Source organism: Pseudomyrmex gracilis, unplaced genomic scaffold (assembly GCF_002006095.1).
Source record: "Pseudomyrmex gracilis isolate BER0280 unplaced genomic scaffold, ASM200609v1 scaffold_241, whole genome shotgun sequence".
Classification (NCBI taxonomy): Eukaryota; Metazoa; Arthropoda; class Insecta; order Hymenoptera; family Formicidae; genus Pseudomyrmex; species Pseudomyrmex gracilis.
In genome coordinates, this window is record NW_018020825.1 from 147,851 (window position 1) to 216,556 (window position 68,706).

At 38.3% G+C, this 68,706-nt stretch overlaps 10 protein-coding genes across 22 annotated transcripts; 5 read left to right on the forward strand and 5 right to left on the reverse strand.

The window, feature by feature from the left end:
• Positions 1-9,470: 9,470 nt before the first annotated feature.
• LOC109859119 (palmitoleoyl-protein carboxylesterase notum1) lies at positions 9,471-26,256 on the forward strand. Of its 2 annotated transcripts, none has more exons than XM_020437042.1 (8): positions 9,471-10,307; positions 23,075-23,444; positions 23,581-23,641; positions 23,729-23,952; positions 24,272-24,481; positions 24,603-24,882; positions 25,035-25,393; positions 25,646-26,256. In XM_020437042.1, the coding sequence occupies exons 1-8, from the start codon at positions 10,290-10,292 to the stop codon at positions 25,996-25,998; spliced, it is 1,875 nt and encodes a 624-aa protein (XP_020292631.1). In that variant the 5' UTR covers positions 9,471-10,289; the 3' UTR covers positions 25,999-26,256. The 2 variants fall into 2 exon arrangements, with proteins under 2 accessions (XP_020292631.1, XP_020292633.1); XM_020437044.1 differs by having other exon boundaries at positions 25,080-25,393.
• A 1,936-nt stretch (positions 26,257-28,192) lies between these two features.
• LOC109859121 lies at positions 28,193-31,639 on the forward strand. Its single transcript, XM_020437050.1, has 6 exons — positions 28,193-28,667; positions 28,735-28,926; positions 29,508-29,739; positions 29,848-30,201; positions 30,582-30,769; positions 31,035-31,639. Exons 1-6 carry the CDS (start codon positions 28,619-28,621, stop codon positions 31,394-31,396), a joined length of 1,377 nt encoding a protein of 458 aa, XP_020292639.1. The 5' UTR covers positions 28,193-28,618; the 3' UTR covers positions 31,397-31,639.
• A 467-nt stretch (positions 31,640-32,106) lies between these two features.
• LOC109859122 (prostaglandin E synthase-like) lies at positions 32,107-34,486 on the forward strand. Its single transcript, XM_020437051.1, has 2 exons — positions 32,107-32,375; positions 33,842-34,486. Exons 1-2 carry the CDS (start codon positions 32,238-32,240, stop codon positions 34,235-34,237), a joined length of 534 nt encoding a protein of 177 aa, XP_020292640.1. The 5' UTR covers positions 32,107-32,237; the 3' UTR covers positions 34,238-34,486.
• A 2,506-nt stretch (positions 34,487-36,992) lies between these two features.
• On the forward strand, positions 36,993-39,217 carry LOC109859120 (nucleolar protein 8-like). Of its 5 annotated transcripts, XM_020437046.1 has the most exons (7): positions 36,993-37,259; positions 37,338-37,520; positions 37,606-37,814; positions 37,902-38,161; positions 38,261-38,491; positions 38,570-38,739; positions 38,835-39,217. In XM_020437046.1, the coding sequence occupies exons 1-6, from the start codon at positions 37,140-37,142 to the stop codon at positions 38,716-38,718; spliced, it is 1,152 nt and encodes a 383-aa protein (XP_020292635.1). In that variant the 5' UTR covers positions 36,993-37,139; the 3' UTR covers positions 38,719-38,739; positions 38,835-39,217. The 5 variants fall into 5 exon arrangements, with proteins under 5 accessions (XP_020292635.1, XP_020292634.1, XP_020292636.1 ...); XM_020437045.1 differs by having other exon boundaries at positions 38,570-39,217; XM_020437047.1 differs by having other exon boundaries at positions 38,264-38,491; positions 38,570-39,217.
• A 107-nt stretch (positions 39,218-39,324) lies between these two features.
• On the reverse strand, positions 39,325-43,803 carry LOC109859126 (farnesyl pyrophosphate synthase). Of its 4 annotated transcripts, XM_020437058.1 has the most exons (8): positions 43,674-43,803; positions 43,209-43,371; positions 41,002-41,170; positions 40,781-40,921; positions 40,478-40,681; positions 40,108-40,272; positions 39,810-40,022; positions 39,325-39,695 (listed from the first exon to the last, which is right to left on the reverse strand). In XM_020437058.1, exons 1-8 carry the CDS (start codon positions 43,702-43,704, stop codon positions 39,495-39,497), a joined length of 1,287 nt encoding a protein of 428 aa, XP_020292647.1. In that variant the 5' UTR covers positions 43,705-43,803; the 3' UTR covers positions 39,325-39,494. The 4 variants fall into 4 exon arrangements, with proteins under 4 accessions (XP_020292647.1, XP_020292649.1, XP_020292648.1 ...); XM_020437060.1 differs by lacking the exon at positions 43,674-43,803 and having other exon boundaries at positions 43,135-43,215; XM_020437059.1 differs by lacking the exons at positions 43,209-43,371; positions 43,674-43,803 and adding an exon at positions 41,350-41,452.
• Positions 43,804-43,903: 100 nt separating this feature from the next.
• Positions 43,904-44,673, reverse strand: LOC109859130. Its single transcript, XM_020437067.1, has 3 exons — positions 44,513-44,673; positions 44,267-44,387; positions 43,904-44,189 (listed from the first exon to the last, which is right to left on the reverse strand). Exons 1-3 carry the CDS (start codon positions 44,546-44,548, stop codon positions 44,044-44,046), a joined length of 303 nt encoding a protein of 100 aa, XP_020292656.1. The 5' UTR covers positions 44,549-44,673; the 3' UTR covers positions 43,904-44,043.
• A 1,403-nt stretch (positions 44,674-46,076) lies between these two features.
• On the reverse strand, positions 46,077-50,329 carry LOC109859128 (autophagy-related protein 101). 3 transcript variants are annotated; one of them, XM_020437064.1, is made up of 2 exons: positions 50,185-50,329; positions 46,077-48,500 (listed from the first exon to the last, which is right to left on the reverse strand). In XM_020437064.1, the coding sequence occupies exon 2, from the start codon at positions 48,490-48,492 to the stop codon at positions 47,836-47,838; it is 657 nt and encodes a 218-aa protein (XP_020292653.1). In that variant the 5' UTR covers positions 48,493-48,500; positions 50,185-50,329; the 3' UTR covers positions 46,077-47,835. The 3 variants fall into 3 exon arrangements, with proteins under 3 accessions (XP_020292653.1, XP_020292652.1, XP_020292651.1); XM_020437063.1 differs by having other exon boundaries at positions 49,279-50,328; XM_020437062.1 differs by lacking the exon at positions 50,185-50,329 and adding an exon at positions 49,063-49,220.
• A 1,170-nt stretch (positions 50,330-51,499) lies between these two features.
• Positions 51,500-54,709, reverse strand: LOC109859129 (transcription factor 21). Its single transcript, XM_020437065.1, has 3 exons — positions 53,508-54,709; positions 52,703-53,021; positions 51,500-52,034 (listed from the first exon to the last, which is right to left on the reverse strand). Exons 1-3 carry the CDS (start codon positions 53,648-53,650, stop codon positions 51,831-51,833), a joined length of 666 nt encoding a protein of 221 aa, XP_020292654.1. The 5' UTR covers positions 53,651-54,709; the 3' UTR covers positions 51,500-51,830.
• Positions 54,710-54,914: 205 nt separating this feature from the next.
• LOC109859124 (craniofacial development protein 1) lies at positions 54,915-57,603 on the forward strand. 2 transcript variants are annotated; one of them, XM_020437056.1, is made up of 3 exons: positions 54,915-55,332; positions 55,734-56,096; positions 56,201-57,603. In XM_020437056.1, exons 2-3 carry the CDS (start codon positions 55,763-55,765, stop codon positions 56,704-56,706), a joined length of 840 nt encoding a protein of 279 aa, XP_020292645.1. In that variant the 5' UTR covers positions 54,915-55,332; positions 55,734-55,762; the 3' UTR covers positions 56,707-57,603. The 2 variants fall into 2 exon arrangements, with proteins under 2 accessions (XP_020292645.1, XP_020292644.1); XM_020437055.1 differs by having other exon boundaries at positions 54,916-55,259; positions 56,201-57,602.
• A 151-nt stretch (positions 57,604-57,754) lies between these two features.
• LOC109859123 (arginine/serine-rich protein PNISR-like) lies at positions 57,755-60,302 on the reverse strand. Of its 2 annotated transcripts, none has more exons than XM_020437054.1 (8): positions 60,103-60,302; positions 59,914-60,011; positions 59,373-59,564; positions 59,214-59,267; positions 58,735-58,823; positions 58,396-58,643; positions 58,042-58,172; positions 57,755-57,965 (listed from the first exon to the last, which is right to left on the reverse strand). In XM_020437054.1, the coding sequence occupies exons 2-8, from the start codon at positions 59,964-59,966 to the stop codon at positions 57,863-57,865; spliced, it is 870 nt and encodes a 289-aa protein (XP_020292643.1). In that variant the 5' UTR covers positions 59,967-60,011; positions 60,103-60,302; the 3' UTR covers positions 57,755-57,862. The 2 variants fall into 2 exon arrangements, with proteins under 2 accessions (XP_020292643.1, XP_020292642.1); XM_020437053.1 differs by having other exon boundaries at positions 58,735-58,826.
• Positions 60,303-68,706: the final 8,404 nt, after the last annotated feature.

The window sequence follows — 68,706 nt, forward strand, 5'->3', positions numbered from 1 at the left end:
ATCGTGCGCGGACGGAATAATCGGGGTCTTGATCAAAGCGCGTTTCGCGCGGCGGACGATGCCGACGGCTAATTAAGCGCCGGCGGACTTCTCGATGCACTCGCTGCGCGCCCGCGAGCATTACATGATCGGTCGTCGTATACGATTACGTCGTTTTTGCCTGTAAAAAGATCCACCGGCGTGCACCGTATTCGTGCAACGCAAGCGTTTACGGCCATGCCGGAGACATCATAGGAAGCTTCTGATCTTTCAAATGTCCCCTCGCGCAGTTATACTCGCAAAGATCTCTCCTTATAAGCAGCCCGCGCTTATGCTTTAACGAACGCTCGAACTGGTTAGCACCTCGTTGGTACTGACCTCGAAAGAATATACGTATATCATGAGCGCGGCATACAGAGCGAACAAGGAAACGAACTTATACCACGTCACATCTTGCGACGTAATAAAAACACGTGTACGCAATAAAGAAAAAAGACCAACCATTCAAAAGCGACCTTGTGACGAAGGTACCTCGTGTTTATACGCAGTCCACTCGTAAAAAAAAGACGAAATCATCGCGTAAGATCGATCGCGACACGTATCGCGCGAGAACCCGCATGACGGTAGGACAAATAACCTGCAGGTTTGTCCTTAAGGCTGAAACGGGCTATTGCAAACGGACCGAATATAACCGATTGGATCCGAAATCGAGCACGATGGTGCTCATTGGCCGTGGCAGGGCGACAAACGATCGAGAAGGGGCATGCAGGTAAGTGGAAGGGGGGATGCGTATCAGCAAACCTAGAAGAAAGAGCGTGGCGGCACGGTTCAAAGCGATGGTGACATGTGACCGGCATTGTGAGGACCGGAGGCCTCTATGCTGTGTGGTTATACGCTTTTCTATTGCGATGAACCGAGTTTGCTTTGACGGCCAGCCGGCTCGCCGACGCAACGACCCTTCGCTCCGTTTTGGAGCTACCCTGAAAACTGCCGACTCAATCCCTCGTACCGTGGACATAAATGTGCCACCATGCGTATCTCACATACAGAAACAATCATTCATACTCGCTCTCGATTGATTTTTTGCACCCTCCCTATATTATTTTTCTTTTGTACATTTTTATTTATCTCTCTCGTTTGTTTGGACAAAAAATCGTCATTGTTCTAAGCTGGAGCTTAATAAAATGGGGAGGAACGCGACCAACTATTTTCGGCACCGGGTGTGTGTTTATTACGCGCGACGGAAACAAAACGACTTTAAACGCAAGCTTAATCAGCTCGATCAAGTAATTCACCGCGCTACGGATTTTCCCTTCGGGACGCGTATCTCAACGATCTGAAAGCGACCGATCTTTACGCAGCCAAACCACGAAACAAACACGTGTTCCGAACACGTGTGTCCTCATCGCGCTTATCTCTGAGCCTATCAAGCCGCATTGTATCTTGGTCCGATGATTGTAAGTGCCGGATCGTATTCTACTACTCCACCAGATAGAGTTCATCCCGTAAATTTAGTCGAAGATTAAATTTAACTAATAAAGCACATCACTCTTCTCTGTTTTCCTCGTAATTTTCATTGTTTATTTGCTGTAATCCTGCAAACGGTGAACTTACATAATCAAAACGATGTTTTCTAGAACACAACATGTAAAAGTTTCGTTTATCTTAAAGTCAGATGCAGGTTTTTTTTCATAAATTTTTTTATAAAAATTAAACTACAATTGCAATTTGTTATACAGATTGGAAGCTCCCGCAATAATCATCCAAGCTTTGAAATTACAAACTCCCGTTTGTGTGCGTGATAGACATAGACTTGTATTAGCAAATGAAACCATGTACTGATTCGCAAATAGATCATATCCAATAGAACATATTGTATAATTATACACTTTTAAACGTCGATATTTTATTCTCTCGAATGCTGACTGTCGTGAATTAATTCCAGCCATATTGTAATAATGTAAGCCAATACTGTTCGATGATTTATTCATATAGAGGGAGAGTAATATTCGGTCGGCAGCTAATTATATTACGTTGCATTAATCCGCGGGATTGGAATTAATTAATTGAACTTATTGCGCAAAGTTCTCGTGCGGACTCAGGTGCGCGCCAATAAACGCACACTTTGACTATCGTCGGCCGCAGTATTACGGCATAGATTCGGTGCGCAGGGTCAAACGGGAAATGCCGTTGTTAAGTTTGATTGCATTGCATTGTATCACAACGTTGATTACATCTGGTCGCGCATCTGAGCTTTGCATCTTTGGAATCCTTGGCGCGGACTTTGGCTATTCCGCGGTGTAGACACACACCACATATCTCTCTGGAGCAAGATCAAATGATCACATGTAGATTCAGAACGCGCGCGCGTTTTTATCTAAATTGTTTTTTACTTGCTATATGTTCGTGGTTTTCACATTACTTCATCGTCTGAATTCAGCGAGCGCAGAAACAAATCTCGAAGATTTCTTTTACTTATTCGACAAGTTCTTTCTTTTGCGCGAACATCTTTTTTCTTCAAACTCACACGAGAGTTCAACGATTCCGATCTGTTATACGAGTGTCAACGAACGTAAACTTCACTCTCTCCAAAATCTTTCGGTGAGCCGCGTGCCATTCCATATTTGCATGCGGGGATGATCGCGGGAGGGAGCGTGTATGTATGCACGGCTGTGCAGTAACTTCTAGCCATCAGCAAGCATTACATTAATTTATCGGGTGCTCCTCGAAGCAAACGTCGCAAAACGTTGTGCGCTGCAGCGTCGGCGTCGGCCGTCGTAATAACAATAAAGTAAGGGCTTACTGGCCCCGGACGGGCTCGTTTTCGCGAAAGGCACCGAAAAGGCATTATCGATATTTATTCGCGGCGACCGCCCCCCAGTAATATTCGAAACGACTGCCGACTTTGGTGTTCGATCGCGTCCGACGAAAATTTCTCTGTGCGTGCATACGCGCGCGCATAATTATGGAATAATAATTAGAGAACTCGTCGGCGCCAGTGGACGCGATATAGCGTCATTTTCTTTTTTTGTTCTTTTCCCGATTTCTTTGCTCTGATCTCGTTTCCTCATCGCGTGTATGCGCGCGTGTAAAACCGAACAGTTTATCCTTTTGACACGTCTATAAAACTTGTTTCTTTTTTTTTTTTTACTATCATAGTATCATTCGTACTCGGGAAAATAACTCGACTATGATTGTGATTGACATACAGCACAATTGACGAGGCACGAGTAGATTAAACCAGAGTTATTAGAGAAATCACACAGAGCAAGAGACAATGAAGGATTACTGCGATATTCGATACTGCAGAAAACATTTTTTGTTGACGTTTAATTGAAGCACGACAGACTCTGAAAAGCAGAGAGTTTGTTACTTCGCACCGATTTATTTTATCTCTGTTTTTGTTTTGTAACAAATGTGCAATATAAATGTTCCTATCAATTTTTTTTCTAGTGATAAAACTATCACCTCGTCAAAATTGTTGAATGACGTATAAGCGAACTCCTTTATCAAATGACACTTGTTGGTAAGAATTGATATTTGTAATAATATTATCAAAATTTATATGTGATATTCCCTTTATGACATACACTATAAATTAATAATGCGCCCTGGATAAATAATTACATTGCTAGTGTTTCGGCAATGTTATATCAGGCAGAATGAACATCATATTATAATCGAATAGATACGCTAAATGTTTTACACGTATAATCGACGTTGAAATTATATAATTATCTCATTTTAATTGTGATAAATGAGAAGTAACTATTTTCGTTGAACAAACTTGGCAAAGCCGGCAAAGTTGTTGTAAATAGAATTTAGTGTAAAAGTCGATTTTTTAATAATTGATTAATAATTTAAAAGATAACAAATGTTTATATTCTACTTTTTTTCTAATTTGGTAAATCAAATTAATATAATTTTATCTGTTACTATAAAAATATAAAAATATTATCTAGATCGGAAGTTATTACCGAATCGATCGTTCCGTAACTTCATGAATGAACTGATAATTTCTCGATTCAAAGGTCGAGAAGTTACGAGTTTGCGCTGTCGTGGCAAAACATGTACGACGGCGGTGAGATAAAAGCTACTCCAATGTTTACATGTTAGCAGTCTATCGTAATTCTCTTTCTTCGTTTTACCTTTTACTATTTTTTCAACATTTTTACTGGTCGTCTCTCTTTTTTTTGCGTCCTTTTGTTCCTGATCACTCCATTTTTTTTTTCGTCTGTCTTTTATTCTCTTTCAATTACTACCACTCGCACAACTTTGAACTCTCTTCTTTTCTCTCTTATACGTCATTAAACTGTCCTTTAATTCGTAAAAAGCGTTTCATTTATTCATTTATTTTATATACCACGCGAGTTCAACCGTTCCATTCTCACTCCTCTGTCTCTTTTAATTTTTCACAGTTTCGTGCCATTATGATGCTACTCGAACAACTTGTACAAAGAGTTTTGAACACAAACACAGTAGAACGAGCCATGTGGCTTGCCGAATGGTTCAGCACGTTAAACGCTATCGTATATAATTTATGTTTAGGAGCAACTCAAGCATAATAAATCCGATCCAATAACTCGCTCAGTTATCACGACGCGTATCACGTCTCTTCCCATTCTCACTTCCTCCTCCTGACTCTTAAATCACACGTCTTTTTTTCTTCTTTCTTTCCGTTTCTGTGATTTCTTCTCGCTCCAATCCTCTTCTCCGCACGTCTCTCGTTTTCTCTTCATCCTTCCCGGGAGTTTCCGTTTCGTTGACCGCGCGCTGGCTCTTTACCCACCTCTTTCTCCAACCTCTACCCCCGACATGCGCGCACGCATCACCGATTCAAGCTCGACATACACGTACGCATCCCCCTGTTTTCGTTCTCCGCGGAGCTGCGTAGCCAACATCAAACGTGCCGACAGCCACGACGTGCACCTGCCTCCGTCACGCGCGCGATAAACGGCTCGTTCCTTCCTACTCTTATCCTTCACGAGTATTCTCATTACCCCCACCCGACACTCTCGTTGGCAGCAACGTGTCTTGATAAGTCATCATTCTGCGTTCTATTTGCTCGTACGGAATCGTTCTACTGATTTTACGCAAAACACCCGATTGTGTTTCTTTATTTTTTATAAACCACGTCCGCTGAATATATCGTAAGATAAACATCTTTTTGAACCTTTTTTCTTTTGTTGTTATTTCACAGATGCGAGTTTTGCGTTTTGGCAGGCAAAAAGCGCGGACGATTGTAGTTACTCTGAATGTATGATTCGTTTATATCTCGTTTGTTTTAAATTCCTTATTTTGAAATAAACGATTTTACATTGCGCATCTAGCATTTAATTAGCCAGAAATTTGCGACAGAGCGAAGCATTAACGTAAAGATCGTGTTTTGTTATAACACTGCCGTTTGGTTCTACAACGCAAAGCCACGATTCTCTTTGCTAATGAACACGAGGGAGCCAAATTAAGAGCGTTTCTATATGTGCATATGCGGTTCAGTTCAGTTTTGTATTTCTACGTTAGTTCTACGGTAGCTGAAAAAGATACGAAAATGTCGAACAAAGACAGTTTTTTTTATTCATAATTAATTACATCAGTTTAATAAAAAAACACAGACATTCACACAGATTTATAACACATAAAACTCACTTACTCTAGAGTGCTCGTAAAATGTAAAATCGAGGCAAACGTGGAAAAATTTTCTCGAAGACCACCTGCGCGACTTATAAAAGTTATCGTGTTAAAACCGAGCGATATTTAAGACTGACGGGACATCGTTCACAATGGGATTGTAAAAGTGTTATTATCATCAATTTTCACCGCAGTAATAGCGCTCGCTCTAGCCGTGAGAATTAATGATAATAGTCGTGGCGTTTTCAAGCTGCTTTATACTAGGAGCCCGGCAACTCCAGTCAAAAATCTGTCTCACGAGTTTCGAATTTTGAGCTCACGCGGGATTCTCACTGATTCAGACGATCGCAAGTGTTGCTATCAGTTCTCCGCGATTGTGACGATTCGGCCGTAGAAAACGGGCGGCATCGCTGAAGCAACGAGGAGGCACGACAAACGAGAAAAAAGAGATAAACAAGAGGTAGGGCGCCGTGGAGGGGATGAAAGGAGCCGACTTGCCCTCCGAGACATTCTCCCCTCCTTATATTCCCCACGAGAGGCTCCCCCTCTTTCTTCGACTACTACACACCTGGTCGCGACTCCCTCATCATATTCTTGAGCCCGCTAGTGGTATCAAAACTTCTATAGGAATTGATTATGCGATTTTTTGTGTAGAATTGATTGTTTATATATAGAAAATTCACACTTTTATCATTTTTGGTTTTTTTGATCAGATAAACGCAAATATGTAATTGTATACTTCATGAATCTGAGTGAGCAAACCTGCCATTTGAATATGAAACAGGATTGCGAGTAGACGCCCTTCGAGAACATCCTCGGCACCTTTCGAGCACGAAGTCCGTTTCGACTCCGAATCGGCCTAAATTGGTATCGACCGGTTCGACGATGACTCACAAAAAGATTCCCGATGTCCACGGCTCTTGATCTTTTGCTTATCGTTAATTCGATACGATAATATTACGGCGACACGTTCTCGACCATAATAACGTTACGTTGGTCGCTTTGATCGTCGCTCTCTTCTGGATCTCATATATTCAATCGCCGATGTTTAAAAGGATACTGACTGTGAGAAAAAAAATACGAAAAAAAAAACGTTTGACATATTTGCATACGCATTTTACCTTTATCGGCCTATTATGCTCACATATTCATTTATTTATTTATGCACGATTCGACGGCACGCAAATGCAGATTGTCGTCGTCTCGCGCGCGGCGACGCGAGCAAGCCGTCCAGACGGAAACCAAATTTGGGTAAAACTGAAATTCAGATTCGGACAGTCGGTGAGATTTCACGTTAAGCCGCGGCAGAAATTCCACTGAAATTCTAATAAAGTGGGAAACGGTACGGCACCGAGAGAACGAAATACGCAACAGTGAGAGAGAAGTTAAGGAAGAGAAATTATTTATTTAGGATGTGGCGTGTTGAGTCAGTTAGGTTTATAAACCGTTACCTGATATTATTGTATTTTTATATTTAGTAGTCCCCATTTTTGCATAATATAATTTTATTCGCACACAACACGTAATAAATTTTTCCTCGATATCTTCGTAAACTCCACGAGGTCCGTTGTAGAAGTTCCGTGTGAGTCGAGGCTACACTAAAAATCGGTATAGTAAGTGGATATCAAAGAGAATATCGTGCAGCTTTCTCGCCGGTAGCAGGCGGCTTCTAGCTGCTAATGATCACAGTGTACCGTAACGTGCTACACGATTCTGACGATAAACTACAACACACCCGGCAGCACCCGCGGCTCCGCAAACCCGTTTTTCGAACGTGGACTTTTTCACGCTCCTCTTCATCCTCCTCTTCCATTATGTTTGGCTCTTTTCTCTTCGCTTGCTCGTAAGTATCAAACAATAAGTACTTGTTATTCGGTGAGCATGTGCCTCGTTATTAGACTACCGACTTTTCTAACAAACACATCCTATATATGTTTATATCAGATATGTACATACTTTTCATCTCGTTACATGTATCATAAATATAACGATTTTTGGTTGAGATATATATATATATATTACTTTTTTTAACAAATGTTAACAATCGCGTCGTCATCTATTAAGATTTAACAAATTTATATCAGAAGAACTTAATAATTTATATAAATAATTTAGTTTTATAAGAAGATAATTAAGCAAACCTCTTTATTGTTATTTGTAAAATTCCCGCTTATATTTTCTTCGCGACATTGACGACATCGTCACTCTCAGCTAGGTATGTTTTAAAGTAACATCGATTTTTCCCCGTTATAATGGCGACGAGAGTCAGTTTAGAAGTATGAAAGATCGCATCATCTCGAAGTCTCGGTCATTGTACATGTGTCGAAGCGCTTACTGTTCTATTCTCCGACCGGAAAATGTCCACCGTGGTAATCGCAAGTCGATTCTCATTGATTCGGTATGGCACTGAAGAAGGATCGCAGGTACTGCTGTCACGAAAAGCGCACCTGCTGGCATCGGCTTGCCTTTGTCGGCAACTTTTAAATCCTTCTTTCGTCGAACTTTGGTATTTCAAACGACATCCGGGACAAACAATGCAGACGATGACAATGTGCATCACGGATAGTGCAGGGGTTAGGTGCGCGCTCAGAAAACGCCGTTGCGCAGCACAAATTGCACGAATTAGACATTAATTACCTAGACATTAATTGCCGAGACGCGTTGGAAATGAATTGTGAAAAATGAAAAATGGAAATCAAACACACCTTAGGAAAGTAGCAAAGTGATGTATTTTAAGCTGAAAATTTTTACAAGCTAGCAGATTATCAAACATTTATCGGATACTTAACGCTCTTCTGGTAACGCTTCTCTCGTATAAAAAATTAAGTCGTACACATAATTTATATGTTCAAATAATTAATATCATCTTTTTTTGGTGTATCGCGTAAAACTGAATTTATTGAATTCTTCTGTTATTGTATCATACGAATCATCACATGGGAAAATAAGTGCATTAGCTTGATGTTTTTCCAATACTGTAAAATTGCGATGTTTGCATAGCCAAGAGAAATTGCAAATTTAAGCTTCAATTAGCACGAGAAGCAAACGAAAAAATCGGCAAATATGCATGAGATACATTCAATAGCAAACGTGCCATTTGTTAATTGAATATCCACGTTCGGCGTGCGCGATAAAGTAAACCATAAAAACGTTTAAACCGCAATTACGCGAGAAAAAGTCTCCAACAATATACACCGGCTCGGCAAATCCGAAATTTTCCATTATCGTATAATATTGCGCGCAAACATTATGCACTCACACAACCGTCAGCAATATCGCAAATAATTTCTCTCGGTAGTGATGAATGAATAATAAATTAATTGAAGACTTTATGCAGAATATGCACGCATAGAAAACATAACGTGACATTATAATCGAACTTATCACCGGCTGCGATTATTTCGATTATAAATAATCGAGTCAACTATCTCAGTCAAAAATCAAGTATTGAAACATAATTACGTTCGATTATCGTCGAGATAATAGAAATAATAAGTTTCAGACAAAATCTATTCGCAAGACATAGGCTTTTCTTGCGTAACGACAAGAAAATATTTTTCACTTTGAACCAACATTATGCATTTTCATGACACAAACAACAACAACAAACAATTTTGATATCCGAATTGGAGTATAAACTTCAATATCGTATTATTGTTAATAATTTTATTACAAAAACAAACACACCGACAGACTTTGAACGTAGTAGCAGAAACATAATCCTCCACTACCCTCCATTTTCCTTTCTGTCTTCATCCAACTCTTACTCTTCCTCGCTCTCCCCATCCCCTCTCGACGTTGTGCTCTTGCTTGCTTACTTCACGCGGTTTGAGCTGGCCTGATTGTCAGTCGGTCCCCGACTCTGATGCTGTAAGGAGCAGTGAACAGTTCATACCACAGATTCCTCCAGGAAGCGCGAAAGAGAACCAATGTTCTTCTTTTCGATTAAAAACGAATCATTTTGATCGCGATTACGAATGCCAGTCTGAGATCATTGTTACGATTTGACGTATTCTCTGATTCGCGATAAAAAAAATGATAAAACTTGTAAAACTTTTGAATCATGATGTTTGTAAAAACTCGCGCGAAAAAACGTATTGAAATTCGAAGCGAACGAGAGTAAGAAGAAGAGGAGAACGTAAGATCAGGCGCGAGAGAAGAGGTGTTAGTCGCAGTTAGTTCGTCGATCGTGCCCGGCACGTGCGCGTACTCAGCCCCTCGTGCCTTCGGAAGAAAGAAGGGTGCACCGGCGGAAGGAGAGCGAAGAAGGAGAGAAGAAGAAAAGAAAGCGGTCGAAGCGGAAAGTGACGGCAGTGCGGTCCGAACCGTCAGGCGAGACGCTGAAGAAGAGAGTTGAGCGAAATTGGTATTCCCGCGTTTCGCACCACGTGACTCTTTCGAGATACCCCCCTTCTCGAACGTTGTTGAATCAGATCTTTGTGAACTTGATGCCGTAATCGATAACACAAATGGATTAAGAGACAGACACATTCAAGTGCCGTGGATTCTCTGTCGTGATCGTGAGATATGATCCGCGCGAGGATGAATTCGCACCTAATGTCACACATGCTCTGAAGGTGATCGACATGAACCGCAGTGTGATCACGTGTGATGTATAGACACGAGAGATTTATTGCTTAAACGGCGACCGCGTTACTTGCACAATATCTCAGAGGATCAAAATGAAGACGACGTTTCAAGTAAGAATTGCACGTTTTGTTATAACGTACGTAGGACGTTATTGTATTTGCGAATAAAATACATCCAAAACATTAAAAACAATAATAAAGCTTGACTTGTGTAAAAATAAGCGCACGATGCAAATGTAATGTTTATTATTTGGTTCATTGCAGAAATTTGTAAACAAAAGTGCCTACAAACGATATCAGCATGTTTTACGTATCTACATATAGGCACGGATAGAAAACGTATTAGCGTATCGTGTCGTAACAGTAAAGGCGAATGTCCTTCGCTTTAATTCCTTTTTACACGCGCACAAATATATGGATGCGTCGTCGTAAGACGAGTAGCGCCGGAGCAACCCAATCCTCTTTTAACGCTCTTTGATCATCCGGAGGTTCTGCTTTCACGAGTATCCGCCGCGCGTTTCTCACCACGCACAGTACCTCCATCGACGGTGTTTTCCGCCCTTTCCCCTCTGACATCGTGTGTGCGACCGAAACCCCTCGCGTAGCCTTTAACTTTTAAGTACGATTTAACGAAAGCCCTTTGAACATTCGACCGCAAAACCTCCGGTACCGGTCGTAGATTCTTTAGGGGTTATTTGACCTCCGCCACCCTCGAAACCCTCTTTTACCCACCTCGCTTCCGTGCGCTTTTGCCTCCCCCTTCTTCTTCTCCGCGTATATACAACGATTTACCGCTGTTGCGCGCGCTCCGCTTTGATATTTTTAATCCTCTTCGCGCGCGATGAGAACGCTCGCTTCGAATGTGTACACGACGTGGTTCTTTGTGCATCGCGAAAGCGCGGAAAATAAATTCGCGACCGACATTTCAATAACCACGTATTTCTGATGAGGAATTAACATGCAGAACCGTTGTCAATTGAGATAAAATTTGTTCGGCAAATTAAAGAAACGCAATCGACAAAAAATCAATATTCATTCTTAATTAATTAAAATTAGTTGTTGCACATGTGTAGACTTTTGAGACTAATGAGCAATTAAATTTGACGTAATCGTTGCCGCTGCGCGTAGTAGCATAAATATCAACACACGGGCAACATCGTTAATTACGACGTTGATTGAATCTCGTTAGCCAAGAGGCTGCTTCGAGCGCCCGCTCGACGTCATAGGGCGACTTCCTGGACGACCGACTACGATGCGCTTGATTTGGCGCATACAATTCGCGTGACGACGCACGCGATCACGCCGCACACGATAAATCACCGTGGTAGCTAGCCGTGCAAGGATAAACCGCGAGAGCTCGCGCGATCCGCACGCGATTCTCTCCCGCAAATTTATTGTCATCTGTCACTGACACTGCAGCCTCGCGATATACATACAAGACAATGCGGACTGGTTTGAAATTAACGAAAACTTTATTTCCGCAATACCGTCGATGTGTTTTTCTAATATTTTTAGCGCAATGAGACATTTTCGAGAACTGTTGAAACTTCAGTGCAAAATGCGCATCGTGGTCACACACGCACCACATGTCCGCGTAAATTCTTCCGAATTTTCTATGGTCTATGGAAATGTTTTTATTTCTTTTTTTTTTTTTTTTAACAGCATCCTCCGTAACGCAGAAACAGAAACTCGAGGAGAATTGCAATTCCGAGAGAACGCGGAAAAAAATGGTTTTGGTTACGTGAGCCATAGATGTCGATAACAAAAATATACAAAAGGCGTTATAGACAAAATAGAGTTTTCTTTTAACGTTATATTTGTTTTTTGAATTTGAAAATATTTAACGACCTAAAGTGTTGAATTGTTCTTGCATCATATTAAATATTTATCCGGAATATTTTACGTTTGTGCTGAGTTTTATTAAATAAAAAAGAGAGAAAAGTCGTGATTATTTATCGGATATATACATAATCTTTTTAATCTTTTTTTAACGTGCATATTTAACGCGCTGCTATAAAATTGTTTCCACCTATGTATTTCATGATTTACTTATATTGTTATTTTTTAAATATGTACGAGAAGAGAAATATATTTTAATAAAATCATATTTTTAACGATCTTTGATACATTGGTCGTAAAAACGAGAGCATATAATTGCCAGCAATAATCTCTTCTTGCCTGCGCCACCTGCTGCCAAGGTTAACGTGATCGCGCGAGAATCGTGTGTGTGTCCCTTTGACACCGCGAACGGCCGCGATCGTTAATGAGCGAATATTGATCTTCCGAGCGCCGCATGACCGGACATCAAAGAGTAGACCCGAGCAACAAGTATCCCGCCGGGAGAGAGAAAGAGGGGGAGGGAGAGAGGGAACCGAAAGCCCGAGATTACAATTTAAGCCTGTTTACGTCGGGATTCCGTCTCTGTGATCTCGCGCGCCACGCATAGTCCGCGTCGATTCGGAATCCCGTCTCCTCCGGCGTTTCTCTGCTGCATCTCTTCCCGTTTTAGCCCTTTACCTCTGGTCTCTCTGGAGAGCTGGCTTTGCGCAACTCGAGATTATTTTATCCCAATGTACCCTCGCGACTCGATATTACCCCGAAATATAACGTCCGTAACGTCTCGCGAGAGTACGCGCGTGTTCCATCCCTCAAAATGGCTAAATAATAAAAGCGCGTTTTCTCTCCTTCTCTTTCTCTCTCTTTCTCTCTCTATCTATCTATCTATCTCTCGGCGTATAATATTCACTTATTTTATACGGACGAGATAAAAATACAGAGGAAGGTTTTATTACTTGTATTTTGCATACGATTACGCGCATCGTTATGCTCGCTTAAGCAAGGAGCTTAGCCCGCGTAATTAAAATAGTTTTACCGGCTGAATCCGCCGTACTTAAAGTATTGCGCGAAGTAAGAAAAAAAATATTCATAGGACGTATACTCTCGCGATAATGCACATGAATGTGCATGAATACGAAAAGCGGAGAGGAGAAGAAAGAAAATCGGCGGCGATGATGCTGACGATCGTCTGTTCTTTAATAGTACACGCTCGCGAACGAAAGAAACGCGCAAACCATCGCAGATTTTGCGATGCCATTGATCATAATAATAATACTAATAATCGCGCGAAAATGTAAGAAGACCGTGCCTCGCTCGGTCGTCATCAGTCATCTAAACGATTCGTGCGCGAGAAAGATTTTAACGTGCCAAACGATAAAATCGCATCTGTCAAAGAAACGAAACGAAGCAAAGACTAGTCAGATCGCAGCGATTTACAGGAAAACTTTTACGTTTGCCAAAGAGAAAAGAGACTTTCGGGAGAAGAGCGATAAGAAAGGAAGCGCGCGCTTCTTAGGGACGAAGAAGACGCCAGCAAGCTGGCAGAAACAATGCTCCGTTAGAGAGTAATGCCGGTTCGTCGTTCTACTACGTGCCTTTCTGTGCGGAAGCGGCGGAGACCCGACCGGACGGATAGTGGAACATTGTGCCGGTAGAAAGCAGCAATTAGTAGTAGACAGGCGTTGTTACCTCGTGTCGAGAAGGATATTCAGTTTGTAGTACTTAAGGGAATCCGGACATGAAACAAGCACCACGACGCGAGAGCGTCGTCCGTCGCTACGGAATTGATAACTGGCGCTTTCCGCAGCGTTTACGAGACGATGATTAATTACGCCAGATAATGGCCAGACGCTTAATTATATATATATATATATATATATCTTGAGATTCTTGAACATTTATTATACATTATCCGTAAAATGTCCACAACCTCCCTAAAATTAAGTAGTCAGATGTTCCGTCCTGTTCGGATGTATATGACGCACTGATTTATACAAGCAACTGTGGCATCGTGGGAATAACAATTAACACAGCAAACATGACTTTGTTAAGGACAAACTAGGTGGACGCACAGTAGTTTATACAAGCAAACCAAGACTACTCTCTCTCAGTCAGCGAACAAGCCTGTTACAAGCGACAGGGGAAATGAAGATATCCTGGCGCTATGTGGCTGACCGCGTTGACACAACAAAAGAGATTGTATAATATAAATCATTATAAATGATATCTCGTTCCGCGGTAAGAAGATACATTTTCTATGAAACGAGGTCTCGCGGATGAACCGGCGAATCGTAGTCATAACATGGCGCGGCAATTAGCGGCGGCAGTTACCGGCGGCGGGAGAAGTAGATGTGTACTCAAGAAGGCGATCCTATACGTACGTCTACTTTAGAACGACTATATTACAGGAGATGAATAACGATGACAATGTGGACACAGATGAACATAATTGTGGCTTGGATTACATAGTCCTGTGGACAATTTAATCTCGAAAACCACGAAGAGAAGTGTGAAAACATTTACACCGTAAATAATCTGTCTGCGTGCTAAGTTTACTTTACAATCGAAAGTTGACAGAAGATGAGTTAAAAATAATTATTAAAAAAATAATAGAATTTTTATATATGTGTAAACTTGTTTATTTTGCGAAAGCTCAGCTCAAAATAACTCAGCTCTAATAACTGGACTCTTAGAAAAGAGGTCGTTCACAGTTCATGTTGTTTAAGAAGATTCGTAGTAACGATAGTGACGACGAAGAACCTGACAAGCGCCTGGACCTGGACACTGATGCGAACGAGACTGACGAAGACGATCAAGATGACGGCGACAACGGCGACGTGGACGACAAGGATGGCGACGATGCTTCTGCCGTGAGGCGGTGAGCAATTAGCGACACAGCGCGGCGAGATCAGAGGCCGAGGGCGTAGTGGGGAGCGGCGGCCTAATTACACACGGTACCGACCGACTTCAAAGGAGCCGACAGTTCCTCTCCTCTCCGAGCCATCCCCTCCGAATGGCCGGCCCGAGAAAACAACGCTCCTCTTCCTCGTACACCCCAGGCAGCCGACGGAGGCCTGACTATGCTTTCGATACTCTTCCTTCTCTCGTCTCTCTTTTTCCCCCCTCCTACTCCACCCATCTCTAGGTCTACGAAAATACCCCTTGCTCTCTTTGATCGCGGAGTCACTTGCGGTGGCAGAACTTCTCGTATTATCGTGATACCGCGTATTCGCGATTCGTCTTAATTCTGATGTTAAATGACCATATTATTTATATGTATATATTTTTAGTTTTGATCTGAGATTTGTGAGATAATTTATTATGATGTTTGAATAGAGATATTTTCTTTCCTCCTGAAAAGCATTTTTTTAAAACTTCTTTCACAAAACTTGCAAACAAATAAACACGCAATTTCTAGCTAAATTATCCACAAATTATAAATTTTGTCAAACTTTGTGACTTTCAAAATTTTTATACGTTAGAATAGAGAGAGAGAGAAAACAAATTTCTTTTTCCATCCCACGCGCGCTCTTCAAAAAGATAGCGATTCGAAGGAAAAACAACTACTATCAGAGCGTAATTTTTCCTCTGCTGCACGCTTGACGGTCTCTTCCAAAAGAGATCCAAATCTAATATCCCCCCAAAAACGTGCGGTGAAGCGCTTTCCGTGGTTGCGAGGGAAAACGAGACGACGGCACGGCGATCGGCATCGCGGTCCAACGATCAAAGAGGCGACGACGAATCATCGTGGCCGTGGGTTGGCATGCGTCCCGTAGGGGCCCGCGAGCGTGGACACACGAGTGGGCACGCGTCGCGTCGAGAAATCGACGGGGACCGGTAAACCCGGCGGATATCGAGGCCGACGTGCGGCGGCTCTTGGACGCCGCCGCCGATCTTCCACGAGGTCGTAACGCTCGATGGGCTTAGCCTCAGCGGCTGCCTCCTCTACCCGAGTTGTGGCCGCAAGTCATCAGTCAAGTCTTTGAGGCCGGCTTCAAGCTGCCTCCTTTCCCTCCCACCTCCTTCCCTCCTTCCCTCTCTTTTTCTCTTTCTCACTATCCGTCCTTCTCTGTCCTGCAGAAAAAGGCCTTTTGCCGATCTGGCTTGGCGGTAAGATCAAACGTTTCACGGTCCACCGTACGGTGAACCGACTGCGCGCGCGGGTGCGCCGCTTCAGGCCGATATACATAGATATATATACGATGGTAGAACGAGAGGGTGAAGAGGGGAAGAGAAGACGGTAGGGAAGAAGGAAGGAAAGAACGGGTTGCAAGAAGGACCGAGAGACTCGCACGAAGAGAAAGGACGTGCGTATGAAGGAAGATACGCACAGAGAGAAGAGAGAGAAAGAGAAAAATCTCGGTTCGGCGAAGGAAAGGGAAAGGGCCCGGAAAGACACCTAAACAAATACGCGTGACCCTGCTAACCGATTGCAAATTTGTTGAGGTCCGACCTCGAGATTTCGACCTCGCGGTATGACCAGGACTGCTCGACTGGTCTCAATCGAAAATATACGCAATTGTTTCGTAATTCTCTCCTCCGCGCACATACAAAAAATATTTATAGTTATTATATACGCACATATACATATATAAATATATTAAAAATATATTGGTGGTCAAACTGATGCGCGTCGCGCTAATAAAACCGATGTTTTTTTGTCGTTGGATCAATTCGTGGATTAATGCTCCGATATAGGTCAATTACGCGATGTTATTGCAAAATACGCGGACACAAATTGTTCTGTTCGAAAACAAATCGTAAGGTGTTAATTTATTTTATACTATATGCTTTCGAATATGTTGCGGATGTGAAATTCGATAATTTTGTTCGTTTTGCTATTTTTTAGATGAATAAGTTCAAAACATGTTCAGATAAAAATTAAAAATATATACGCAAAAATAAATTGAGTAACACGATGTATATAACTTGAATAGCGAGCTTCACGCACTACAAGCTTTATGCGTCAGATTTACATCCCGGGCGGGTCTAATTAGCAATCGAGATGAGCGATCGCGAACACGCGAAGGTAATTTCCCATTTACGGTCCGAGAAAAGGCAGCAGACCGCGTCGCGTCGTCGCCGTAAAATCTGCCGTTCGATCGTTACAAATCCGCTCGATATCTCGAGCGTGTCTTGAGCGAGAAAAGAATCTCGTTACGAGATAGCTACGAATCGTATTATCGATTTGTACGGCGTCGTAGATTGGCGGCGGCCGGGTGGAACCTTTGATGTGCGCCGAAGTTCGCGAAGAAGGCTTCCGGAAAGAACGTTACACCGAAGATACGCACAAGTCAAGATCGGGCACGCGTGAAGAATCTCCTGGCGAGCAAGCGAGATGAATACGAAGAAGTGAAGAAGAGAGAATCGGTCAAGACAGAAAGAAAAAGAGAAAAGGAGGGAAGAGAGAACGGCGGCGAAAATGCGCACGAGAAAGAGATAGGGAGAAGAATCTTCGAAATAAGCTCCCGTAAAATGATTGCCTACCTACGCGCCCGCTACCGACGTTATGTCCGATTCCGCCTAACTCGTTTGATGACCAGTCGGCGTCTGATCTCTCCGTAGTAAGACAACTGTCGAGTTACGCCCGTTGAATTCTCAGGTCACGTTTTATCGTTGCTGAGATTTTGAACGTTGAAATACGTGTCCAATGATTAAGAATAATTACTTAATCAGATTGTGAGAGATTTCTCGACTGGCAAACAATCAGATTTATAAATATAAATGTATAGCACTCTTTTTCAATTCAAACACAAGAATTTTTTTCTCAAGAAAATATATTGTACAAGTTCGTTTACTCTCTCGAGCAACATCAATACGTACAACGACAGGTAACACTCGGAACTCGCGCAGTTTCTTTCCTCGTTGGCAAAGAAGCCGCCCTAATATCAGGGGAGAGGGCAGATGGTCTTTCTCGCACGTGCAAAAACGCCATTTCCAGCGCGCGCGGTCGAGCCCTCGAAACGAGCGACTATAATCGATGCTTCGTCTCTCTCTCTCTCTCTTTTTTCTCTCTCTCTCTCTCTCTCTCTCCCTCCCTCTCTCTCGCTCTCTCACTCCTTCTTTCACACATCTTGTTTCTCATTTCTTCCTCGATCTTCCAGGCGAATCAAGGTCAAAGTTCGTCGCCGCGGCTCGACGGAACTTCTGAAGAGCGGTTGTGATTTTTCCGCGGCGCGGAAGAGCGACTTTTTGCCGCTCGAACCGGCGAGTGTCGGTCGAAGGAAAAACGCAATCTCTCGGTTCCGCCGCGGCGCGCCGCGCGAGTTACTCGTGTAAGAGAGAGTTAGCAAGAACGCGGTGTAGGCGGCACATCAAAGGCGCACCTCGGGCGTGAACGAGCGAGCGGGCACGCGGCTCAAGTAGAGAGCGGAAGACACCGCCACCAATCCTACCGCCATCCAATATATTTACTCCGATGGACCACCGCTACCATCACTATCGCACCGCTGCCGCCGCCACTACCACCATCGCCATTACCACCGACGTCACCGTCACACTGCTATCGCCGCCGCGGCCGCAACCACTGCGCCAAGCCGCGACCACCATGCGACCGCCGCTCCGCAGTCACGGTCGACGCGCGGCGGGTAGGTACTTTGTTCGTCGCATCGCACCACCCCCGGCATAATCGAGCCCTTTGTCTCTTCTCCTTATCAAAATTGTCGCCAGAAAATAATCTTTTTTTCTGCGAATTCGATAGTTTTCGTTGAGAAACCGAGAATTTCATGTAGGTATCGCGAACCCGCACGAGTAGAAAACGCAGCAAATGAGAATCATGACGAGAATTTAATATCGATTCGATTTGTCGAGCTATAACTTCTTTCCCGTTGGCAAAGTTCGCGACATTTCGATGAATGTTCTCGTCGTACAGATAATTAATGCAAACGAAATTGCGACCTAGACGTTAGAGCTAGGTTGCGAATCTCCGGCGTCGGGAAAGTGCGTTGATCCCGCGGGTCGCCGCGCGCGGCAAACAGGCCGACCGATAAATTAGTTGCCAGCAGATATCTCCTTCACTTTTCCCTCGTGTGGCGCGTTCGGAAGGCGCGCATGAAGCGGCGCGGCGCGACGAAGCTGTGCGAAGCGAGTGAGCCAGCGAAGGCGGGTAGGGCAAGGCAGTCATATTTCAGCCCTTGTTAGGACGAGGGGCCCCTGCCGAGACGGGCCGGGGAGAAAATCTCTTTGACTCGGCCGCTCCGTACCTTAATCCACTGGAGTATACCCTATCTCGCCACCTGCTCTCTCTTCCTTCCTCGTCTCTTCCTTTCCTGCACCCTTTTATACGCGTCCGTTTCTCTCTCTCTCTTTTTCTCTCTCATTTTTTTTAAATCCCGTTGTCTTCCGTCTCTCTCTTCTCCTTCCGAGACCATCGATGTAAATTACGTCCGATATTTACGCGTCTTTTCCTTCTACTTTTTTTTTTCCTCATTCAAAACTTGTGAGAGAGATCTAAATAGAAGTGATATATATATATCCATATCTATCGTTGATTATACATCGCGCAATCCTATATTAATTATTGAATGATTTCCGATTTGGCCGATTAAAATACGTGCAAACTTAGAATAAAGAATGTTATTTTACGAACAGTTGTAAGCTGTGTATATATATATATATATATATATATATATATATTCATGCAAAATTGAATTTTACAGTATTGTACAGTGTCAAAAGAAAGCCGACTTGTTTTTTCTAACGTATTTTAGGATTATAAAGGAGGGCTTTACAAGGGCTTTGCGCACGGCAAAAGAGATTATTAGAAAGAACTGTCCGACCTCAAATATAAATACGACCTATGCATATTGCAAGAGAGTAATCGCAAAGATATAGAAAGTATCACGTACTTCGGGATGAAAATAACCTAGTCGGTGTGAAAACATATCAAAGATGAGATATAGGTAAAGACTCGCCGACATCTATCCCCGTGGACAACTCAATCGCTAAGAACTGAATGTGTATCTCACTTCGTTTCTTCGGTTTCGTTAAAGAGATCGAGCTGTCGACAAAACGATACGTAAAGAAAGTGAAGGTCATAAATAAACGCACGAAATCGGCTTAAGGTTCGAGTTTTTCGTGAACTGATGATGAAAACCATGTTTTCGATATTTGTACTAGCGATATCAAAACAGAGAGACGAGAGGAATTCTCCAGAGAAATATGTTTGCATTGGAACGCACCGCGAGGAAGCATCCCTCTCTCGTTTTTAATTTAACGTCCAATTTGCATACTATTATATATCATCCTCTATTACAAGCGACTGGAGATCAGTTGATGAAATCGATGATAATAAAACACAATGAATATTCATCCCATAACTACGGAGCGTTTATTACACGTGACGTATCGTTAAATCAATTTTAGAATTGTTAAGTAAATTAATAATTTTGCTCCCAATATATATATATATATATATAAAATATTTATTAATCACGCGTGTAAGATCGAGATTTCATATATGTATTTAGCAAATTCTCAGTTTTGGATAAGATTTTAATAAAATTCTAACACGTTGATAAAGTTGCGGAAAAATCTCGCGCGCGCAGTGTGGCCCTTAAATTTATTTTCTCACACTAAATCAAAAGCTAAGATTTAAAAAACCATCATATTCGAGAAAGCGATCTAACACCCTCGGCAATTCTCTCTAGTTCCTTCCGCATCTCGCTCATTAAGTCGCGAGTGCGCGCCGAAAGTTGACGCTTACTTTCCTTACGAGGAAGGAGTCGCAGGAAAGCAAGACACAACACAATCTTGCTTGCGTACGCGGTTATGGTAATGCGTGGTTTGCGGTGCATGTTAGCCAGCTGGCCAGCCCTCGTAATGGTAACGAGACGGTCTCTCACCATCATCATCAACAGACGACGACGACGACGACGACGACCAAGACAAAACGCAATGCGAACGATCAACGACTCTTGGACTGGCCAGTAAGACGTGCGATACTCTCTCAAAGATGCCGACCGCGATCCGCTCTCTGGCTATTTTTAACTTGTTTTCGTCTCTCCCTTGTGCGCTTCTCTCATTCTCCCTCTCTCTCTCTCCCTCTCTCTCTCTCTCTCTTGTTCTCGCTGTTTTTGTCTCTCTTCTTTTGCACAACACATTCTTTTGTAGTTTTATTGTTTTACTACTGACCGAGAAGAAGATTTTTTGGTATTATCCAATCCGGGAATTCTATTTATGCAGAATAAAAGTTACAACAAAATAAAACACACATTTGCAATATATCACAATTTCCGCTGTTTTCCCAGTGTTTTTCATTGTTACCGCGTGTTTAAAGTATTTATTTTATTATTTTAGTCAGTACTACGTTTAACTGTATCCATCAATGAATTATGTATGTGTCCCTAAAGTTCCATTCTTTTCTGTACGCTGTTAGAGAGACCATGTCCCAGAGTATGAATAAATTGTACTTTTCTCTCTCTCTCTCTCTCTCTCTCTCTTTCTTCTTTTCTCTTATTCTTATTATCCTTTTCTTCCTTTATCGTTCCGTGCGTGTGCATTCGCACACGCCACTTCGGCGGAATGCCACGCATCACCAGCTACGAGAGTCAGTCAACCTCGAGGTGGAATCAGGTGTGGAACAAATGAATTCGCAACGGAGAAGGTGGATCAGCCGGCTCCTTAAATCTCGCGGAAGCGAACGTTTCTTTTGTCGGACGACGGAATCGTAAAGCAGGGCATTGCCGTTCAACCTTTCTGTCTCGATTCAAAAGTACGAGATCATTTACTTACGCAAAAAAGTAGTAAGATCCGATATTCTCGAACGTCTATTGGAATCGATAGAAAGAAATTCGAGTTTTATAGCTCCTGTGTGTGATATTTAAATACATGTTATATATCACTTTACACATAATATCGCGTTATAATTTTCGCTTCTATAACCATTAGATAAATATAATACAATCCAATAATACAACCCGACTCACATATTATTCTGTTTTGAACGAAACTGGGAAAAACACGTGTATTAAATCGTGCAGAAATTTACACAATATTACAAATATCAGAAATCTATCATTTAGCAAAAGAGAAAATTATTAAATGTGAAGAACCAATCGATCGTTTGAAGAGTTAAATGTGATAATTTTCTCCCAAAAGTCAAACAAAAAACAATATTTACAATTTGCAAAGTAAAACAGAAAGTTTAATTGATAAAATTATACTCTTTTATCGATCGCGATAAAAATATATTTGCCGAATTTTGTTTTTTTTTATCGCTCGCGCTCGTATGATATAACAAAATTTAAGTGGACGCTGTACGTATCAGAGCTCGCAAAAGTGCACGACTGCGCGCCGCCTCGTAAAAAGCGGTTCAGATCGCGACCATTTATTTACAGCGTGATTCATCTCTTTGACTACGGCGCACGATATCTTTAAACGTTTTACCTGCTACCGGATTCTCTGCTAGTGTACGGTGCCGCCGGTCCGAGTAACAGCCGTCATTTTGTCGGCCTTTGTCACGAGGATTATGCGACGGGTGGCAAATTATGACGGACACCTTCACGCCCCGGACACTCTCTAACGCGCCGGTTACAGAGCCGGCAAAAAGAAAGAAAATGTAAAAGGAAGGGAAAGAGAAAAGAGAGGATTGAGAATTCTTAATACATCTTGAATGTATACGCGTTTCTTTGAACGGGAACTCTACATTATGTAAAAGCAAGCACTCTGAAATAGTCTAGTATAAAAGAGAGACCGTTATAATTAGCAGAAAGTAGCAATAATATTTATGAAAACTATTTGCCGTTATTGGAAGTCCACTATAATCCGAATATAGTTCAGACAACTTAAAAATTATTACATGAAAAATAAAAATTATTACACGGAAAAAGAAATTTCTTCCAATTTCTTTGAAAATTTATAAGATTTCGTAGTTAAAGTTAATATTTTTTCAAAATGCCACGAAAAGTTAACATCTCAGACTTTTGGTTTGCAAGTTTTCTGCAGAACTATCGCAAGTGCAAAAGAACTATGATCAGGGCTTGTCCGATAACGATTTTTTAATGAATTTTCTCTGAAAATAACATTTTTCACGTATGTTGCAGATCACGTTGTACTTGACGACGTTGATACTGATGATAGTCGCCGAGGACAAGCCGAACACAGTCTCCGTTTCTCCAGGTTCGCCTTCAACGGAATTGAAGAGCAACACGATACAGAAGCTGATCACCATCTTGGGAAACTTTGGTCTAGACGATCAGAGAGGTCTGAAGAAGGTGTACCTGAGCAACAGAACGATCACTTGCAACGATGGATCGCAAGCCGGTTTCTACCTGCGAAAGTCTCACGGCTCTAAGCGGTGGATCATGTTCCTGGATGGCGGCTGGTATTGCTACGATAACAGGACCTGCAGGTCCAGATGGATGCGGGCACGGCATTTGATGACGTCGACTCAGTGGCCCGAGACACGCGACGGTGGGTCCTCGATCGTTTATAATTATATGTGTGCGGCAAATAACCGATTTTCCGCTTCCAGTATACGAGCGCCGAAGCTCGCGCGCCGCAATTTCTTTTATCCTTTTCACCTTGTTCACGGTTGTTTTTCTTTTAGTGGGCGGGATACTTTCGATGCATCCCAATGAAAATCCACACTTTTGGCTCGCGAATCATGTGTAGGTATTGTCCGTCTTGTGATTGACCTCACGTCGACTCATCGAATCTTTCCTTTATAACGTGCCGATCTTGTTGTTTTTTCGCAGATTTGTTCCTTACTGCACGAGCGATATTTGGAGCGGCAGTTCCAGAGGACGGGACGGCATGTTCTCGTTTATGGGGGCAGAAATTGTCACTCAGGTTATTCGCGATCTGGTTCCCCTCGGTCTCGAAAGTGCAAATAGTTTTCTGCTGTCTGGGAGCAGCGCGGGCGGCACCGGCGTCATGTTAAATTTGAATCGTGTTCACCATTTGATACATCGTGAGCTTGGTATGTGACATGAAGATCTATATCGAATATCGATCATCCTTATTTAAAACGACTCCCGTTCTTTGATTATTATCGTCCTAATTTCTCGGATATCATAATTATTCATTATAAGTTTTATGAAAATTCAGTTATACATTATTAAACGAATTAATATCAATAATAATAACGATTATCATAACACATTAATATTTATATTATCGTTCGTATCGCCGCTGGAAACATCAAAATTTGACATTCTGAGTTTTTCGTCAATTTATCTTCGATATTGTTAGCGACGTTATGCCATTTATCAACGATAAGATGATATCTGTTCGCACAGGATTAAGACATATCGCTATACATGGTGTATCGGATTCCGGGTGGTTCCTCGATGATTTACCCGCCTTCCAAAACGGCATGTCTCCCGTTGACGCGATAAAAAAGGGAATGGAATTATGGCAGTCTCGAATGCCCAATAGTTGCGTGATTAAATACCCCAACGAGTCGTGGAGATGTTTTTTCGGACATCGAATTTATTCAACTCTGTCCGGTGAGTGGACATCCTTTTTTTGTTTTTTTATCTGATATCATGTGATGAACTTCTATTTAGCATTTATATATCTCGCTTCAATATTACGAAAGAAAACTCAAACGTTCGATTGACATCGTAGCACCGTTGTTTGTTTTCCAATGGATATTCGACGAGACACCGATAATGGCCTATAATATCCCTACACCGGTGACGAAACAGCGATGGGATCACATACATAAAATGGGCGACAACGTGCGGCAGTCGCTCGAAAATGTTAGCGCGGCTTTTGCACCGAGCTGCATCAGTCATAGCGTTTTAACAATAAAAGATTGGAAAATGGTTAAAATAGACGATTATTCATTTGCACACGCCTTGCATTGCTGGGACGAAATGTTGACCGCAAATTATCACAGCAACGAGTAAGTAGCCGGTTGATCTATTGTAATGCGCACAAAAAATATCGCTATCATATATTATATCATTATTTAATGAGAAAAACTATATTATAAAAATAAGTATACTTTCGAGTTTTTGGTATTGATGATAAATTAAATCAACGACGATCGATAAGACTTCAACAAGTCTTATCGGACGAATGTTCTTCGTTCTGTCGTAGCACTCCCTCGCAAATCGAAACCAATCAACCGTGCAGGAAACCGCTGAAACAGCTACTGCGCTCCGGTGCGAGTAAGGAAAATGGTACCGCGATTGAGAACGGAAAAAGCAAAGCTGAATCTCTTACGGAAATGCAAAAAGCCCGATCGACTGTTGCTGGCAAAACGCGAGAGAGGAAACCAGCCTCCGGCTCGATTCAGGAGCAGGAGAACAAGAAGAAGCGAAAGAGAAAACACAAAGGTAGGAAGAGGAAGGAGAGACAGAGGAACAAAGAGGCAAGAAGAGGAAGGAGAAAAAAACACGAGCGAAGGAAAGGTATTGATGATGGTTGAAGAAACGCGCAAACATGTTTTGACTCTTCTTCAATAACACCCAACATTCTTTGAATGGTTTAAATGCTGTCTCATGTGCTTAATTTTTTATAAAAATATAAATTCCAAACACATTTGGACTCGTACTATAATTTATCTGCGCGATGAAATCACAACATTATTATTCGAAGAAAAATTAGATACTTTTTTATGCGTCTTGTAATTAATTTATTATTTTTGCAAATTGTCTTCGTAGGTAATCGCAGAGGTGAGAAGCAACTTAACGACAATCATACATTCATGTTTAACGGAACCAAGTCAAATACCAAGCCGAACACCAAGCAGCAGATAATATCGTCTGGCAAATGGAAATGCCATGAGGACTGCCGTTTTCATATAGTTGAGCGCTGCACTTGGCCGCAATGTAACCACAGCTGTCCGAAGCTCCACAATCCCTTCACGGGCGAGGAAATGGACTTAATCGAACTTCTCAAGAGCTTCGGCCTAGAAATGGCAAGCGTCGCGAACGCTCTCGGTGTGGATATTCACACGTTAAACAGTATGGATCATGATGAATTGCTGACTCTTCTCACCAGAACCGCGACTTAGCGACAGACGTTCTGTAACAATTTTACAGAGTTTTCTTGCTCGCTTTACATTTCACTGATATCTTTGTATTGGCACGTCCAAGGAGATTGAAATTTAGGTAAAATCTCAAACATTTTATTTCAATAACGTACAGAAACGATCTCATCAGTGCCAATGTCATAGTACTTAAATTTTGGAAGATTTACGAGTATTATTGCAAATATTTAAAATTTAATGAAAACAAATCCTTCAAGAGATTTCAGATACATATATAAATATGTAAAAATGACATTACAATCAATTTTATTCTAATAACAAAAAAAAAAAAAAAAAAAAACTTAACATCGAAAACTGTATGATTGCAATGAAAAATTCTGCGATATACAAAGATTACATCTTAATATATATTCAACCAAAATAAATAAATGTACACATATAAAGAAATTTCAAAACCTGTATTCGCAGAAAAGAAAATCGAGGATGTGTAGAAACCTCAATTTATATTCCGCTTGGAGAAAGGGCGAGAAAGCTCAGACATACAGAAAATGTACATTGTATTGTAACTGTACGACTATATATATACACACACACAATATTTTAATTTATTTTATAGTTTGTAAGTAAAATAAGCACATTTTATGTATTTTTTAAATCGACACTCATCTCACGGCATAGAAGTTGTCACGAAAATTGACCGATGTCGTATTAAGAATCAGAGCATAGTTTAGTTATGCACGCGAAAGACTATACACACATGCGCAAAAAAATCTTTCAGTGACAGACGGGACTGATTTTCTCAATGTCGGAACAGGGAAACTTCGTTTGCTAGCTAGAACCGGCCGACGAAGCAGTTTCATAGACTGATTAAATTATCTACCTCAACGAATCAAATCGTATTAACGTCCTTTATGTACTCTATAATCGTTAACTTGGATTTTGAGCAACTTAGAGCATCATGATAAGAACAATTAATTATTGTAAGTTAATACGCGCAGAAGAAAAAAATATATATATTGTATCTATATCTCAAATTTTTTGTAATATATAACTGTGCCAAGTAACTTTATTTATTTAACATATAGCATAGAAATGCGGCGGTTGTAGTCTTTGTGTAAGCACATATCGATGATATCGATGAGAAATATTTGTACAATAATTATTTGTGTTATTCTAGTAAAAATACACTGATGCTTGCTGAATGAAAAGCGCAATTATTATTTGTATTTTTTTATTGGTATCATACTGATGCTCTCGAAATTACAGTTTGGAATTTTTTTCAAGTTTGTTTGAATTTGAACTCCTACATGAATGTAGAATAATCAAAGATATATTTTAAAATATTTACTTCTTTTTACATGTATACCGTAATATTTACTGTTATTTTTTAAAGTATGACACATTGTAAATAAATTGTATATCTGTTGTACTCCGAAATTTTGGAGGCCAATCTTTTGTTTTGCTTTTATCCTCACGTTTGTGTATAAATCGTTTGACAAAAGATTTACGTTGATGTGCTTGGTAATAATTCAATTAAAAATAAGTGACTTTATGAAAGAATTAAGAAGAAGTATAGTTAAAAATTATTTATTCACAATCAAAACACGTATTAGTCGAGTCACAATAATTTCCACAAATAATATTTACAACACGTTCGTTGTCAGCATGAAACTGACAGACAGTCGTACAATTTGCCATGTATTCTCGATTAATCCTGACTAAACTGAACTTTATGTACCATAAAATACGTTAAAATGTAGCCGATAAATCGCGGATTGAAGCCTCTACATAACGATTAGTCTATTTGCTCTCACGACGCTTCCCTCCTGACATCCAATGTCCTCTGCGTACGATGCACGAGGGTGATAATTCAATGTAGAATTTGAACCCTCTCCCAACCCGCGCGCGCGCGCGCGCGCGCTGGCCGTTCGATCAATTGAATGCGTTCATCGTCGGCTCTCCCTCGAAATTATATATTCCGTGACAGTATACGCAGGAAATAATATTTAATGACGACAAGCCGAGCTCGAGTACACGCAACGATAGTCGACGTGTGCGAAAAAGCGGGCGTAGAGAGAGAGAAAGAAGACAAACTGTTCTTGGTCCCTTCTGGTGCTCAATTGATGAGCACGATGAAGTAACGGAAGGATGGAAGCGCAATGTGCTTGAATGTTCCATAAGCGGGTTCTATATTAAACTACTCCGGTTACACTGTTATACTCGATGTAGCTCGTTCGTTCTGTTCATCGTTCAGTCATTGTGGTTTGTCAGCCGAGAACTATCGCGCTACGTTGGTAGCGGATCAACCGATCAAATTCGTTTTTTTTTTTTTGCGCGCGCGCGCGATTCTATTTCTCTTCCGGAGTTTTCCAATGTGATGACAATGTTTTGACTCGATCGAGAAGTCTTCTTACTTGAATTGAGACGTGTGATTGAAAAAAGTAATACGTATCGATCGTCGTTCGTGTTGTTGAGATTGGAGAGGAGAATCAGATTTTTGTCGTTATGCACGAAAGAATAAAAATCAGTTCAAACGAAAAACGGAAGAACAATTATTGTTGACAGTTGAACACTGCCAACAATAGAGACATTGAAAGAGATAGATAAATAATTTGAATCGAAATTTTTCGTTATCCTTCTTACCATGCTGAGAGGAATTACTTTGTTAATCTTGCAGATTTTCTGCAACATCGGTGAGTTACGATTTGCTTTTGTTCTATTTGCTTTCTCGACTTTAGTTTCTTTTAATTTTATTTTCAGCATTGGCGAGACAAGGCAGAAAAGTATATCTAACGGTCTCCTCTTTGTGGAGATCAATCCCTGACTCCGACAAAATAATCGACGCTGAGTTAGAAGTAAATTGGGAATTGGATTGTCCGGCAGACACAAAATATTCAGAAATCCAGGATTACCAGATCAAGGTGTTCACTGCTAACCCATTAGCAGTACATAGTAATAAATTTTTTGCTTCTCCTGTATGTGTTAAATATCGCAAAAAAAATTCGCAAATCAACAAAACAATTATGCACGTTTTGGTCTATTTCTTACCTTGCGAATACAACTTTGTGAATTTCATATTTGTGCACTTGAGTTAACAATTAATCCATTGATATTGATTATTTTTTTATTTTATCTAAAACTTTTATTCGTTTCCGATGTTCTTTAAATTTGAAAAAAAGTTTTTGTAAAAGTTTATTCTTTGTTTTCGTATTTCATTGATCGATCGATATAAATCGCGGCTTATACGCGTTAAAACGCTTTGAGTCCGTCGTTAAAACTTGTCCGCTAAGTCTGTCTGTCTCTCTCTTTCTTTCTCTCTTTCTCTCTTCCGTCTATCGCGTTCAATTTGAAAACACTAATCCGCTCGAAATGAATCCCTCGATAGTTTTGAATTGCTTCCAATCCGATTTATCTTACGAAATAAATCGTCGCGAAATCGAACGCACCCATCCTCTCATCATATTTTCTCACTGTAAATAATCGCTTGAATTTCGAACGCCCGTGAACGCAACCGCGAAACTTATTTGTTTCAGGTAAGACAATAAAGCCTGAATTGACTTTGACTTCCTTGCAATGTCCGCGAGGATATTACAGGACAAATATCACGGTCGGTCGTCCGCCGCTACCAGGAGGGTGGGATAAGAGGGACGGAGCGACTCTTCCGGGATCACATTGCTTTAATTATTATGCAATTCTCTACAAAAACTCTCACATGTTTTCCATGACTTGTTTGAAGATTTGGCCGACTTGGATGCACGATTTGAGGTATCATTTTGTTTTTTTATTAATTTTTTTTAATGTTCTCGAGGACTATACGAATGATGTGCTATCGTTTGTACTCTCTGAAGTTTTTTAAAAACTTTGTTGTTGAAGAAGAGAAATCGGCACGCTTCCTATCGGCAGTCTGATGATACCCGGAACACATAATTCTGGTTGTTATAAACACGGCGATCTGACACGTCGCGATGCTTTTCAGCGATATTTGCTAACGCAAGATCGCGATGTGTGGACGCAGTTGGTGCACGGCATAAGATATTTGGATATCAGAGTCGGGTACTATCCGTTGATACCGAACGGCACCGCACTTGACGAAGAGGGTAATCATGTGAGCAGATTCTGGGTTAATCACGACGTCATTCGCATCACACCTCTTTCAGAGATTTTAAGAGACGTGAGAAACTTCCTAGACGCGACGAGGAGTGAAGTTGTGATTATGGACTTTCACAGGTAAAACGGGATTGTGTGAGTTTAAAATATTGCGTTATACACGATTAAATAATCCATGAGATAAAATGTTATCTTGTAGTTGTAAAATTTATACTCGGATAGAAGCAGCCATTAAAAGATGTATGTTATCTATTACGTGAATATTGTTGAAGAAAAAATTAAACAAATTTAATCTCGATAAAACTAATAAAAATACCCGCTTCCAAATAGTTTTCAACTTCAGTTACAAAGTATGTAAAAAAAAAAGAAGAAAATCTTTTAATAGATGTTCTTTCTCTTTTCTAGTTTAGCGTTATTGATCGCGATGGCTTTGACAAATGCATCTTTTCTATAGTGCGTATTCGGAATGTGTAATAATAATTGTAGGAATTAATAAATAGGTTTCCCGTGGGTTTCGAAGGTAGACCGAACAGACACCGGAAACTGTTAGCTATTCTACATCGCGAGTTCGAAGGATTAATTTTAAAGCCAGACAGAGGGGTCGAAGGTCTGGGACCAACATTGAATGACATATGGACCGGCGGGAAGAGATTAATTATTTGTTATGGCGACAAGCACACCGTAAACGGTAAAAAGATTTACGATCTTAGTTATAAAGCAGAAAGAGAGAGAGAGAGAGAGAGAGAGAGAGAGAGAGAGAGAGAGAGACAGAGGAAGAGACAGGGAGAGAGAGAAAATGCCTGCAAATTTTTAAATTCCGATAAAGAAGATAATACAGAGATTTGTTAGCAAACTTTGCAATTGGCAAATTTTGTTAATTTTTTTGAACGTCTTGAACTATTAATTGTACTTATAACGTTAGAGATAACTCCACTCAAGTCTCCTTACTTTAGAATTTGACTGGCTGTGGCCGCCCTTGACGCAAGTATGGGGCAATCAACAAACTGTGGAGGGTCTTTTCGAGTACTTGGACGAAGAGATCTTACGACCAAAGAGACGCAGGAATAGTCAGAATCCATTGTGGGCGGTAATGGCGGAACTAACACCATTCCCGTTAGACATTTTATTTAATCTATCCGGCGGACTTCGGCAAATGGCCGATTCCGTTAATCGAAATCTTACTGTCAAGTTTCAAGAAGAGTGGTGGAAAGAAACGAATATCGTAGCTACAGACTTCTTTCTTGGAAATGATCTAATTTGGGTATCAAGAATGTCGAACATAAAGAAACGCAATATCGCCCAATGGCATCTGTAACTCGCGTATAGAATTACATTGATAACATTGTTGGCGTTTTTTTGTTGTCGAATGTAATAAATCTGTTTTATCGCCAAGTAAATCGATCACTTCTGATAATTTTTTGTTTCTAATAAAATGCAGTGGGAGAGATCCTCGGAGTTTTGTGAATTTTGATATTTAACGTTATCGTATGTACGTATTTTATAAATTTACTGGGGAACTAACTGTGAGTTTTATTGATTATATTAGTTAATTGCTATATAAGCTCTTGTATTGAATTTACAAATAAAGTTTTGCAGATTCTCGTGTAAACATGTAAAAATTAGCAATCTTTTCTGTTTTACTTCAATGTTTCGCGTTTTTCACGAATGTGACCTTATACGAATCTAGGCATTTCCGAAATACGATGAAACGCATTTAGGTATTGTTTTTAAATATAGAAAAATTTATAAAATAACATGCGCACGACACAAAAAATGCGTATGAACAATTCTAATCAAACGGTATTAGAACGTTTTGAAATAAGCTGACAATTATTTTAATCATATTAAATTAACGAATATGAATAGAATTAAAATGCAAATGAGCAGAAACGCATAAAGCTGAAATAAACCAATTTTTTTTAAATTCGATATTTTTAGATCGGATGCCACACTTAGATCGCGGATGGTCGTTTACATCTTCCCGCTCGTCTAGGCATCGTATTTACCTATTGCCGTTCATGCATTTGACTTGCTAATCGGATACTTGTCGGTAAACGAGAAACTGCGAGTGTAGAAAGTGCATTATAGTTACAGCAACGCGTCAGATTTCTCGTGAACGCGAACGGAACGTTAAACAGATAAAGTTGTCAGTGACAATGTTATCAAATGCAACTGCAAAAAACGAGGAACAACACGAGTTATGGTGGTCTATATACGCTTGGTGGTCATGCGTGCTTGTGCTGAAGATGATGTACTTAACTTGGCGAACTGGAAAGATTCGAGTAGAACACCAGGTAAAAGAGTAAAGCCACAGTACATATTGCCCAAGTTGTAAATAAATTATCATAAAAAAAATAATTATTATAATAATAAGATAATAGAATTACTAAGATAATAAAAGTTATTTTATAAGCGCATAATATTATTTAACATCAAGTAATATTCAAAAATATTATTTGATATTAAATAATATTATGCGCTTATAAGGTATAAACATTAGTAAATAATTAAAATTCAAGATTAATTTAATTTAATTAATGTTTTGCTTTTTTTCACGATATAAGAGACAACACAAAACCGGTTAAAAAAACTTGTTTTTGTGTCAAAATGATTTATAAGGTGTGGTAACATTATAAAACAAGAGTATACTTGCGCATGCATAATGAATGAATTAACTCACCGGGCTGCTGCATTCCAATTACTCATCCAGTACTGTCATATATATCCATCTGTAAAAAAATATTTATACAATTAATTTTCTTTAAACAGGACATTGTTTTAATCTTATTTCTATGAAACAAAAGTGAATGTGCCAGTAGCGATTCTTAGTAGACAAGATCACTCATTATTAAATGTCGAGTTTGCAGAATACATTTTTCTTTGTGTCAACATGCTGATTTGCTCGTTTTTAAAAATGCTATTTAAGTAGATTATTACATTACATCGTTTATTTATATATTTTACTTCAAATTGTTCAAGCTATTATTTTTCACTTTGAAAATGTATTTTTAACAATTGCACTACACACATACAACGTAATATGTATAGTAAATATTTGTCAAAATCTAATAATTAACAAATTTTTTAAAAACTGAAGTTATTGATATTAGTTTATAAATGCGAATTACTATTAAATTTTAAACACTGATAAATTTCTCCGTTGAGTTAATTACTAGTGCAGAAATGTAATTAAATCGTAATTTTTCTTTAAAAATTGTTAACGTAATTTTATGTAGACACAAAATTTCCATTACCTTTTGAATAATCTGCACGTACAATTCAAATTTTGACATACACCTAAATTGGAACGCAAATTAAATCAATTTTGGTATATTCAAAATTAAACATTGCTACAATCTCAATATATATCGTTTTCTCGAATGCAGTATGTACTTTATCTTTTATCATGTAGATCCCATTATTGTGGATATATGACACATACATGCAATAAAAATAAAAAAGAAAACAGTTTGCACATGAAATATATAAAAGCTTTTGAGTCAATTATCGCTATTTTACATTGCAATATGATAAGTGAACCGTTTATATTTACATTTCAGATAGGTTTTATATTTGTTACCAATTTTATCCGATCACTTTTTTTTTAAGTTACTACAATAATAACAATTGCCGTAGAACAAACTACTCTCAAATAAATCTGTTGTTTTCAAAATGTGAGATTGCATTATTTAAAAGAACAGATAGAATTGAAATTTTCCATATCCGTTTTGTTTTATTTGCAATTTGTTTTATTGCACAGGTGATCCACAGTGAAGAAGATAAAATGTGGATGACAAAAAAGCCTGAAATAATATTATGTCCAACCGGTAATGGTCACCCGGATGTGGAACGCATTCGATATGCTCATCAAAAGGATCTTGAAACTATCCTTCCATTTCTAATTATTGTACCACTCTGGTTAAATGTCGAAACGTGTAACTTTATAGTAAGAGTTTTAATACCGACGTTTGCACTAGCAAATATATTGTATACTTCGATACATATGCAACTGCTGCAAATGTCTTCTCGTTGGAAATCTTACTCATTTATGACTATGTATAGCAGTTTGAGTTACATATGTATTACTACTGCAGTAGAATATAGTGAACATGCGATTACTCTTCCAACACTGGCTTTTTCTTTTTCGATAAGCTAGTCATACTAGTTTAAAGTTTATCTTTTTTCTTTTCTCTCTTTTAGAGTAAAAAAAATGAACTCAAAACTAGTGCAGCTAGTTTAGTAAAAAAGAAACAAAAATCTATACTCTAATCAATAACGAAAACATTTCTTTTATATATATGTATAACATTAAGTTTTTTAGATTATAACATTAATTTTTATACCAAATTCTAAACTGAGCCACACTGAACAAATAAATATCCAAAACTGAACAAATAAACATCGGTAATAATCACGTATTATGTATTTTACATAATAAATCTTTTTCTTATTAAAAATAAATATAAATGCATGTTTATTGTTTTTTCCTCTCCATACCTTATATACATTTTTATATTAAAACAAAATTTAGATCCGTGAATAAAATTCTACTTTGTTTAATTAAAAAAAACTGCATTCTAAATCTCTGTGCATTAAAAGAAATTAAATTATTGAAATATATTAAAAATATAATAATATCAAAACTTAAAAAAATATTAAGTAATATGTACTAATTAAACTAATACATTCTATACGTAAGTTATATATATATAACTATATATATAACTATATATATATAGATGTAAGACTTTATCGATTGTGTTTATATATATATATATATCAAAGAAATATTTAACAAAATATCCTCTTCAGCGAGGCCGTTGTTAAAATCTCATTACAAAATTAGTTACAATAAATAAATGCTATCAAAAAAAAACTCGAGAGCAATATCTACATTTTGTGTACATAAACTACACGACTAACTCACACACAATGAATAAAAATGCAATCTTCTTTTTGATTGAATTGGTTTTGATTTTGTTTTTTATTCTTAAATCGCTTGGAAGTAACAAAAAAACGTAAGTTGTATTTTTCAATAAATTTTGATAGCTGTAAACGCAATACTAACAATTTATAAAATAAAATAATTATTTACTTGATTGCACTGCTCTGTTGTACAGTTGTCAGGAATTCTGGTCGCTCCAATTTTGTTGTTCGACAATCGCATTGTGTAAAATCGTTGGTGTTCACATTCTTGTCAGTGTTTTTTCACGTTTTCTATTGTAGATCCACTTGATCACGCATAATTATAATGCAAATGCACAACACCGAATATACGTACGACGACATTTCGTTGTTCGCGCACGATTCACAAAAGCGCAATTGCGGTCGCGTTTAACCATTACACAAAGCTTTCTTTTGTTAATTAGCGTCACTCATAACTGTACCGGATGCACATTACACCGTACGCACGATACTTTGCGACACACGCGTAATATATTTGCGTCCGAAACGATAATAATTGAAAGAAATACAAGTAAAGTCAAATGTACGTCCGCGCTACTGTTCCGCGTAGCTCGTCATGACTGCGCGCCAAACGAATGAAATATCGAAGTGCGCGATATTGCGATTCTCGAACTATAGAATCGCGGCAGACTTCGCGCACATAGCCTGCGTTTGAAAGAAGATATCAGATATACATCTGATACCCTCATGTCGTATTTTTAACTTTTTTTTGTAAAAACTATGAATCGGAATAAAAAATGCTTCTCCAGAAACAAAGAAAATATAGTAAAGAATGGGATAAAGCATAAAAATTTAAGAAAAACAAAAAAAAAGTTTATAGACTGTTATTACAGAAACTACATTTTTACTTTACATGCAAAATTGGCCGTATAAATCCAAATAAAAATATCTTTACCCAAACTAGAAAACAAACTAGAATATTAACATAGACGAATATTTTGAGTGCTTCAAAAAAGATTTTGAAGCCTTGTGAGACAAGAAAAATTAAAACTACGATTATTACTATTTTAAAGAAGCGTCAGAGAGAAACATATGTCTATCCTTGTCTCTCTCATGTCATCTATCCTTGTTTTGATTTGACTCAGTCCCGAGAGATGGCGCCACTTACTCGTTAGCATAACAGTTGAGTAGCAGCCATAGACGTATAAGAAATAGACTGCGCGTGTGAGAGGGGAAGTGAGTCAAACTTCGGAGTGAGACAGATGCTTTCACCCGAGTCTCTGTCTCTGTCTTTCAGCACCTGGAGTGGGGACTCCCCACTCGGAAGACAACTNTATAGAATGTCTATGCTGTCAATCGCCTACTGTCGCCCCTTCATTGCTCGATGCTCCTCTATTGCCCCACTACGCTATTTCTCATTCCTACTACTTTTCTTGTCCGCCAATCACCGCGTCACTAAACAAGGATAGAGACTCGGGTGAAAGCATCTATCCTCGTCCGAAGTTTGACCATTCTTTCTGCACAGAAAAGATACGGGACGCGCAGTCTATTTCTTATATGTCTATGGTAGCAGCTGAGCGGACTTTTAGCTTGCGTTTCGTTTCACGCATATGCGCGCATTTATCTATACTATACGTGACGTGTACTATAGATACATGCGCGCATATGCGTGAAACGGAACCTTTGCCAGCGGTTCAGCATCCTCTTAAGAAATAGAACTGAAATTTGACCAATGAAGATAAAATTTACTAAACCCAAAAGTGGCTTTTTGGTTAAACTTTAATTTAATCTCAATCTCAATTTATACGGACTTAAGCCCGTGTCACACTACGTATTGTGGACGTGTATTGGATTAGGATTGCGAATCGGAAGTTAGCCAATCAAGACGAAGCTGCCTCGTCTTGATTGGCTAACTTTCAATCCGCAATTCCAATCCAATCCACATCTGCAATACGTAGTGTGACACAGGCTTTAGTTACATGTAGTTCGAAAAAACGGAAAAAAAAGTATGAAGGTGAACTAACCGCAAATATACGAACGATTTTCTAACCTGAAAAGTTTGTTGATTATCGAGTGTGAGCGTGAGCACATGTTTAAGATCTACAAATCTCTTCAGTCTTCTCTCTGCTATTACATACTCTTATGGTTCTCTTATGGCCGCTCTCGGTCCTCTCTTTGGTATGGCTGAAAAAAGACGTTTGCAAGCTTTGAAAGAAAAGAGACAAATATATAAAGCAAAACAACAGCTTATTCGGGATGCATTAAGTAACATTGTAAGAAAATGAGCTTTTATTTTGTTATTGTACTTTATCTTTTTATTCTGGCAATTTGTAACTATCTATTATTTTCAGAATGCCACAAACAACAGAATTAAATTTGAAGATGATGATGGCAATAATTGTGACAAGCAGCAAAGTCCAAAATTACAAAACAAAAAGAATGATTTGTTTAGTGACGATGATAATGACAATAACGAAACAAATTTATTATGGAATGAAGATGAATTTAGTAGTAACAAAGATAAACATAAGAAGGTTAACAATATACTCTTTATGTTTTAGTTTTTCTAATTTCAAAAATGTTATAATACATATTAACATACATAGTTTCTTATTACAGGTCACTCTTGGAAATGATGCAAGATTTACTTTGGATGATCGTTTTTTGGAAGATGATCATCAGTCTGAGAAAACTGAATTAGTGGAAAATACTAATGAATCTGATTTGCAGACAGAAAAAGAGAAACAATTAGATATTTTACAAAATATTTTAGGAAAACCTTTTAAAACAAAATGTTTAGAAATGAAAGAAGAAACAAAGCCAGCCAAGTAAGGATTTTTAAACAAGTTGTAACATATGCAAAACACATTTGTAAAAAGTAGTGGTTTGGATAATTAATAGTAAAATGTTTGCAGAAAGGGATTGATGATACGATATGATCCAACTGAAAGTAAACATGGTGAATATGAAGTGCAACCTAAAAACAAATCAGAAAAGAAGGAAAAAAAGATCAAAAAAAGAAAACTTGATAAGTCTGAAGAAATTGAAGAACCTACAACTGTGGAGGTATCAAAGAATACTTATTATGCTGTATCTAACACCTTAACAGAAAGTTTGAAACAGAAAGAAGAATTCAGTCTATTGAAAATATATGGAAAAGAAAAGGATAATACAGGTTTATCTTTATTATTTTTTGTCGAGGATAGTGTATATATATATATCGTTTTTTGTATCTACTGTTTCAATGGATTCTGATTTTTGTATCTTTTTTCAGAAGATAAGAAAAGTTACGATACCTCCATAGTCGAAAATAAAGATAAGATATTTAAATTTCATTTTAATAAAAATAATGCATTTAAATGTGATTCTTCGGATGAAGAAGATATAAATACAGCACCAGATACAGAGAAACAAATGGTTGAGGACAGTAAGAATAATCATGCAAATAGTTTATCTGAATATAAAGATACTTTATTTCTTGAAAAAGATGATGCAAGATTCAATGGTATGTATTTGAACATTTTATATGATCAGGTTCGCTCATAAAGCACGGATAATATAGAAACTTTAAATGTTTTTTCAGAAGCTGAAAAATTTTTCAGTGCAGAAGCTACAAGTGATAAATTCAATAATTTAAGGCGCGAATTAAAACTGATTGTACGTTCAAAAATTCGTAACAATGAAAAAAAAACTCAGCAAAGTAAAAAAAGAAAAGTAAAAAAGTTCCGATAATAAATATTTTTTCCTTAATTGGTAAATTTTTATGATCAGTATTCTTCTTAGTCGTGACTCCTCCCGAAGTTTAGATGCTAATATCATTTTCTATTCTCTATGTGCGGTTTTCTTAGAGTAAGAGATTTCACGGTAGGGGCCCTCCTTTCCGTGAAATTCGGGATTACACCCGAATTAATTTGTGGAGTCCCGCCGATTCGCCGATCAACCAATAAACTCGGTTGAAAGGAATCAGGAAAAAAAATCCTTAAGTGGTGAGTGGATTCAAACTCGGGACTTCCGAGTTCGTAGCCTTCTGCATTCAGGCCGCGAGACCACTGGGCCGATCATGATCAGTATAGATAAATTTGTATTTAATAGCTATTTGTTTGATATAAGTTATGTGTATATGTACATATAAAAAAGCTCTTTGTAGTTTGTGCGAAAGATTACTTTATATAAAAATTTATTGCAATTTTTATTTTCTTCATATATTTATTCCTAAAAAAAACTCAATGTATGTGTGTGCAATGATTACAATTTATTATTCAAAGATTAAAAGAAATAAATGTTTAGAAAAGATATATTTTCTCTCTATACACGTTGGAAAAAGATTATAATATAAAACTTGTTTTAAAAATGTTTATTAATGTATTAAAATCATTCTCTTATAAATCTTAGATTGATCTATTGATTGTGTACATGTCGAAGTAATATTTAATGATTCTCAAGACGAGATTCTCGGGCGCATTGACATGTTCATTGATTGATTATTGTTTCGATATATAAATGATGCTTTATGATGTCCTACGATAAATCTTTCCCAATAATTTTAGGAAAAGATCGTGTGGAAGACCGCGCGATATTTGTTGTATATGAGTGTTCAACAAATTGTACGTTTCCTCTTCGTATATAGAATACATGTTTGGTAATCCCAAATCGTTATACAGTTGTTTTACGCGTTTGACTTTCTCTTCTTCTTTGGATCCGTAACATTCCTGTAAGAAAAATATTAGGTATATAATCATGTATATGTATGTATATAGATAGAACAATTGCGTGACACATGTTATCGAATACAATTATATTCGATACATAAGTATATTTCTCACTTCTAATATTTTTCGCTGTTCCTTTGTTACGCGTTGAAGAGCCACAACAACCAACCACGTACATTTTCCTTCTTCTATATCAGTATTATTTTTGCCAGTAGACTCTAAGTCTCCATAGCAGCCCAAATAATCGTCTTGAACTTGGAAGAAATGTCCCATTTCCATTAAGATTGTTTTTGTTTGCCTGAACATCTCAGGATCTTTTATCTTGGCCTGAAAATTAAGTACCGCGTCGACAAAATAAATATCACTGCAAAGAGTTTTTTCCTCGTGCATAGAGAAACTCAGTTGCACTTACACAATGCATTGCTGCAGTTATTGGCAAGACGAAAGAGTAATACGACGTTTTGTATTTGACAATGGAATTATATCGATCCATTGTGAAGAGATCTAGTTTCGGTTTCTTGTTAAACTCGGTGGATAACAAATCTAAGCTTTGGCCCATTACAGTCTTCAATATGGACTGCCAAAAACATTTTTGTAAATAACAGTTCGAATGTACGACAAACTTCATTTATATAATAGATAGATCCCGTTACATGCAATTTTGAGACCGGTATACAAGAACAATTTGTTCTATTTTTTTTTTTTTTTTTTTTTTTTTTTTTTCAAAAAAAGAGAATCTCCTAAAATTTTGCTCTTGCTAAAAAACGAGAATAGATACTTACATCCTGGAATGTTTCTAGCAAATCAACATAGTATTCCTTTCCCTTGAAATATTTTCGAATTAAGTAATATACAACATTTTCCATCATTAGACCGTCATTGATTGCCGCTAAACCGATATCATTGTGTCTGTACCAACATGGTTGGTTTCGGCGATACAGTGATCCATCTTCAATATCGTCGATTACGAGGAAGAAGGCTTGCACCTGCATATAATAAATAGTCATATTTTAACGTAATCGCAACATTATTATAGATTAAAGTAATAGAGATAAAGTATAGATTATAAGAACAAAGTTACACACCAATTCCACACACCAGCCTAAAATCCGTATTAGACGAATATTTTCCTCCGTAAGCTCATCGCTAGGTGCTAGTAATTTGTAAGCATAAACTAACGATAAGCCTCGATTTTTTTTTCCTCCCGGAACATTATATTGTAATGCCTATATGTGCACGATAAAAAAAAAACAAATGTATTACGTTTTAAACCTTTTCTTATCTTTTATTATTGGCAATAACTTACTTTTGCCATCCATTTGGTGATATCCGGAATGTCTAATCGGTCGGTCATATCCGTGAGATCTCGAACAACGTCCGGCCATACAGCCATCATTTCGCGACTTTCCTCCTTGCTTGTTTGCCATGTCGGTTGAACCATGGAATGAGCCATTCGTACGTTACTATCTAATGTCCTAAAGAATTAATATACTTTGAAGATACCGACGATTGGGGACAATCGAAATATGCTGAAAATATTCAGCAATTTATGCGAGCGAATAAACCTGCTATCGCGAGTTATATAAAATTATCACAAAGAGCACCGAATATGATGAAAACAATTTGTTACAAATAGAGTGCAACAATTATCTACAATTTTGTATCTTGCTTAGTACAACCACACAGGATCTTCTTTGAAAGAGAGAATGGAAACTGCGGAGTACTGCGTAGAGGAATATCGTATATATATGTTGAAAAAAAAGAGAAATACATATGTATGTGATATATCCAGACATGACAAAAGATAAAAAGAAGTATAAAGGCTATATGGCAATGAGGCATTTTAAAAAACAGAGATATGTTCTACTTCGTACCGTAAAATCAATTACACTTTTTATGTTATAAAATTATAATATTCGCAAAACATTTAAATATACTGGCTAGTATTCATCTGATTTTATATTCAAGGTCTTAAAGTTTATGTTAAGATGGTGTATAGGCAATGTGTGTGTGTGACGGCATCTCAAGATGAATTCAGATCTGAAATAAAAGATCGGACTGCAAATACCATCTTGTATATATTAAGTACATAGTTAAAAAAAACTTCGTATACATTTGCGTGCTAATGCGATCTTTGGGTTATCGACACATCTACACATCTGACTTAAAATACTTTAAATATTAAAAAATATCAGTGATATATATTGCACACATTGAGACTTTTTTATCATCGACAATTGATATTCATATAACATAAAAAGACGGATAATATATGATACATACATATGTATACATTTATATTTTTTCCTTATATTTTGTATTTGAAATAAAAATATTTATTACAAATGTTTTATTCCCCTCAATTCCAAATATTTAATATAAATAAAAATAAAAAATATACATAAGATAATTGCAAACAAGTTAATAAAATTATTAAAAAGTGGTTCTCTCTTTGTAAAATATACTTCTCTCGTTGAAACGTTTGTATAACAAACTATATGTTACTTATTCATCTCGCCTGTTAAAATATTTCTTCTGATAACATTATGTAAATATACAAAACATCCGTGTTTCGTAATTCTCTGTAGACGCATTGAGAAAAGTAAATAATCTTATCATTGATCTGTACGATCACATATTTAACGTATTTCTTTTCCAATTCTTACATGTATAAAGAATGCATTGAATAGAACGTGAATTTGAATAGAACGCATAGAAATCTTCGAGCTTTATCATCTTATAGATTCTAACGTGTAACGCCTTGTTTATGCGGGCAATAACTGTTAACTTTAAGGCCTTGTTTATGCCGGAACTTAGTAAAGTTCAACTATAGGATTTCAATGCTTTTGTTTATACGCATTCGGCAATTTCGTATAAACAGAAGCAGATGAAATCCTATAATTGAACTTTACCAGTTCTGGCATAAGTTAACAGTTATTGCACTCATAAACAAGGCTTAATTACAACAGAGTATTTGCAAATTCACTTGACATAACATGGCAAAAAAATAAGAATAAAATTAAATACAAATAATAAATTGTAATAGAGCAAACGTGGCTTATATGGGTACGTTTAGTATTATTTATTACTTGAAGATAGTAAATAAAGTTTTTGGACATTTAAATTTCCGTCTTCGTCAATACAAACTTTATTAAATGCACGCAAGATTGATTTTTTTGTCTCTATTGTCACTTTTATTATTTGTATTTAATATATATATTTCTAATTTATAATATATTTATCTTCCCGTTAATTACAATTTTAATTGATAAGAATTAAACTTCGAATCTGCTCGAAGAAAATTGTGAACAATAGGCCAATTGTTTGCGTGTCATTGGATATTTTTCATTGTCTTTTATTGTCGTCAAGAATATGTTCTTTTTCTTTTTTTTATTGTCAAGAATACACACACTAAGACAAAAAAATTACTATTAAATACCTTAAAATTTTTCTTTTCAACACAAAAAGTTGCGCGAAAAAATCCATAAAATTACATATTACGCGCAATCTCACCTCCAGCACGTCGCAACCTCGTGATATGTCGTAGACGAGCACGCGCTTCGCATATCCGTCCGTATAACACGCGCGTGCTCGGCGGTGATAAGGCGCCGCGCCACACCGAACGTCGACAGGAGCCGGTTTCGCGTTACAGACATATTCCTAACACCAAGATGTTCTGTCCGATGCGCCGAGCAAAGTCGACAACGAAAAACAAAAAAGAAACCGTTGTTGAAATTTCTTCGGAGGATTCACATCGGCAAGTTGCTACACGCACAAACATGAACAATTAACAACTCAATAAAGGAAATGAAAAAAAAAAAACTTAAAGGAGTAAAACGATCGATGATTGAAAACAGTGAACTTTGATCTCCTCGCGCGATACGTGACGTCGCTGCTTTACGGAAGCCGAGTCGATGCTTTTATACTGATTACTGACTACGTGACACCCGGTATTCGTATATACATCGTTCATTATACCATGAATCAAAGAATCGTAAGGATGGCACATTTCAGCTGAAGATGTTGCACTTAGCCGAGATTGAGGTGATAAGGACGAGGGAACTAAACGTAACAAATACTTCGGCTAGGTTCGATCGTGCTCTTCGGATAAGTTCGTAATCTTTACGTAAACAACCAGTGACTCTCAAAACCAGACGATTCTATTTAAAACTAGCGTGTGGAAAAAGCCGAACTCAAATACAAGGATGTGATCATAATTTGTGGAGAAACATTCACGTTTTTAAAGACGTTACTTGTTTCTTCCGTATATTTTTATTTTTTATACACAGGCAGTATGTGATCTTAATAATATTCTACATTCTAGGAGAGAAGGGAGTTTGATCTTAATTTATTTAAGGAACGGTCTCTTATTAGAAGGTGCTGGCAACCTAAATTTCGCTAGTTCCACTTCAGCTTCTCCAAACGAATCCACATGATAGCAAAAGTATTCAGGATTTTTGTACTCCTTATCTTTGGAGGCATCAGGTCCTACAGCTGAATAAGTTTGAGTTTGAATCAAGAAAGTTGATACCATGATAAATATTTTCCAAGACATTTGTTCGAGATCTTACGTGTATTCGGAACTTTAACAATGTTCTCACTGAGACCTTGCACATTTGTAACAACAGTTGATTGATTACTTTGACTAGCACCGTGTTGACTAAATGTCCGTAAAGGGATAATTGTTACTCTCTGAAAGCAATGACTGATTTTGTAATGCGTGGTTTTGTCGTTTGAAAGTACAAATAAGCAGAGGTTATACAAAAACAAAACGTTCAATTTTAGTAATAATAAAACGCAATTGTTCTAACAAGTACCTGTAATAATACTTGTCTCGTTATTACACGCAACATTTTATGGAACTTAAGAAACAATCACGTCACCAATTAAATATGTGAAGCTTACAAAATCCGAACGTTCTTTTGACATTAAACCACTGTCAGACACTTTGGAGTAGACTCCACATGACACTCGCAATGATCGTAGGTTGTGTTTACAAGTATCCAATAGCTAGTGAAATCTACGAATTATCAAATGACTGGATTGGTTGACGCAACTTAACTTTGGACAACAGAAATTTGTAGATTGGCGCGTGGTTGATGTAGGTTAGTCAGTAAGGCGCTCGATGGCGTTACTGGCGGTTGCGGAGGAAGCCACTCTTGTCCTCGGATCTTCGCGCCTAATTTTGCGAATTCTTGATGCTCACTTTCGTTTTTAAAGTTTAAACAAAAGCGCACAGGTGATCACGGGACTTCGCCTCTATTCAATAAGATTGAAAAGTTATAATGAGACTAAAACATTTCATGAAAAAAAGGGTAGGTGTTTTCATAAAAAAGTGCTATTATAAAATACAGTAATTTATTAATAATTCATTTATCATCAGCGTACTCATCATGATAAATTAAAACTTGCAGATACTTCATCTTCCCTGTGCTATACACTACATTATATTTTGTCACATTTTGTCTCGCGGCTTACAATATACAGGTCTCGGTTTTATCTTCTCTATGTTGCTATTTATATATTTATATATATATATATTATTTATAATTTTAGTTTTATAACAGCATATGTTGTAATTTGACAAACCCGCAGAACTCTATTTAGACATGCATACTTGGCCACTCGTTCGTTCTTTCTTTTTCTCTCTTTTCTCTTTCTTTGCCTTATATATATATACACACATGTATATACATATACATATTAATGTATATGTGTATATACTATATGTATATGTTGTGTGTCTGCACGTATGTACACGCGGCTCTCTTTGTCATAATGTCGTATCGCGGTTTTATGCCGCAATACTCTTTTTACTTGTTTTGTTTTCTTTTTCAATCATATATACCGGGTGGTGCGAGGAAAAGAGACTGCATAATCAACTTTCTATTCAGAATCGCAGAGAGCGGCGAGATATCGATTTTTTTCTTCTTTTTCTTTTTTCTTAATCAATAAAGAAAACAACCCGATAAAATTAATTAATATATAATTTGTGAACGCTTATTGTTACAAATCGCAAATATATATATATGTATATATATATTCGATACTACTTAAAGAACATCGCGAATAAGAAAGCAGTATGTAGTAGATACATGATCAATCGGAAAGTAAACGTTACGCTTCTCGTCTACGGTATTGGTGTCGTGATATATCTTTGCTGATTGGTCGTAGGAAAATCTAACAGCACAAATCTCGGAACGTGCGATGATCTCGTCAACGCGACGTCTTTGATTTGTAGCATATAAGTTTCGAACACATACTATTTACAATATATAATAAGTATAATCGCGCGCGAATCATCGCCATCGAGCGTTCCGATATCCGTGCGCTTCCCGTTAACTTGAAAATTCTAAAACGATACGACATTAACGACATCTATTTTTTTTTTTTTGTTATTTTTTTTTGTCGCTCGTCATTAGAGAAGCCGTTTTCGAATTCGAGAACAATCACAGATTTATTTAATATTCTGCGCGCGAAAGAGATTGTTCTGCTCTTATAAGAGATGAGAGAGACGCTTAAAAGTCAATAAATAATAATGATATTACCACTGGTTCAGGTATGTTAGTTCACTAGCACATAAACTTTCCTATCAAAATTTAGTAGATACGAAGGCACGAAACTTTTGGGAAAATGTAATTTCCGTTTTTCATTTTCCGTGCTGTTCTTTCGTATCACCCGGCCCGTTACGTGAGCATCACGCATTGACTTAACGCTTAGTTACGTTATTTATTTATTATTATTAACAACTTAAAAAACAATGAAAGCGGTGTAAAATAATTATATTTGCTAATCTGCGCACATAACGTCATTACGTTACGTATCATCACTCATTAAAATAAATTACACTCGCTCCCACGCACACATCATAATAATCATAATTAACATTTCGCTTCGATGAAAATTTAACGTTAAATATATGGCTTCGCCCGCGTCGCTTGTCCTACAACTCGATGCGATTTTCTCGCGCACATAACGAGAAAATAGAACTAAGTCCAAAATTAAACGGCCGGATATTTAACGTTAAATTTACGATGGAAATAACGACTCTGTATTTAAGCGCGCGTGTACGCACTTGGGGTGTATGCAACGCTTAGAGATATACATATATGAATATACATATATATTATATATTTTATATATATATATATATATATATTTACATATGCAGAATTCAAGCACTGTGTAATTATCGTTCAGAAATTAACTATATATACTTTCAACGCATTAGTGACTGAAAAACAAAGTAAACAGCGCTAAATACAGCCGTCATGTAGTAGGAGGAATTTATCATGGAGAGCAAGTGACGAGTATCATTAAGAGACGCATTGAAACTTTCTCACTCTACTAGATACTAAAGAATAGGATCTGGAAATATCCTGCTCTGCATGTGTTCACACATCATCTCTATATCTTAACTGAAACTTATCTTTTCTTAGTGTGACGCGCGAGGATAAACTTGGGAAGATATGCTCCGAAACTATCCTACAAAGTTTACACTAAACAGGATGAGAAGCAAAAGAGGAACATAATGTCGTTGTGCCACAAGAGTCGTCTGTGGAAGCGGCATGAGATTGAAGAGGTATAGTAATTCTGAAATATCATGTAAAACGTGTCTATCATGATCCTGCCAAAATTATTTCCGATAAACTACCACATGAGAAAGTACAAAAAAAGTGTTACAAGAGTGTTGTGTTCATTTGTACTATATAGACATTAGAGATACACACAGCAGCGAAAATCTCTGCGATATATGAAGTAATATTTCTGTTATAAGAGATGCTATTCTTATGGTTCTTACGTAACCGATAGAATCTAGCATGTAGGCAATGTACACCGAGCTTTCCTAGTCTCTAATAGAATGCAGATAGCCAAAAATTCGAGACTATGCTCTGCTTTCTTTTAAAAAAAAAAAAGAAAAAAAGAAAAAAAAAAGAAAAACTTTAGAGAGAGAATTCTTGAAACTTATACTAATACCTATGATAGATTTAAGTCATTAAGAATACAAAAACAAACAAAATTTGCACAGTGCAATGCAAAGAACAGAAATTTATAAAAAGAAAGCGAGTTCTTTATACTTTTCAAATAATTCTAAGTCGTATGAATATTCTACTAGTCGTGAAACTATTTGTTATACCAACTAAATGGACAGCGTTTCTCTGATCAATTTCTTCATGGTGTTGCCCATTGTGGTAGTTGACGGACTGGACGTTGAGAAAGACAATTTAAAGAGGTACGGCTGTATGTCAGGATACGATGTGTCAAAGATCAGATCCAACTCGGCCTGGCTCGGTACTTTTGGAACGTAATCGTGCCGATTCATGATCTCGGTGATATAGAGTATCTTCTCGGTCAGCAGATCGCCTACTTTCTCCCGACATATCTGTCGTTCGTGTTCGGTGGCCAATTTTATGAGTTCAAGACGTACAGTCCATACTTCCCATGGTATGCATTCCGGTTGAAATGGCCAGCGGCTCTTTTTCCTTTGGAAGAATTCTAGGGATATCTGACCGGAACCTGGACTATCGGTAGAGCGTAGAGCTTCGGAGAAGCCTGATATCTCACGCTTTAGGGTCTGGTCGAGATATATCGACGAGCAGCAGACGTAAGTGAAGTCAATGAAGTCGCAATCTACATCCTGGTATCCCACAGTACCCACTGAATAGCTGCCTTCTTGTTTGTACTTGAATTTTCCAAGGCTTCGGTGGAAGAGCACAGTGTGAAATATACTTGCCACTGCCTCATCCACCTGGCGTCCCTCCATGCTCAATTCAAACAACTGTGTTCTAGCGTTCATGATGATATCTGTGAATCACACATAACCGTTTCTTGCCACAATTTTTAACAATGTTAAAAAAAATAAAAACAATTCTAATAAATATATAGTAAAATATAAAATAAAATATAATGACTAATATAGTGAAAACAATCTATACTAAATTATAAATAAAATGCCATTGTCAGATAAGATGTACACGACAGAATAAAATTCTACAGAATGCAATATAAAAACACAACATAATCAGCAGTCGGATTAAAAAATTAGAAGGTAATCTTACTAAAAGATACAATGACACGAAAGATACAAAAGATTTGTGTTGTAAAAGAGTAGAGTGACGAAAAGTGATGAGGTATACATACAATGACTACCATATCATTCCAAGTCCGAATGACTAAAAAAAAAACAAACAATTACTCATTCAAAGTGAGCAAACAATTTCAACAATTTCAGTTTTTATCACAAACTAATAAACAGTGATAATTTCTTATCATCGGAATTTAACTTGTACACTATTTGTATGTGTGCACAGCTGAAAAAAAAAAGTCTAACCTCAAACATGTCAAAAAATTTGACAAGCATACATACACGTGCAACATGTTGACATATGCGAATGTTAGTATTTCACAACCAAAAAAAAAAAAAACAGTCATCATCAGTGCCGCGTTATTCTACGTTTACGGTTTACGTAACATAATGTTAATAAAGTGCTACAGGACAAAAACACAATAAAAAAAAAAAAAAAAAAAAAGAACCAACGACGCATCAGGACAATGCACTTTATCGCCGAGGACGCGAACTAACTTCGTCACTTTCTCCCTCGATATCGATTCCTCCTCTCGATCGCTCCACCTCGCCGTCACCGTCGCCGTCGCCGTCCTCGTGCCGAGCGATGGCGGACGCGACTAGGTTAGTTTCTCGCGCTCGATTTGCACCCGCTGACTTCGTGACTTCTGCTGTCGCAGATCCCGCTACTTTCTTCCATCGAGTGCTTCTTTGCGTGTCCGTTTTTTACTCGACACTCCTCCACCAGCACCACCATCACCACTACCACCACCGCCGCCACCTCTGCTGCTGCCGACCTCGTTGTCGTGATCGTCGTCGTGGTCGTCGTCGTCGTCGTCGTCGTCGTCGTCGCCGTCGTCGTCGTCGTCGTTATTGTTGTCACGTCCCCGTCACGTCCTCGTCACGTCGCTCGCTCGCTCGCGACCCGTTGTTACTCTGACCCGCTCATTCATCGAGCGTCTCTCTCATTGTCCTCCGATCAGTTTCCGACGACGCGGAGCCAGGCGTCGCGCCGTCCCACACACGCTCGTCCTCTCTCAGCACCAGCCACCAGTGGCCTGCTCCACACGGGTTTGTGGGTAAACAACAGCTGTGCTCGTGGCACACGCCATCTTGACACCGTGCCGCGATATCGCGCTTCGTTACCTGGCCTCGCGAGGGCTCCACGTTCTCTGTTCTGGAACTATGTTCTTGGACACGCGCCACGACGAGACGGAGAGAGGATATACCAAAAGACACGGTAAGAGTGAGAAGTATTCTTTCTCTCTCTCGAAAGATCGACACAGATCGCTTGATATCGTTCGATTATCGTACAAATCCCGATCTGGTCATGCGACGATTTTTTCAATCCAACTGCCAAAACGCTACATTGTGAAAACGTATGCCGTACATATTCGCAACACACGGTTAAAAATCGATTGATACCCCTCTTCAGGGCTGACACTCTACTGGCTCTCCACTCTACGCTCCGGTTTGCTGTGTGTGCTTCGTCGCGCTGATCCAATCCACGCTGAGCCGTGCATCCAATGGTTGTGTGCCGTCGCCAATTCTCTCAGTTGTGTCGGCACACCGTGGTCGGCACGACTCCTCGCGAGAAAAATTGGCACTGCACGTGCGCAGTGCAAAGTGACGACGGCAAAAAAAAAGGCGCGAAGCGATTTTTGACCGCGTTCGGGAAGCACGCTATCAGCGCTATTGTGTCATTCTATCTTTGTTTTTTACATCTAATGAGACAACAAAGATAGAATGATGCAACAGCGCTGATAGCGCGCTCCCCCGAACGCAGCCTTAGAAACGATCCGATTTTTTGGATTGAGTTTGGACAGCGCAAAAGGTAAAATGGTATTTTAATTTTATTGTTCATTAGAGATTAATTTGCTTTTGGGCGCTCACGCGCTTTAAGCGTAAGTTTATCTGTTCTGCATTTAATGAGCAATTAATAAGCATTCTAAGTTTGTTCACGATAATCGATCCGAGTAACGTCAAATAGAATCGCGATTGATCGATTCTCTCTCCGTCCGAGAGCTCGGGACGATTTCTAATATCATGGAACACGAAAGTCTTTGGATGTAAGACTGATGTAAAACAAGGATACAAAATGACGCTTTAATAGCGTCGTTGATAGCGCGCTATCCAAACGCATCCTTTTTTAACTTGATGATGCACGGGAAAGTAGTCCGGGCCGATTTCCGTTAAGCACAACGCTTGTATGTAACTTTAACATATGGTAGTTAAAAATAATGTATTACAAACATATAAGGATGACAAAATCCGCGAGAGAACGTTATCTCTCGTTATAAAATTTTTGTAGACTTTGTATATATATGTATGTGTGTGTTTAACGCACGAAGAGTTGTTACGCGATACATTTTAGTGTCGGCCGATTTGTCGCGCCGTGTGGGATATATTATTTTAGTATTGAGTTTACACAAAAGGCCCTTCGTACTGTTTATTTAACTTGAACTTCTTTATCCTTCTTACCTTACTGAACTTCCTTTCTGCTGTTCCGGATGCCATTCGACGTTTCTCCGGCAGAAGATGTCGACGACCACATTCTTTGACAAGCTCCATAGATATGCACACACATATATATACATATATATACATATATATATATATGTATATTATAAAAGTCTACGGAAAATTAAACAACACGGGAAGAAAAATATTGAAAATCTTAGAAACTTTTTATTGGACTAGTTCAATATTTTGTATGCTATATTGTTTATGAAACTGATTTTTTTATTAACAAATTTTTATCAGCTAAACCTACGTGTAGACGTTGCAATGCAATATTCGTGTTTTTTTATACAAAAGATGCGTAAGTAAAGACATAAGCGTTATTGACGCGTATAATTTTTCTTTTGCATAAATAAATGTACATAATATCATATAATATTATTTGTTTTTAAATTAATAAATACTAGGAGAATAAGGCACTCTGGAATAAATAAGGCGTGAAGAAACGACAGCACCAAACGTCGTAAAATCACGTAAAATCCATCTGGTGATTACTCTTTGACAGATATCTCTCGTTGGTTAAGCTCTGATCGGGTTGTCAGTAGTTTTTGTTAGAAATAAGAGAGCTGCTGCTCTTGATTATGCCGCGTTGACGCGCCTTGATGCCCAGGATGATGAAAATTTTGAACATCGTGAGTCGCTTGTGCGTGCTGTCTTCGATACTGATTACAGTTCGGAGATGTTGAAGAAGATACGTTACAACTGTTATTCATAAGTGTGGTAGCGTTACTATTTTGAATGGCGAACGGCCACGACTGCAATTAAAACAGATTTTTCTTGTTGTCACATTTAAATAAAATTAATTAACATTGATATATGTGCGTTTCAGCTAAGTGTGTACATGAGATTTGGATGTGTAGATTAATACTACTTTGAACTTTTGATTTAAATTCACAGACGAAATTGCAGAAGAGATGGAATATTTAAAAGTTTGGTGTCTTTGATCTTTGTCGGAGTTTTGAGAAAAAGAGAAATAGAGCTTCGAGATATTTCGCCGCGGAAAACGGCACATTTCTTCAAACAACGGAACTAACTTAGAATTAATGATGGCACAAAGAGTGGGTAAGGAGGTTTTGGAGTGATTCGATCCACCTGGACAGACATAAACAGTGAAATGACTGCGAAGACGGCGCCCGCGACTCCGAGTGGATCCACCTGGACTCGATGTTATTTTATGAGAATCGTTATCAAGTCAAAAGTCCGATTGTAAAAGCAAGAAATAGTACGAAAATAACTTCTCGGTAAAGCTTCGATAAATTTGCTTATTGATAATTAATTACAAGATATAATTGAGAATCATTAATGTTATTTAAAATTAACTAAACTTTAACAAATTTGTCTTTTTCAGAAACAATATCAGAAATAGAAAGTCAATTATTCAAGCATTTATAACTTATGAGAATAGCAGAAAAAAATTACTCACTAAGGTCAGTGACAAAGACTTGGTACTCTCGGAGTATGGTAGAGTTTCGCCATCGTCTCTAAGCACTGCTCGCAAATGAGCAATATATGTGGCCGCTAAACGCAAAGTGTCAAGCTTACTCAATTTTGTGTCATTGGGCACCCAAGGAATTGTTGCTTTCAATTTGCAGAATGCTTTGCTTAGCACCCTCATCCTGGCTCTCTCGCGAGCGTTGGCGGCGTTCCGCGGCGCGCGACTTTCTATGTCGTTTTTTATATATTTTTCATCGGAAGGATATTCTTCTAATGACGATGTCGAGGCGCGCCGTTTTCGAGGCATCCTGTTACACATCAATAATAGCTGTTGTTAATTAAGCTGCTCAGCAAAAACGTTCACATACTGCGCGCTCGCAAATACTCGCGAGATGCGTAGTTTTAGACGCGTATTCTTAAAAATAGAGCGATATTAGACAATATTTTAAATCTGCGTACTTCGGGTTAGTTAAAAAATCTTTGCACGCGTCTTTTCACTCTGTTTTCTTAACGCACACTCACAAAAAACACTTACAATAACACAGAAATTCTCGAGATCTACGAGAGGACACGCGAGTGACAAACTCTAAAAACATTTTGCTACCAAAAATTCACTTATACGTGCTGTTTTAAATATTACTTTATTTACTACAGTTACATGTTTCAAAATGTCAGAAAGTCGTCCTCTGAAAAGTAATATCAAAGCTAGAGCGCGCGCACTCATAATTATTGGTCGTCATTTGTCACTTGCATTTCGGAGCATTTAATTAGTATAATGAAACTTGCTCGAGTACCTGCCGAGTGATCGATGATTCTCTTTCGCGCGATTAATAAGTGTCTGTTGGCGGAGACGGAACGTCGCGACAGACCGCGTCTTTGGCATGAAACTAATTGTTAGTCGAAGTTCTCGAAGTAAAAACCAAAGAGAGAACCACATGAGAGAGGAGAGTGAGAAAGGAAGAGAGACTGAGAAAGAGACAGATAGATAGATAGAAAATGTGTTGGTTGGTGGGGCGCGAGATTTGGGACGTCCCGAAACTCAGGCGGAGCCTTCGAACATCCGAGCTCCGGTCTCATTCGTCTCAACTCATTTTCGGAGATACCGCGCTCTCCAATCGCGCGAACGCCGCGGCACATTCGTGGCCACCTGGTACATCCTTTCTGCTCCTCTTTCTTCCCCCTGGTGAAAATGTTACTGCGGGCAGAAGCTCAAACGCACACATACACAATACCATATTTCACGAAAGCGTTAACTACGGTCAGAGTCCGATTGTTCGGACGATCACGACATTATCTCGAGCTCGGACTAAGATCATTTAAGGCTGATTTGAATACGCGTACGTGTTCAATTACACGAGGTCACATGTTGCATTATTGTTGGTGCATCGAAGATTATATTACTGATATATTTATCTCAATCGTTCCTGCGAAAACACTGTCATGGAGTTTGATAACGAACACTGTCGTTAAATTCGCATTTAACAATGACTCGATCATGAGACGCGGTGGCGTCCATTTTTGATGTCTTTTTTTATCCACGTATCATTCCCTCCCTCCACCCCGAAAACATAAACTCCACATATGTGCCTCCCCTTCTCTTTCCATTCATTCTTTTGCCTCGGAAGGAAAGGCCTGATCTATTAATCCATCGAAAATCCCCGTCAACTGATAGTCATTCGTTTCGTTGAAATTAGGATTTCGAACGGATCCTGTAATATGAGGTTTGCAGTGACCCAACTGATCCTACTTAATATCTTGAGAAAAAGGCGTTAATTTATTACTCGGCTAATTCGTGAAAGATGTCGGGCAACTCGACACCTTCCAACCTTTTCCTCTATGAACATGTCACTTGATCATTTAAACATAAACGCCTGTAATAAAACTCATAGTGATAAAAACTCATAAGTGATAAAAAAATGATAACACGTTATACAAAACAACTTTTTAATGCGAGAGTAAACTTATAGATCATTTTTATCGGATCACATACGTAAGAATTATCTGATATGCTTTTTTTTTTATAAAACTTATATGTAACAATATTAAAGCTGAAAAACCATATATTTCTATATGTGTTTGTACAAACTTATTAAAACTAAAATTCGATTTTTTAGTCGTAATTCCAAAAAGTGAGATAAAAAGATATGAATTTGCATTTCAATTCGCGCTGCTCGCAACTGTACCGACGTTGCATCGCGACGATCGATGACGTAGTTTGCACACTTGTCACTAGATGGTGCTGTTTGTGCCGTCGCATATCGCCGCAATGTGTGCCAGTCGCATTTGTGAGAATTGCGAGTCGAGCGAGTTGTGTCGTAAGGTGTTGCGGCTCTTTTTCCATGATTTTCGGGAAAATTGTCGACCATCAGCGTTTACCGTGTGCGTAGACAAGACTCGTTTAGGATCGCATCAACGACGATTTATTTGAATACAACGATCGCACATCTGATCCAACGCCGCATTTCGATGTAACGGACATTTCCGGAAGGCAGATCGACGTCCGTTTGTGGAATTTTTGGCACCGACGGCTCGCCATTCAAAAGAACGTGAGTCACGAAATCGCAATAAACGCCGCGTTTAATTTTGTCCAAAACTGGCGAAGTCAACTGAATTTGAAAGGTTAAGTTTGCGCACTACGATGTTAATAGTACAAAAAAACATAGTATATAATAATGTAACAATTATTGTGCAATATTTCTTTATGAACTTTACATTATAATTGCGATAAAGAAAGAAGATAGTGTCAAATTTAAAAGAATACTTATATATTTATTTATATTATATAATAAGGATTATATGAATAGTTATGTGTTTATTGCTCAGTTATAATTCATAATTATCTGTGTAAAATTTGTTTTTGTTAATTATGAAAAATAAGAAACATACAATAATATATATAATATTTTACAAATCTAAAATGTGTAATATTTGAATTATACAATGATACATGTATTATAGGTAATAAATAATAACAAATAATACATATATGTGATATATAATGCTATTACTTTTATTTATAGGTATTTTTTGTATCAGTTCACATTTAAACATGTCAGAAGAACATCAGTTGTCTTCAGATTTAGATGATGATGATGAAGATTATGTTCCTGATGGTGCTGAGAGTGATCCAGTATCAGAAGTAGAATCTGAAGGTGATGCTGAAAGTGGTCCTGAGAATGAGAATGATGAAAACAAAAAAGAAACTGGACAAAAGAAAGGTGCAAAGAGATCTAGAAGTCAAAAGAAAACTACAAAGCGTAGAAGAGGTTTAGCAAAAGCAACTGAAGAAGAAAATGAAAAAGACTCTAAAGAAAAAGAACTCACCGAAGAAGAAGAAAAGAAACGTGCAGATTCTCTTTGGGCTGATTTTATGAAAGATACAGGTAACATATTGTCTAGGATTATAAAATATTAATTATTAATAAAAAAAAAATTACATTTCTATTTGAAAAAGATTATGTACTAACCGCTTTTGTATTATTCACAGCTGTTGTGCCAAAATCAAAACCACATAATTCAATCAACGGATCCAATGAAAAAAAACCACCATCAACACAAAAACCAGAAGTCCAGGAAAAAGTTAAAATAACCAAAATTTTTGAGTTTGCTGGTGAAGAAGTAAAGGTTGAGAAAGAAGTGCCAGTTGATTCTGCAGAAGCCAGATTGTCACTTTCTGCAGCTGACAATTCTACAAAATCTGCGGAATCCACATCTCCAGCAAGCAGAGGTCGAGGAAGAGGTGGCATTAGACGTGGTGGTATCTCCTCAGTTCTGGGACAAATTGGAAAGAAGGCTAAAATTAGTACCTTAGAAAAGTCCAAGTTAGATTGGGACAACTTTAAGAAACAAGAAAACATAGAAGAAGAATTGACTACTCACAATAGAGGCAGGGATGGTTACTTGGAGCGACAAGATTTTCTACAGAGAGCGGATTTGCGACAGTTTGAAATCGAAAAAGAGCTACGAAATTCGGGCAGACGCAACACGCGGTGAATTTGCATTTCTTTTCGTCTTACATGTCTTTTTCCAAAATCAGATTGTAACACGATAATACTATGCTAGAAAATATTTACTCAGCGACTTGCCGAACTCGAGCGTTGTTTGCACCACAACATTTAGCCTAATTAATTACTTAAAGTTTTGCGCTTTTGAGTAAAATGCGAAAAGAATGTTGCTCCATTTGACTTGACAACAAACTGACTACGCTCGGCGGTCTTTTCGAAAAAGACCGATCATTCCAGTGTTTTGAGACTAATTCCTCATGCGTACGTAATAGCTTAATTTACTGTCAGCGAGCCTCTTTCTTGGCTTGATGATCGCATAAAAACTTCGCATCGAAGCAGGTTGTTCGAAGCTCTTGACGCTTCTTGAAAGAATTCTGTCCATATGTAGAATGTATTTGCTGAATATTTTTTTATTTTTATTATTTTTTTTTTGTTTCAATGAAATGCGATGTGTTTGTGTACGTGTAGAAAGAACTACACGATGTCTTGATTAGTCAAAAGATGAGTACGATGGAATATATGTGTTTAGGAGATATAACGATATCGATTGACCTCACTCATGATCACTGCCTCTGGCAATTCATGCGGAATACAGTACCATATTTATAAATGGACCTCGTAAAATAGACATGTAATGTAAAGTATTACTTTACTATATTATATGTTGGAATCGTGACGCGCCGAATTTTGTATGTCTTATGTTGTATAGGATTAATTATGTATGTTATTACTTCAATGTAATTTCTAGACAGCAATATCCACATAACACATCTGCGTGTAAACATAGTATCGAATTAATAACAATAATCTGCAATGCAACTCAGGTTACAGTTTTCACAGTATATCGAACTCGAGATATGTTTTAGCATATCTTCACAGGATTACTTCAGATTTGTCAACTCTTTTTATTACTGAATAAATCGTCAGTGTAAGAGATATAGCAAATTTGCAGCTTGTTTATTCGTATAAGCAGCAAAAACTGGCACAAAACATAATTTTTGATACATAATTTCATCTCCGTAATTCCTTCCTTAATCTTGACAACGAGTCTTCTCTTTCTCTTTTCATTTTATTTTATGTACATGCGGACGCACGACATTGAGCATTTAAAACGTTTTTCCCGGGAACATTAATTTTCATATTAATTAAATCCTCTGACTTGTGAATCGTCTGATTATAGATTTACCAAGTCTATCAATTTCTCTGTGAACGGTATTCAATCCTCTAATGATCACGCCGCGTTCTTTACTGCAAATTCTCATAATCAAGTAGAAGTCGTTAAAGAAACACTATTCAATAAACATAAACCTTAATGCTTGCTAACTTCGGTTTTATCAGTGATGATTCGTGCGGATGTTTAAGTTTCTTCTTACTGGTGGATGGATCTGCAATATGTTTGTCCACTTGGGAGTCATTCTTTGATATATTTGTGGATGTGTTCCCTTTTTGTTCGCCCTGTAAAAAGTTGTTGATTTATTGCTATTCGTCGATTGTTTTTTTTTTTTTGTATTCTGGTCATACATCTTTATATTGAGTGAATCGACATTTATCAATTTTTTAATGCCACATTCAAAAATATAAGATAAATTTATTTTTAATATTATTTAAATTTTATTTTTAATATTCAATTAAACACAGTGTTTCAGTTATCGGTATTGATATCATCGTAAAGATTAACTTTAATACAGCAGCACTCTCGATGACTCGGTGAAGGAATGTCTTGAGACAATGTACACTTGCAATTTCTTGGCTCATCCAAACTGCGACCTCGCACGCAGATACAAAGAGTCGTTCTGAAACAGTCGCGCATCGGACGATTACTTTCTCTGTTTGAAGTCTTTTTACGTCGAGAACGTGATCGTTTTCTTTGTCTTTCGCTCCGTTCTTCGGATACGCTTCGCGATCTTGAGCGTTCGTGTGAATTTCCTGTTCAAAGTTACGTTTTGTTAAAAAATTCACGAGCTCGTCACCGAAGAATGTTTAGAGAATTTTTTCAACACGTTCTTTATTTCTGTACCTTTGCGACAGGTACATATTTGACCCGTGAGATTCTGAGAACGGTCGGAAACTTGACCAAACTTGTTCGCTCTCGCAGACTGCGTAGCGCTGCTTTTAAACGAAACATGACGTAAAGACGATACTTTGATTCAAATGTAAATTTAACTTTCATATATATGTTATTGTGATCGCTTTATGTGATTTAAATCAATGTAAATGAGTTTACTGACCGAGTTTAAGGAGATTTGTTTGCGCGATAAAAATTTGTTCGTAAAAATATTTGTAACTAAATATATTGAGACGTTAAAAAATGCATCTGCTGCAAGAACGCTGTTATTCTAGGAAGGTATCTGGTTGAGTCAGTACTTTGGTATGAAAGAAAGGATTCTTTCAAGAATGTGGGAAAAGCAAGATTGAAAATGTTTTGCGCAAAGATGGAATATTCTGTGGTAATGGTGGATATTACGTGTGGCAATAATTTATTATTTTTCGCCTTACTGTAAATTCTTTGTCGAACTTTTAGAAGTTGATTGCGTCCCCTGACATTTTTTACTGAAAGAAGTACTTTATAATTGTTTCCGTCAAATGTTATAAAGTCAACGTTCCTTGAAAACAAAAAGAATTATTTCAACAACAATAATGAATTATTATAAATACTTTCTGCAATTTCTTGATTTGTTAGCAATTCTTGAATTTTGTGCGTTTCTTGAGTTCAATTCCACACGTTTGTGTCTCAGTTTATTTAGCGATTCAGCGAAATTCCTCAAAGAATTTCGATTTGATGTCAAAAACGATCTCGGGTTTTTACTTTTCTTGTTACTTTCTTCGTGACTTTTTTTTTCGTGCGTGCTACGAAGGTTAGAAGGAAATATTTAGTAAATATATACACGCACACACACACACACACAATATGTGTGTACGAAGCGAGAGGAGCTAAACTATGTATGTACATGCCACAGGCTTATCATAAAGCGCGGCATTTCATGAAGATCCTTCTCAGTGATGCGGCATTTCATGAAGAATCCGCGACTGCAACTATGTGTATACGTGTTTCACGAAGTGACTAGGATTTTAACGAGATGTGCCGCCTTTCTTATAAGCTTACGAGGTACGTATGTACATAGTATTTGATATTTTATTGAGCGCGTAACATATAACGTTGTGTGAATAAATTGCGATTAGAAACTTCGCTTCTTACGTTAATTTCTTTTCACTCGCAATGCACTTTGGGTCGTGACATTGTTTTAGCATTTCTGATTTACTCCATTAATTGTATGTTTCTTAACTGATAATTTGCTGTAAGTTTCAATATAATTAGCATAAAATTGCACGATCACATAACAGAAAGATTAATGATATTAATAATTTTGACAAAACTATTTGTTACCTGTAGGTCGCGGCATATTTTTTAAGATATTTTTTCTCGCATCAGAAACAAATTGATTAAATACATCAATCTTGTTTTACATTTTTTATTCATCTACAAATATTGTCACAGACATTTTAAAATGATGTTTGACTATGTTTGAGAAAAATTTAATTTTCATGCCAGAATAAATTTTAACCTGATTACTTATATTTTTATTTGTATACGTGCACATGCAACTGTGTCTAACTTCAGTCAAGAAAATGCAAAACTAACAACAAGTCGCAAAGAAACTTTCTTCGTTTTGTTACTTGTTTTCATTATTTTTGGTTTTTGCGGTTATGCGCTGCGTTCGCGATGCGTATCAAACGCAACCTCGCCGTTCGAATCTGATGCGTTCGAATTCCGCTGCAACCAGCAGCGGGTGTATCGACGCCAGACTGGCGGCCGTTACTCCGCGGCCTTGCCATCGGCAATTTATTCATCGGTCGAAATATCTTAATACTACTTCGTTCATTTTGGATCGTTTTGGGTTAGTCCTTGTGAAATTTTCCCGCGTCAAAATTTATCACCTTCTTTTCTCGCAGTTTTATTGTCTTGCTCGGAACACAAACTCCATGTGTAATGGTGTGTTCACCGGATTTTCACCGTATAGCGACGGCATCGTGTACACGTAAATAATACGACGTTAGATACGGCGAGGTGTTTAAATTTAAACACGTTTTACACCCTCGTAATTCCTGCAGAATGCTAGTACGCGTTCGCAACAACAACGTATATAGATACGGAGGTGATCGCGCGTAAGAGAACTCCGGCTGAACCGTTCTTCCCGGTTATTTTAAAGAGCGCGCAGAGTAGCTCTACGCGCGAGGGTGAACGGAAAATAAGAAGGAAAGGAGACGACTCAGGGCGCGGCTGCGATTTACGTGCGAACACGGACGACGAATGGGATAATAACTTTTAATTGAACGCAATTTTCCAATTAACGTTCGTAGCGCGAGCGAGGCAAATCGAATTTAACTTGCCGAGCGACGAACATCGAGCGATAATCCGACGTCGTTGCGCACACGCAGATGTGTGTGTAATTGCATGCTCCGCTTCGCGCACTGTGAGCTCTAAACATCAAGTCTTTGGTAATTCTGTTTCCTGTTTTCTCGAAGACGCGAGAAAAATATCTTATAAATAACGTTCAGAACGTTTAATCCTCTCACTGTTGTAACACTTAAATTATTACAGACTGGTCTAAATTTTATTTGTCGGAATTTGTAATACAATTTTCACGCAAATTTTTTTATTTTGTTATTGACGAAACTAATTGCCACTGACTCTTCCCTTCTGTTCTTTTAGGACTACAACGTAGCATCGTAATTATTAAGGGACAAAGACGTTCTTTTATCAAAGTATTCGCTTTGTTCGAGTACTTCGCTCGCAAAAGCAAAGAGAATCGTCAATTCTTCAATTGGTGTTTGCATAATTGGAAGTGTTTCATGTTTTCCTTGACGGTAAATATACCCGAGGATATCGAGACGAATGAATATAAGGATATAATTGACGGCTCCAGCGGATTCATTCGCCCGATATCCTCGGTGTATTGCTAAATGCAATATTTCTGCGGCGCATCCAGCGCTCTCGCGAATCTGCAAGGCAAACCGCACTCGCGGAAGTGAAGAAGCGCTCGGGGATCTATTTTCATCGGCGCCGATCATTCACGACGCGCAGGAATTCCCTTCGCGACTCGCGCGGTAACAGGAATTGTCGAGATGCAATTTAAAGGCGTTCCGAGACGAAGGCGATCGATTCGATCGTCTGTCACTTTACGAAAATAATTTCAGTAAAAACCTAAGTAGAAAGTCGCACATATGTCAAAGTAAATGGTTTGTGGATTTTATGATGAGATTGATTTTATAAATGAGAACATTTTTATAATAATAACGTCAATGTTTCTGCATTTTCGCATTACTAGTCGTTCCTTTTGCGTGCGTTGCGCGAATTTTATTAGAGAATTAATTTCCCCCGGAATAATTTCAAGAATTATTTACGCAAATCGCAAAATCGTATTTACACGCTTTCGGAATATCAGTTCATGTGTATTTAAATCAACCATACCCCGTATTCGCTACAGTGTTAATTTTCGAAATCGATATCTCGTTATAACCGGTCTCGCCGAGAGAGAGAGAGAGAGAGAGAGAGAGAGAGAGAGAGAGAGAGNGAGAGAGAGAGAGAGAGAGAGAGAGAGAGAGAGAGAGAGAGACTGTGGCAGGCATTGACTGGTCACGCTGTTCAGTGGACAAAAAGAGATTAATATCACTCTCTCAAAAATGCGTAGAGCACTCGTGCTTAAAAGCACTTGTGAGTTGGTGGTACGCACGGTTTCAATTACATTGAAAGAAATGTGACGCAATTAATGGTAGACGATGGGAAAGACGCGAAAAGTTAAGTGACGTCGTTCAGCTTACTCTTCTTGAGGTATTTTTATCGACAAATCGATTATATTGGATAAGAAGAGTGTTCGCGACATAGTTAATGAAAGTCCAATTTGTCCATTAAGAAGTAAATCATCTCGAGATAAAAGTTTCTTCTTTCTAATTTCTTGAAGAGCGATTCTTGAAAGAGCATTTCTTGAAAGAGCGATTCTTTAAAAAGTTGCATCTGTCAGCAGTATGAATCATTTGTTTCGCCATTTCGAGACACGTAGTAAGTTCGTAGCTTAATGTGCGTTCGGAAGTTATGAATAAGTCCTCTCATTACCAAAGCCAGCTTGCGTAACGCGTTATCACTATTTAAGACACTTTGATATTCCGATGATAGAGTAACAGACACTATCACGTCCGACGCGCGGCTAGTCGATTCATTCGATTCGTGCTTCCTGTAAAGTGATCGGAGCGATAGAAAAAAGCACGTGGAAACGACTAATCGTGAAAAAAAAAAGTTCATGTCCATTATATCCAATTAACCTTCGTCGTCGCGGCGCGACTTTTTAATTACGTTTACGTAAGGGAAAGCGATACTCGTCCTGACATCGGACAACGACCCTCGACATTGACCGAGGTCATTTCACCTACGCAGTTATAAAGCGGAGCTCATTCGCGCGCGACGCGTAGTTTTTCAAAAGATCCGTCTCCGCTTTCATTTTCCTCGCACGTCACAGATCCCACCCTACAAAACACCCTCGGTGAAAACGACTCCCCACCTCCATCTGTCTGAGAATTTCCCTTCCGCGGGGAAAACATGTGGCTCGGGAAGATTCTCTTTCTTTACCCTCAGTTTCATCGTCATCTGTTTTCCCTTCTTCTTCTTCTGGGATTTCTCCCATCGGGACATGTTTTATGGATGCACTTCAAGATCTTACAGAGGACGCCATCCGTTCTCTGAATATATTTATCTGTTTATTTATTTAATCCGAATGCGCTAGATGTCTTTAGCACAACAGTGTGATTCGCAAGTCGTTATTTTATTTATTATTTGTTGCAACTATTACACGCGGCTATTGCATATGTATTTTTTTACAAGTAAATTACGTAACGTTATATGTTTATTTCGCAAAACTGCGATTGTTAATGTGATTATTATATATAACTATTTTTAAAAATAGTTTTTGTTTTTTTTTAAATGTATTATCAAAAATAACCAATACTTGGCAAAACTTTTTCCTACAATTTTTTTATCTATTGCACATGAAACGAGAAACACGTGGATAAACGCAGGTAGCAATAAAGCTGAACTCGGGGTTTATCGGTTGCATATTATAATTCGCAGCCATTGCAATGAACGGGGATATGCAACCGAAAGACTGATTTAAAATCAATCATCTATAGAAGTCGACTGTGAATTATTCCGGAAGTTAAGCATTCGACGATGCGGATAAAAGCAATCTCGTTGGCGGAGCGCGCGGAATGTATGTAGGTCATAGAAAGTTGCACGAGGAAAGTGGTGTGCCCGCCATTTTAATTTATAAACGTTTATGCATGCAAGATAGGGCGGAAAAGGGCAGCCCTTTTTCCGCAACTTTTCACGAGCGCACTTTATGATTTCAACGTAAAAAACCGGTCTTGCGCACAGAACAAACTAGAAAATAAAATCACTAACGAAAATAGAAAAATGTACGCGTAAAACTGCAATGCTATGTGTTATTTGCGGAATTCGCAAGCCCTTCGATTTTTGCATAATAATGGCACAAAAGTGATAAAAATACGTATTTATCAGTACTTAGTAGACGGGGAATATTATCAGTACTTAGTAATGCAGCAGAGTTTATGAAAGAAACATATCGCTAACACAGATGATAATTGGAGTGCTACCTTTCTGATGCAAATATTCTTATCAGATAAATGACTGCATTCTCATGGAACTCGCGAAAAAAAAAACGCATTTTTTTTAAAAGGAACAAAGTGAACAAACTTCACACGAAGACACTTTGTATTTCTGCGTTATTCCCGTCTGATTTCAGCGAATTGGCGAAATTAACGATTTCCGATAAATGTAGACCATCACACAGTTGAGAAAGTTCAGCTGACTGCGAGAGAGTTGACTAATATAGCAACGCGTGTTCTTATCTTTTGCGTGTATCGCGTCGTAAAATTTCGTGTGTGTTTCGACGAAAAACTCGTTTTGGTAAGGTCATATAACGAAAGCGTTATTTGACGATGGCATTGGTGAGTAGAGATTCATACGGTNTGACTCACGTTCCGCGTGACGTGATCACCTCGCTTATCGCTTATTTTAAACAGGTGTGGCAGATGGAAACTCCGTTTTCAGATGAATTTTGTTTAACACAGATCTTTATCGGAATTTTGTGTCACTTATATTTAAATAGATATCTTCTTCGTGAATTAAAGATTTGAATGAATTTTGAACGTAATCAGTTTGATTTGATTGTTTTTGTATATAATATGCGCGTTACATTATTACAACAGATATTGGTAGTATGTAAGCGCAAATATGATTGCATACATAAGAATGCTATTATATCATTACATGGAACTGCGTTTAAATGAATAATTTAACATGTGGTAACGCGNTCTAAAATATAATTCTTAATGAGCGCAATTCAGGTCGTTACATATTCAGTAGGAATTTCGCGCACGTTAGATTCTGCACGAAAATTCGTCGGGAAATGGCACGCAACAACCGATTTTGTACGTGTGTTGTACGATGTTCTCGGATACATGTCTATCGGATACTACTATCTGACGGATGCCTATAAATTCCTGGCGCTAAGGCGCGAGATGCATTATTGTTATATCCCGCCTCAGTTTCTGGCATTTCAAAGCATTCCGTGGAGAACTGCGTGAAAAAGAGAATAATATAACGGACCTTGGTCCTTGGAAGGACCGGTTACGTCAACCGGTCCACTATTTTTAACCGCATCCTTTTGTTTTACTCTCTTTTTCCCCGCTCCTCTTCGTCTCTTTATTCCCTTCTTTGCATTCCCCCTTCCCTCGCCCGCATGAATATAAAACACAATCTTTCCTTTATTTGAAATTTCCTTCTGTGAAGATCCTAAAAAAAGGTTTTATAAACGTNGTCCTCTGCTACGTCAGTTAAATATGAGATTGCAAGTAAACATCGTGATTTGAGAAACGCGAAGATAATTTTCTAAATTACAAAGAAATATACGTGTCCACTACATATAGTAACTGCGTACATCATCGAAAGAAGTAAATCATACAAACAAACTTCATTGACATNCGTGTTCTTATAATGTATACAAAAGCAAGTAATTGTAGTCTTTGCGTTAGAATCACAGGTGTGCTAATACTTTTTTGAGTGTGAAATTTTTGTTTTTCTTTTTTAACTTGCTTCAATTACAAGATTGAGAGTTTTTGAAGAGTACACTGCTTCCGTACAAGATATTAATGAATATATTGTGTATTAATATGTCATTTCGCTATATAAAGATATTTTTTAAAATGTGAGTGTGCCATAATATTTACAAGCCACTATAAATGCACAAACATATGTATACACACCTTAGAAAATCATCAATCATCAGCGTCCACCAACGTGTCACGTTTTTTTCATCGACAGACGGTCATCTTTCATTAAATTTTTCAAACGTTTGCACCNGCGCGCGTACGCAGAGGTGTAGTACGCGAGGGATGACAGTCGCTCGGTCGTCTCCGCCGGTGCTCGACGACGCTCGGCAGCGCAGCTACACCGCCCGGAACCGTCAGTCTCGCGCACGCCCTCGACGTGTTAGGGTACATCGCGTCCCGCTGCTGCTGTCCGGCGTTGTCCGACGCGATCGCAGAAAAACAAGCGTCTATTCTGTCGAGCTGCAAATCATCCTTGATGTATTNGTATACATCAAGGTACTTCAGACGTTCGTGAGAGAGAGAGAGTCGCNCGATCGACGAGTGTCACGTAGATTCAGTTTCGGTGCTGATAACTGAACGAAGAGAGCGAGCGAGCGAGCGAACGAGATAGAGAAAGAGAGAAAGAGAGAGAGAGAGAGAAAGAGAGTGAGCAAAAAGGACGGCGGTGTGCGGCTCGTGATCGATTCCGCAGTGTGTCTCGTCAAAAAGTGTTTTTTTTTCGCGGTTTTATAGCTGGATCTCTCTCGATTATGTCAGTAATCGTGTGTGCCGGCAGATCGCTTTGACTCGTGGTGCTCGCAAGCGACCGAACCACCTGCAACGATGTTACCGCAGACACCTGACATCATCCCGACTACGCTCAACCAAGTAAGTAGCGACGGTGTTTTAGCCGGTCACCGATTGGAGCCGGTACGTTTGGTAGATCTCACACGTCCTCGAGTTCAAANTTCCGTAGCGAAGACGCGCGAAAGAAACGTTTTTCTTGGATATCTCGTGGATCGCATTTTTTCNACGAATTTCCATCCGCGACCAACTTCAAGTGCGCGAGATATCGGAGCGATCATATATACGTACATATGAAAAAGACGATATTTTCTCTCACAGATTTGCAGCATAAAAAATCGTCCTTTTTCTTTAAATATCGTTTCCGTAACATCGAAACACGCTAGTGTCGCTACTAGAAAAATTCGTAAGGAATAATTATCTTGAAATAAATAGCGTAATGTACACTTGTCTACATTTGCGATACGAAAAATTAAACTCGGACGTAGGCAAACCGGTTTTCAACGACGTCACGAATTTTTCGGAGTTGAGTNCGTTTTATGCTCGCGCACACTTTTGATCGTTCGCGCGCATCGCGTGTCACAAAGGAGTATTTTTAATAACACGAAAAATGTAACATATTTGTACGTAATTTTACGCGGAGTAGGTTAATAACTGAGCTCCGGCAATTTTCCAGCCGGCGCGGGTAAATTATTTTAAATCGCGATGTGTTTCGCCGCAGTTGCGCGCGATTAAACCGGCCGGCGGTGCATGCGATANTTAAAGCTCCGTTATGGGCGGATTACGTACGTTCACGGCGTACCACACGGCGCGCCAGGAAGAAATTNATTAACCTTGCTATCCTGTCACGGTTCGGCGAAGTCCGGACAAAATGATCGTCTTAAGGTCACACTCTGTACTTTGCAAAATGATCGGGTCCTCGATAGAACGGTGTCCCCGAGGAGCAGAGAAATAATATCCGATCTCTCGCGTTTGTCCTCATTCGAGGTAATACGCGCGGATATGATCAATTCGAGTGCATCTGCACACACTCACACACACACACACACACACACGTACACTGTAGCGGGAGCATTCTTCAGAACTATTCCAGGAACTTTAATTAAAACTTGGTCCGCATTTCGTTCACGTTTTGTCGCAAATAGCGAATATGCGCTTAGCATTGTGCNATTTTAATTTAAAAATATTGCTGTACTAATAGAACAATATGTTTTAATGTGAGTTTTTTGGAGCAGCGTGATATAATTAGAATTTTTAACAACATCATGTCTGTGAAAAATTTTCTCGCGACGTAAAATAATAAANATTGCAAAGTTGCTTTCTATTATATTTATAATTGAAGAGAGGTGTTTTTTNGTGTATTTTTAATGTTTGTTTTCTACGCTGTAGAAAATACGGAGACTAATGTAGGTTTTGTTTTGTTTTTTTTTGTTGACGTAACATTGTCTTTTGCTGAGAACACATTTTTTTTTTTTTTTTCAACAAACTTCGGTGAATGTATGCGTAACGAAACTTGAGATCTCTCAAACAATTATGTGTGTGACAGTTTATGTGTCACTCTTGCGGAGTGACNAAAGAGCATATATACAGAGGGAAGAGTAGGAGGAGCAGGAGGGAGACAACGTGATCAATAACAATCGGAAGGTTTTGTGAAGGTCCGCCCGCAGCAGACNATGCGACATTGACAGCATTGACATTTTATCATACAAAGTGGTCGAGAGTGGTTTATCTTCTCTTTCATGTCATTCTGTAACACGTGTTATAATTAATCGAATGGATCGGAGTCTAAAAAAAAAACAAGTTATCGCACACCATAAAAATACAATATTTTTTCAAGATAGTACTCGCATGTGTATAGGANAAAGAGTAAAACACTTGCAATAGATTAGATTAGAAAAGCGTAATTTCATAATAAAACACAAAAATCATCTTTATGCACAGAACTTTACTGTCTCGAATTATATTTCTGATCAACTTCACGCCACGTTTTGAGAAAGAGAGAGAAGAGATGTAGAAGCGTATATTA

What these genes read in the sequence shown, in the direction of transcription:
- LOC109859129 (XM_020437065.1), bottom strand. Translation starts at nt 53,650, where the DNA reads ATGTGGTTCTCTCTTTGGTTTTTACTTCGAGAACTTCGACTAACAATT. An exon ending in AATCATCGATCACTCGGCAG is followed by an intron (nt 53,022 to 53,507) that starts GTACTCGAGCAA and finishes GATGTGTAACAG; the next exon opens with GATGCCTCGAAAACGGCGCG. An exon ending in AGTCTTTGTCACTGACCTTA is followed by an intron (nt 52,035 to 52,702) that starts GTGAGTAATTTT and finishes TTTTAATTGCAG; the next exon opens with TCGTGGCCGTTCGCCATTCA.
- LOC109859119 (XM_020437042.1), top strand. An exon ending in GTGGCCCGAGACACGCGACG is followed by an intron (nt 23,445 to 23,580) that starts GTGGGTCCTCGA and finishes TTTTTCTTTTAG; the next exon opens with TGGGCGGGATACTTTCGATG. An exon ending in GCAAATTATCACAGCAACGA is followed by an intron (nt 24,883 to 25,034) that starts GTAAGTAGCCGG and finishes ACGATCGATAAG; the next exon opens with ACTTCAACAAGTCTTATCGG.
- LOC109859130 (XM_020437067.1), bottom strand. Translation starts at nt 44,548, where the DNA reads ATGTTGCGTGTAATAACGAGACAAGTATTATTACAG. An exon ending in CGAGACAAGTATTATTACAG is followed by an intron (nt 44,388 to 44,512) that starts GTACTTGTTAGA and finishes CATTGCTTTCAG; the next exon opens with AGAGTAACAATTATCCCTTT. An exon ending in TGTTAAAGTTCCGAATACAC is followed by an intron (nt 44,190 to 44,266) that starts GTAAGATCTCGA and finishes AAACTTATTCAG; the next exon opens with CTGTAGGACCTGATGCCTCC.
- LOC109859121 (XM_020437050.1), top strand. Translation starts at nt 28,619, where the DNA reads ATGCTGAGAGGAATTACTTTGTTAATCTTGCAGATTTTCTGCAACATC. An exon ending in GCAGATTTTCTGCAACATCG is followed by an intron (nt 28,668 to 28,734) that starts GTGAGTTACGAT and finishes TTTTATTTTCAG; the next exon opens with CATTGGCGAGACAAGGCAGA. An exon ending in CGACAAGCACACCGTAAACG is followed by an intron (nt 30,770 to 31,034) that starts GTAAAAAGATTT and finishes TCCTTACTTTAG; the next exon opens with AATTTGACTGGCTGTGGCCG.
- LOC109859123 (XM_020437053.1), bottom strand. Translation starts at nt 59,966, where the DNA reads ATGCTAAAACAATGTCACGACCCAAAGTGCATTGCGAGTGAAAAGAAA. An exon ending in AAATCAAGAAATTGCAGAAA is followed by an intron (nt 59,268 to 59,372) that starts GTATTTATAATA and finishes TACTTCTTTCAG; the next exon opens with TAAAAAATGTCAGGGGACGC. An exon ending in AATATGTACCTGTCGCAAAG is followed by an intron (nt 58,644 to 58,734) that starts GTACAGAAATAA and finishes AACTTTGAACAG; the next exon opens with GAAATTCACACGAACGCTCA.
- LOC109859126 (XM_020437058.1), bottom strand. Translation starts at nt 43,704, where the DNA reads ATGTGCCATCCTTACGATTCTTTGATTCATG. An exon ending in TCACCAAATGGATGGCAAAA is followed by an intron (nt 40,922 to 41,001) that starts GTAAGTTATTGC and finishes GTGCACATATAG; the next exon opens with GCATTACAATATAATGTTCC. An exon ending in AACAGCGAAAAATATTAGAA is followed by an intron (nt 39,696 to 39,809) that starts GTGAGAAATATA and finishes TTTTTCTTACAG; the next exon opens with GAATGTTACGGATCCAAAGA.
- LOC109859120 (XM_020437045.1), top strand. Translation starts at nt 37,140, where the DNA reads ATGGCCGCTCTCGGTCCTCTCTTTGGTATGGCTGAAAAAAGACGTTTG. An exon ending in ACAAAGATAAACATAAGAAG is followed by an intron (nt 37,521 to 37,605) that starts GTTAACAATATA and finishes TTCTTATTACAG; the next exon opens with GTCACTCTTGGAAATGATGC. An exon ending in AAAAGAAAAGGATAATACAG is followed by an intron (nt 38,162 to 38,260) that starts GTTTATCTTTAT and finishes ATCTTTTTTCAG; the next exon opens with AAGATAAGAAAAGTTACGAT.
- LOC109859124 (XM_020437056.1), top strand. Translation starts at nt 55,763, where the DNA reads ATGTCAGAAGAACATCAGTTGTCTTCAGATTTAGATGATGATGATGAA. An exon ending in TGATTTTATGAAAGATACAG is followed by an intron (nt 56,097 to 56,200) that starts GTAACATATTGT and finishes TATTATTCACAG; the next exon opens with CTGTTGTGCCAAAATCAAAA.
- LOC109859122 (XM_020437051.1), top strand. Translation starts at nt 32,238, where the DNA reads ATGTTATCAAATGCAACTGCAAAAAACGAGGAACAACACGAGTTATGG. An exon ending in AGATTCGAGTAGAACACCAG is followed by an intron (nt 32,376 to 33,841) that starts GTAAAAGAGTAA and finishes TTTATTGCACAG; the next exon opens with GTGATCCACAGTGAAGAAGA.